Raw genomic sequence first — 72089 nt, 5'->3', positions numbered from 1 at the left:
TTTTCGTGGTCCGCCCCTGCCACTGTTGCTCTAGGGCCTGTGCAGAGGCAGCGTGATACAGCAGGGAGAATGCCACTGAGCCTACTGTTCACCTTACAGCTGGAACTCAAAAGAAAGAGAAAAGATGGAGGAAATGACCGAGGGGAGAGGGAGCAGAGAGAAAAGCCCCTTGGCCCCTCTGTGTGCGTGTTCCCAATGGTATCAAACTTCTCTCTCAGGCCCCTTCTTAAAGTTCCCACAATAGTGCCACCCTGAGAACTAAGCCTTCAGCACATAGTCTTCTTTATTAGGGATATCCAAGGTCCAAACTACAGTAAGTACCCAGATCCTCAAGCTCTTTGTAGGCAGGTGACTGGCTTTTTGGAGGAAGGCCTATGTTTTTTAGCTGAGGCAGAAGTGTTCATTTACACAGTTCCATGTAGCAGGAGTCTTAAAAGTTCGTATTAATAAAATCAAACCTGAGGCCAGTTATTGGGGAGAACGCTGGAAGATCAGAGAAGCAGAACAAGCCACAGCTACCTCACCTTGCCAGTTCCTCAGCTGATCCTGTTTCCGCAGACTAGAAGCCTCTGAGTCCTCATATCCAAATGGATCTCAGCTGAACTGTTGCTCGAAAGCCTGAATGCTTAACCAGGCAAATGCTTCTAGTTCCTGGTCCTCATGCCTTATATATCTTTCTGCTTTTTGCCATCACTCCCTGGGATTAAAGGCATGAGTCACCATGCTTGGTTGTTTCCTTGTGGCCTTGAACTCACAGAGATCCAGACAAATTCTGCCTCTGGAATGTCCTTGGCATCTTGAATTTTTAAAATGACTACTGTATGTATACCAAAAAAAGAAAAAAAAAAAAAGGTAATGGGAATTGTTTGCATCAAACTGGGCTCCTTGATCCCAGTAGGGTGATGGGACCCCTGGTAGAGCTAAATGGTAGCACTTAGTCCCTTTAGACACGATGCCTGACCTATAGCAATGGTGAGTTGTTGGACAGCAGCTTGGAAGTCCTCCTTAATCCTCACAGATTCAAAGCCTAGGCCTGATCTAATTCGTCACAAACGAGAGCCATGGACAATGACTCTAATGCCCTCCCCATCACCAAGGCCAGATCACAATCCTAGATGCCAGTGAAAGGAGAAACCAGGTCTCCTTCATGAAGGCTCCTGCTGCACAATCAGAAGGTTACAGCATAAACTCACCCTCATCTTCCAAAAGCTCTCTGCAGCCCATTACCAGCTGACCATGGCCTTAGAATGGGAAATATCCAGAACTCAGGGACACTGCTGGGCAGCAACTCTAAAGTGACCTTAATCTCCAAGCTATAATTGTGCAGAGCTCATGATGGCCAGAAAATCTACAGAATTTTAGGCCAAGACTTCCTTACAACGGAACAATTGGGTCATCAAAGCCCAGAAGGACTGTGTAGCTTTTTCTCCAATTTAGGAATTGGAATATGTATATTTATACGTATTCCACAACTGGTAAATTCCTGTATTCCTTTTGGACCCATAAAATGAATGCTATTATAGTGGAAAAAGCTGAGAAGAAGCCACGATACCCACCTCTGCCTCCTAAAATACTAAACTGGAGGTGGTATCACATTTCCAGAGGGCACAAAGAGATCCATGCCACAGCAAACACATGAAAATGTAAAGATGTGATTAACACACACTCCTTTTTTTATTTTTTTATTTATTTATTTATTTATTTATTTATTTATTTATTTATTTAGGGTTTTTCGAGAGGGTTTCTCTGTGTAGTTTTGGTGCCTGTCCTGGATCTCACTCTGCAGACCAAGCTGGCCTCAAAACTCACAGAGATCTGCCTGGCTCTGCCTCCTGAGTGCTGGGACTAAAGGTGTGCACCACCACTGCCTGGCCCACACACTCCTTCTTAACTCACCTTCTCAATCCATTCAGAAGGAAGATGGGTCTTGGAAAATAATAGTAGCTTATCATGAACCCAATTAAATGGTAATTCTAATATCTTTTCATTGATGGAATAAAATTTATATGTCCCACAGAGTCTGTATAGAGCTATTTTTATGTACGTGTGGTACAGGGACTTGAACCTGGGGTCTTTTGCATGCTAGGCAAACAGGATGCCTTTAAACCATAGAAAGTTCTCTGACAATTCTGGAAGCTAGCCCCCTCCACCCAGTAGCATCACACTCTCAGAGGCCGTGGGAGGGCTACCTTCTTATGCCTCCTAGCCAGCTAGTCCTGTTTACTGGATCTCTAGACAGATCACTCTAGTTTATGGCCTCTTCCATCTACCACTCTTTCTTCTGTGTCCCTGTGTGGAAACTGTGGTGTGAGGTAAAACCGTTGGGACCTTGGTTCCTTCCCCTTTCTCTCCCTCTCTTTTGTCTCTTCATCACTGTGAGGTGGCAAGCTTTCCTCGGCCATGATGCTTCTCCACAAACCCCCAAACAATGCAGCCAATTGGCTGTGGACTGAAACCTCTGGTACCATAGGCCGAAGTCTCTCTTCCCTGTAAGCTAATTTCCTCATGTATTGTCGTGGTCACGTACTTTACACACTTCATTTAAACAAAGTCACATTCTGACATTGACTGGTCAGGGGCTGAGGGCGATCTTCAGGACAGTGAGAGATTTGTAAATAACATGCCAACATGGTAGCAATGTGGTCTGAGGAGAGAATTACAATCACTAGGGTTACCTGGACAAGCACTGAATGTGAAGACACATGTCCTTTGTGAATGCTCTTGACAGAAAAGGGGCTTCCGAACGTGGTTAGAATGACTTCCCTCTGGAGAAAAATGAGGTGGTCTTATTTCCCCAAACTCAGTCCTTACTCAATGGGCTCAAGAGTAAAGTTCTCTTGAAGCCATGGACAGAAGATTGTTTAGCGTCTTCTAATCATGGCCAGCGGAAGCCCCCAGCATGGGTGATTGAGTTGTGTTCCCTCTGTCCACAATGGATGCCAGCAGCAAGCTCACGGTGTGGCATGACTCCCTGGGGGCTCAGTCACTGGAGTCATGGAAAGAGCAACCAGTTGGCCTTCACTGAATAATCAGTTATTCCACACTTCTGTTGTTCCCCCCATCAGGACACTTGGCCTTACTGGTTGTCACAGCATGCCTCCAGCACATTGTTTTACTGTGAATGATGGTTCGTTGTGGTTGTCAACTTGGCTAGATTGAATGACATTTACCAAATGGGTAAAGTACACTTTGAGGCATGTCTTGGCTCCTAGCCCATGCTTTCTCATTCCTATGCTGACTTACAAGCCAGTCTTTTCTGGAAGCATCCAAAAGACAGGAAGGCTCAAAAACACCAGTAACTCCAACTCCAGGGGGATCTGGTACCTTCTTCTGGCCTCTGTGGGCATACGCAAACATGTGATACACAAGTAGACAGGTAGGCACACATAAAATAGGGAAGGGGAGGGGAGGGGAGAGGGGGAGGGAAGGGAATGGAAGAGAAAAAGAAAAAGCTGAAGTTCCTAGGCACAGGCCTGACCTTTACTCAGCAGCTGAGTTTCTTTGTGAATCTCACCTGTGGACATCAGACTCCAGTCTGATCAGCCTTTGAACATGGCCCTGCACCAGCATCTCTTGGATTACTGCCAGGCTTTTGGTTTTGCACTGGGAATGCATCAGAAGTCTCTCCTGCTCTGGGACTTCCAGCTTCTTGAACTGAACAGTGACTGGTTTCCTAGCTCTCCAGCCTGCAGATGCCTGGCTTTGCTAACTCCTCCTGACAGTAAATCAGTAGATCAAGGAAGAGATAACAGCTTAATGTGGAGGGTCGAAGGGGCAGGTGGTCAGTGCAGGCTGCAGCTAGCACACACAACTTCCAGCTTACCTGCATAGGCTCTGGCATCCTTACCTCCCCTGCATCACAGACATCATCTCAGTGCTGAAGCCCGTATGCTGACTTCAGGCTGCAGCATGAGGTAGAAAAGCAGGAATCTTCCTCAGACCAGCTAAGTGATGCTAACGAGTGCTTAGCATCACCACACCACAGCACAGAGCTCATTACACACCCTGGCAACCCCGCCCCTCTGACAGATCCGGGCTGTGATGCTGCTGCCCCTGACCCTTGACCTGTCAGCCCAAATAGGCTCAACATGCTGTACTGGCCACTGGTCCTGCTGGAAGCTGTGGTTGGTACCAAACCAGCAAACATCGGCGAGCTGTATCTGAAATGGCGTGGTCCACAATATATTCATGCCAAAATTTCTTTGCTAATGTTACCTCCCTTGGATAAGATCTTTAGGTATACCCAAGCATGTTTCATTAAGAACCAAGTGAATTTTCCCCATGCTCTATGACTAGCAAATAAACAGGATTGCTCATCAGCCCAAGAACATCAACACTCCCATCCTGCCCTGTAGCACAAATCTTAAAGAGTCTTATTAAAAAATAAAACAAACCTGGAGCCAGGTACTGGGGTCAACGCTGGAAGATCAGAGAAGCAGAACAAGCCACAGCCATCTCACCTCGACAGTTCCTCAGCTGATCCTGTTTCCTACACTGGAAGCCTTTGAGTCCTCATCCAGAATGAATCTTAGCTGAACTGCTGCTCAAAAGCCTGAAAGCTTAACCAGCTCTAGTTCCTGGTTTTCATGCCTTATATACCTTTCTGCTTTCTGCCATCACTTCCTGGGATTAAAGGCTCTTGTTGCAATGCCTGACTGTTTCCAGTGTGTCCTTGAACTCACAGAGATCCCTGTGGATCTCTGCCTCTGGATTAAATGCTAGGATTAAAGGTGTGTGTGCCACCATTTTCTGGCCTCTGTATCTAGTGGCTGTTCTGTTCTCTGACCCCAGATAAGTTTATTAGGGTGCACAATATTTTGGGGAACACAATATCACCACACTGCCCTGAAACAAATACCAACCAAAAGCAAAGAAAATCGGCCTGCAGTTCAAGGGTCACAAAAGAAGAAGAGTTGTCAGATTTTTAAATCTCCCCCAGAAATGACAGTGAATTACGGTGATCTATCAGTGAAGATTCTTGACAAATGTCTCGCGTGTGACATGAAGCAAAAGGCAGACTACTTGAGGGAAGGAAGTGAACTATCAAGGGGGAGATGTGGGGGAGCACAGTGAGGGGAGATGTAAACAAGGAATGAAATGTATGTGTGTGGAACCATCATAATAAAACCAACTAAAAATTAGAAGGAAAGATTTTACTATTGTCCAGTCTAAATAAATGGACTCACCATCCTTGAGTGAGTTTCTATCTTTAAATGAAAGAAAGGGTACCGAGCCCAAAGAGTTTCTAGGGAGAGATGGCACCTGTCCATCAAGGATCTAGATGGCAAACAGAAGCCTGGGTGACCTTTGAAAGGCAAATAACCAGAGAGAGCCTCAGCCATCATGCCTACGTTGTCATCAACAGCACTTGGCTCGAACAAAAAATAACCTTTATTATATTCAACTTGTGAAATGATAAGACTTGTCCATCAAAACAGCTAGAACCATCTGTTCACAGCTCTCAAGCCCAGTGTTTATAACCAACGGAGTCCTCAATTCTTTTCTTTACAATTTTCCTTTTTGCTTAAATTTGTCTTTAAAAATGATAGCAGTGTTAGATTAGATTTTTTTTTTAGATATTTTTCTCATCTTACAAGTGAAGACTTGGAATTTTAAGGTGAGAGAGGGAAGGAGAGAGGAAGGGAGGGAGGGAGGGAGGGAGGGAGGGAGGGAGGGAGGGAGGGAATGATATCATTCTGGTTATGACCAAGTGCAACTACTAGACCCCATCAGAGTGTCCCAACTGGTCACCACAGGAGCACCTGGAACACAAGACTGTTGAACTTGAGAAAATCTGACTGGGATCACACTAGCTGCATTCTAAACCTAGAGTCATGAAAGTCATGGTTATCATTCTTAGGGGAGTAGAGGAGTGCAGGCCCCTCCAGTGAATGGTTTCTCAAGGGGACTTGGTTTACACAGATCTGCATCTTTCCTTTGTTCAACACTATGGCCCACTTCAGGAGTATGTACAGGTCTTGGTCAAATACAAGGGAGCCTCAGCCCTCTACTGGAGACAGTCGACTCCAGAACTCTGTGTCTGGGGTCCCCATAACACTTCCTGGCTGGCCAGGGGAAGGTGTCAGCAGAGCACAAGGCTGCACCCTGGCACATCTGTCAGCAAAGAGCAAAGCCCAAGTCCCACTAGTTGGTTTGAGAAGAACGTCTTGTGGCCAGAGTGTGCCTTTAGAGGGAGAGCAAGAGGGGAAAAGGCTAGGCATGCAAATGAGAGAGTAACAGTTGACTTCTTCTTTGACCATCCAAGTAATGATACTTTTCCACTAAAACCATTTCTATTACTGTAGAAAATTTGGAGGTACAAGTGGATTTAGAAATTTCAAGGACAAAGCTATTGACTCCCAGGATCTCTCCTTCCCCCAGAGAACCTTCAAGACATTTTGGATGTTTCATTTCATGTCTTCTCCTTGGATCTATGAACATAAGCTGCGTTTTTTAAACAAAGTCAGGCTATGGATTATGTTTATCAGTCTGATTCGTTCTCTGAACATTTTGTAATAAACTTATTTTGCTCAAATGTTCTTTCCAAGCCCTGTGGCTGAGTGATTCTTTTTTGGACATTTGAGCCACTTGTACTGTCTCATGCTGATAATGCCACTATAGACATGATTAAGTGTTACTCTCTGGGAACCGGCTAGCTCAGTCAGCAGAGCATGAGACTTTTGAACAAAAATCTTTGATTACATTTTGGATTTGCTATTGTTGGTGTTTCTTATAATTTCTTTAAATGTGAGATCATTGTGATAAATGATTTAAACACTTTAAGGAAAATTCTTATGAATGAATTATTTACAGAAATATTGGACAGATCTGTGGTTCTATCCACAGTGTGCTGGGCAAAGCATTGCAAAAGCAAGCCCATGTTTTAAAGCATTTTTCCATTAATGGGAGGAAATGGCATCTGGTAATTTTGGCTCATGTCTCTCGGCCAACGGTTCTGTTGGCCAGTTCTTGATGTTGTTGGCCATTCAGGTCTCCTGGTAATGAGCAACTTCTCATTTCAGTTGGTCATTTTTTCAGCTGAGACATTAGCATTTTTATTACCTTGATTCAATTAAGGCTGTGTATTCTTTCCCATGGTTTAATTTTAGTGTACAGTTTTATCAGAAGGGGATTCTAAAATGCAGGTGTTTGGGGTTTTGTTCATTTGTGTTATATAGTTAAGTCTGAGGACAGTTGTCTTTGTAATCTACCCATGTTCTCTGGGTTGAGAAGGCTCTCCTCTCGCAAGATTAGCTCAGTTAACTCTCATATATTTCGATAATTAAGAAAACATATAAAAATCACAACATATTAGAATCAAAGACTTGTCAAACACTTTCATTTTATGAAACTCAGGCTTAAAAAGATAAACCCAAAAGCCGGAATGCATAGCAAAACTAAAGCTTTATATTTTTATGAAGCGTATAATCACCATATAATCAAATATTTCCTAAGCATTCATTTCATAGGTTTGGGCAATCACATACATCTTCTAACTACCCCCTAACCTAACCAAGGTGATGCAAAATTTCACCAGCCTCAGAAAACAGCATCCCATGTTTGCTTATGTTTTTGTGATTCCATTCATTCGTTAACATAGTATGTTTGAGATTCAATCATGCTGTGTGCATAGGTAGTTCATTCTTTTTCATTATTTATTAGTATATACTGTGATGTGTTTATCTATTATCCCATGTAGAGATATTTGAATTGGTTTTTTTTTAGGCTAGCTTGAAAATGATTCATATGAATATTCTCATGGAAGTATTTATATGAATATATGATTTCATTTATTTGGAAATAGAATGGTTAACCAATTGAAAGATGTACATTTGATTATAATAATTAGATTCCAATCTCACTATCTGACACTAAGGACCATGTCCCTAACCCCTGGACCACACTGTTCCTCATAGACCCAGGCATCATTTTCATCCCCCACACATTTTTTTCTTGCTATGGAAGTCTGAGCAAGTTCCTCAACTTAGCCTTGTTTCTGTATTTACAGGGTTGTCACAAAAATGAAGAGAAGGCGCTCTTGTGCACACTTGTACTATTATGGAAGAGAATGTGCTTATACCTACTTTGTCAAATCCTGGATTCAGAAAGTCAGGAGAGTCAAGAGGCATCTATCTCCCAGTCCCTAGGGCCACCCTTTAAGGTTACTGATAGCAAAAATCTGCTACCAACAGAGCTGTACCTGACATCTGGCTACCTCTGGGAGTCTAGTTTCTCAGCTATCGCCGGGCTCAGCATATATCACTATTCTGTTTGATGTCTGTCCTCTCCTTGGGTGTCAACCAAATTGGCCAAGACTCCATTAGCAGAACTCCTCTCTGATACCCCAGCCTGCCTACAATTTAGGGTGTGGCCTCGGAGTGATGCTGGAGCTGAATCGAGGAACATCTTTCCAACCTTGAATAGTAGGAACACATGTATGTATAGTTGTGTGGGGAATATTAAATTCAGGATAGAGGCTGACTGACTTGGGATTAAATTATGTGGATAAATTGTCTAGAGAGGAGCCATAACTGGCTTGATCAGGGCAGGAATGTGGGGGGATTTTTCCACTCGATATTTACCAGAGCTGCTGTGTCAGATCCTGCTAGAGGCACTGTGAGTATACGTGTGCACAAACAAACCCTTGTGGTGCAGCCGAAGAGCTCATTTTCCAGCATTCCAGACAACAGCTGGCCAAGTCCCAGGTACAGGCTGAGACTGTGGGACAGGTTGTGTCAGGTCCATCCACGAGGCCCAGAGGCTGGGGTCCTCTACCTGGAAACGAGACACAGGACAAGAAAAAAAGAAAAAGAACTCTTGCTCTTTGTCCAGTTCCAGGGCACAGCCCAAACTCTGTGAGACCGACAGCGTGTTCCCTGCCCCCAAGGGGATCACAAATGAGTTCTGACAACCATTCACCCAGTGGCTCATTCAGCAAACACTCCCTGAATGGGTGTGTGGAAATCGCTGTAGCTAGCTTTTCAGCCTAGCAAGCTGGTTCAAATGGATGCCCAGCCTCGGCCAGGAGCAGAGCAGGAGGAGGCCTGGTGCGCAGCCAAGACGCCCTGCCTAGGCTGGCCTAGATAAAGCGGGAGAGTTACGACCACACTTGTCTCTTCTTCGGCACAAGGCCTGCACTATCTTTCCTTAAACACTGTTAATTCCCCAGTTCCTGGCCCCCTGGCTGGCCCAGGCCCCGACCCAGCAGGCCTTAACCATAACTTTCCAAACTCAAAACATCCACTCAGGGCAGATAAATCTCTGCTGCAGAAGCCTGGGAAAGAGTATCAGGAAGGTATACTTGACTCACCCTGAGCATGGTGATGGGGTGATGAAGCAGAAAGTGCCTGTCAGTGAGTCAGAAACCTGGGTATCTCAGCTCCACTGCCACTAATCACTTGGTGACCTTGGGAAGCCACTTGACCCTGTGGGACTTCCTTTCTTACTTGGCGTGGGGGCAAGCTTGAATCTCCTAAGAGGGGGTCCAGCTGTCCCTACTGCATTCAGTTTCCTAGAGTTGGAAGATTTAGTACCCAAAACTTGGAGTCTTAGACAACAGGAAAGTATCATGTCATATCTCTGGAGGCTGACAGTCTGAAATCAAATTGTCTTCTCTAAGGGCCACAGGGAAGAATCTGGTGCTTCCTCTGGTTTGCTGGCAGTTTGTGATAGTCTTTGGCTTAGGAATATATCACTTGGCTCTCTGCCTTCACGGTCAGTGGCATTCTGTGTGTGTGTGTGTGTGTGTGTGTGTGTGTGTGTGTGTGTGTGTGTGTGTGTGTCTGCTGTCTGTCTGTATCTGTATGTCTGTGTGTCTGTGTGATTATGCATCTGTGTGTCTGTGTGGTCCCAAGAATTTCCCTATTTCTTTTCCCTCCTCCTTTTCCTTCATCTCTTTCTTTTCTTCCATTCTGTTTTATTGTTTTATTTTGTGACAGGGTCTTATAATGTAGTCCAGGTGGCCTCTAACGCTAAATCATCCTGTCTCAGACTCCAGAAAACTGGGATAACAGGCATGTGCCACAGCACTTAGCAAGGCATTCTTTCGATAGGTCATTGTTCATGTTGGATTAGGGGCTCATCCTATTGTAGTATGACATAATCATAAATAATTATAACTACAATGACCCTATTTCCAATAAGGCCCCATTAAGGAACTAGGAGGTTAGCAATTCAACTTATGAACTTTTGGAGAGAACAAGATAATATAATGGCTGTTCAAGACCTCCAATGTCTCCTTCCCAGGAAACCACATCATTCATCATCAAACCGGGAACTTCAAAGGAGCCGCACTAGCAATGATAGAGGACAGAGATATAACTGGGGCTGACCCAGGCAAACCAGGATTAGGGTTCCCTAAGAGACCCATAAAACAGAACAGAGAAGCCCGACACACGGCTGGGAAGCAGGCCTCTGGAGCACTGCCTGTCTCCCGGTAGATCATCTGTCATGAGGACTAACACCTCACCCTATCTCAAGGTAAGAAGTGGGCCCAGTGAGAGATGCAGAGAGGAAGGGAGGGAAGGTGCCTGGGAGGCAGTGAGGGCTGCAGGGGGGTAGGCTGTGAGGTGTTTATTGGGAAACTAGTTGAAGAAAAGGTGGTCCGCTACAGTCCAGATGCATGCTCTAGCCTAGTAGAGCCGGAGGGGTGCATGTGGAGCTCGGTGCTGTGTGAAAGCCCTGCCTCAGTGGGCGTGTGGCATTCAAGTGAATAGTTAGTGAGCGTCCCGTATATCAGGGCTTTGTGCAAAAGCCAAAGTTCAGGCCAAGAGGCTCAGAGCACTCCACAGAAAATGGGAGCTACAGACAGGCCAAAAGGCCGCTGGAAGCCAGTGGAGGAAGACCAAATGGAGCCCCAGGAGCTAACTGAAAGGCCCTTGTGTTTTCCCTGGTTTTGTAGGATGGTTATCATTTCTCCCTTAAAAGTTGGTCACTCTCTGACTTGCCATGCCAAATTCATTTAAAGTCAGCAACTCAGATTTTTTTTTAAGCTGAAGATCGAACCCAGGGCCCTGTGCTCTACCACTGAGGTAAATCCCCAACCCTCAGCTCAAAAAAAAAAAAAAAAAAAAAAGAAAGAAAGAAAGAAAGAAAAAGTTGGTCACTCTCTTTAGTGAAGCCATCAGAGCCTTGAGTATTCTTTATAGAAAGGGTTTAGATTCTAAAATTAATATTTCATTGTTGTTGAATTCATTTCCTAATTTCAATCTCTAAAGTCAGTTTTTGGTCATTGTTATTATTGAGGATCATTTTTGGCTTAGTTTTTCATGTATTTATATATACTTTTAATGCTCTGTGATCTCTGGTGTCTTTTGTTTCGTTCTAAATATTGGTAATCCTTGTCAGTTTTTTTCCTGTTCTTGCTTGACCCAGACAACAGCATAGTAACATCCATTGTGCTGAGCAAAGAACTCGCCTCAGGAATCATTGGCAGTTGACCAAATTTCTTCTTCCCAGGTCATCAATAATCTTTATCATTTTTCCTTTCCCCTTATTTTCATTTTCTCTTTTACAGATTCATCAAGTGGGAATTTAGATGACTGATTTTCTCTCTCTCTTTATATAAATACTTACAACCACAGCCTGCCCTCTAAGCTGCGTCCTCTAGCTACATGAAATTCTGGTTTTCCACAGCTTATGAATTCAGCCTCCCATCCATCCCCACACCCACACCCCCAGTTTATCACAGAGCATCTTTCAGACGCATTTCTGGTGTATAGCTGACCACATCTGCATTTCCATCCATGTCTGTAGACAGTTTCCTACTGACCATCATTAAAAGCTTCACTAATCGACGGTCCTTTTATCTGTTTCTGCTTGTCCCAACTCAGGGTTCTGGACCTCTTTTCTGGCATTGTTTCCTGCTTTCTCTTGAGACAGTTATATTGAATAATGTCTCCTCTTATCTCTGATGTTCTCCTAGATGTACCTCTTTGTTCAAGTGGTCTACCTTCACGTGACACACCACATTCCTAAAAGTTGGAAACTTTCCAAGGCACACTTGGAGTTTTGCTAGTGTGGTCCTACACATTTCCTGTATATATGTATTGTAAATGTCACAGTGCGTTATTATGAGAATGTCGATCATTATTTTGAAGAACGTTTAGAATGAAGTCGATAGCCTTGTGTGTAATGGTGCATTTCCATTCCCGGGACCCCCTATCTCCAGGCACATCTGAGCCCAGTCTACTACCACACTTCTTCTGCCTTTGGAGATCCCTCTAACATGCCTACCAGGGCAAGTCTCTTATAGAAAACTCCTCTTTGGTTTTTTAGTTTTTGGGGTTTTTTTCTGAAAAATCTGATTTCACTTTTCAGGGAAAGATATTTTTACCTGGAGAAGCGTCCTAGGCTGGCACGTTCCTTCCCACCTCCCACACCTCAAAGATGCCTTCTGATTTGCAGTTTCGGACAATAGAATAGCCTTAACTTCCTGTTTGCTCCTTGGCACATCACACGTCACCTTGCCTTGCCATATAGAAATGGATTCTGACTACATTTCCCCTGTTACATCCTCTGCTTCACTTCTGGCTCCCACTAACACTCCCTAACTAGTTTCATTAGTTTCCCTTCTACTTTTACAGTGTGTGCATGTGTGAGTGTGTATGTGTGTGAGTCTGTGACTGTGTGACTGTGTGTGAGATACTGTGTGTCTGTGTAACTGTATGTGTGTGACTGTGTGTCCGTGTGACTGTATGTGAGTGTGTATGTGTGTGTATGTGTGTGAGAGTGTGTGTGTGTGTGTGTGTGTCTGTGTGTCTGTGTGTCTGTGTGACTGTATGTGAGGGTGTATGAGTGTGTGGGTGAGCATGCATGTGTATGTTCACGAATGTGTGATCCAATGAGTTTATTTAGGATTACATACATGAACATTAGCAAGGGTTTATTTAAAGGAGCATGAATAACTGTCCAGTGCCTACCCACTGAGGAAAATGTCCATCCCCTCTCTTAGCAAACATTAGCTAAACTAGGTACTCAGGAAAGGGAAATAAGTATATGCACCACATTTTCATTTTCCATGAATCAATGGACATCTAGGCTGACTTCATGTCATGACCTAGCTATAGTGACTAGAACAACAGTGAACATGGATGTGCATGTATTTTTGTAGGACAGTATGGTGTTCCTTTGGGTATACCTGGGCCGTACAATAGTTCTATTTTTAGCTTTTTTTGAGGAACCTTGTTATGAGTGACTAGCCTCTGAGTCAAGCGACCGCCATCTTGGGTAGTTCAGCTGCCCACCTCCTTGCAACAAGCTGGGTTTGTTAACAATTTATACCCCCTGTAGAAGCAAGGAGTAGTGCATCAGACTCTCACCTGAGTCTCCAGCTGCTCCCTACCACCTGGCAACTCTGCAAGTGGCCTGGAAGAGGGGCTAAAGTACATAGAGGTTGGGGAGGACTGAAAGAGGGGCTCCATCTGTGTGGCTCCTGGGAAGCCCCCATCCCTCCTGGGTAAGGCTGTTCAGGTGCAGCTGCCTGGGAGAGGAGTAACCACACCCCTGCCTGCATCCCCTCGCCCAGGCTCTGGTAGGAAGTCTAATAAATGCATTCGTTCCCCAGAGTGAACTCGGGTGGAATCAAGACCTCAGTGGGGAAGGATTAGATGTTGCACTTCTAGATGGGTCATAGGATTGTTTTTTCCTATTCTGTGAAGAATCATCGGGATTTTGACTGATTGCACTGAATCTACAGACTTTTGGGGAAACAGACATTTCTCGACGAAATTTTTCCAACCCATGGCAGTGTCTTCTTCCATCTCTCTCCTGAGTGTGTTGGTTTTCTTTATCGTCCTCTTCCACTTTCGAGGTATTTTATTTTACTCTCCCTGGCAATTTATTTTCTGGCATTTCTGCAGATTTGTTGTTAGTAGATAGAAAAGCTACGGATTTTGTGTCTCCTGCTACGTCGCTGGAAGGGTCTATCAGGGCTAAGAGTTTTCTGGAGGAGTCTGCAGGGTCTCTTATCCAGAGTCTGCAAATCAGGAGACTTTGGCTTCTTCCTATTCATATCCCGGCTAGCTGCTTCTCTCGCCCACTGCTCTGGCTAAGTCTCCTAGTACTATGTTGAAGTAAGAGTGGAGATAGTGGACAGCCTGCTTTCAGTGAGCGTGCTTTTGGTTTTTTCCCATTTAGTATATTGTTGGCTATAGGTTTATTCTGTAATTATGTTGAGGTATGTTCTGTCTATTATAAATTTCTTTGAGTCTTTTATTATCAAGTAACATTGGGTTTTGTCAAAAGCCTTTTCTGTGTCTATTGAGATGATCATGAGATTTCTGTCCTTGAATCCATTTATGTGATGAATTACAATAGTTGATTTATATTTGTTGAACCCATTCTGAATCTCCAAAATAAAATTAAATTGTTCACGGTGAATAATCATATGATACACTTTAAAATGTTAGTTTGAAAGTGTTTTGTTGAGGTTTTTTGCTTCTGTGTTTATCAAGGATATTGGTCTACAATTGGGGTTATTTTGTTGTGTGTTTATCTGGCTTTGGTATCAGTGTAATACTAACTTCATAAAAAGCATTTGACTGTGTTCTTTCCTTTCCTACTTTATGGGCTGTCTTGAGAAGACCTGGTGTTGGTCCTTTGAAGGTCTGAGAAAATCGCCAGTATGTCCATCTGGGCCTGGGGATTTTTCAGTCAGAAGTTTATTTTTTATTCAGTCCCCCTGCTTGTTGTACATCTGTTAAAATTATTTATCTCATTTTGTTTTAATTTTGTTAGATCACATGTATGTAGAAATCCATCCATTTCTTCTCCATTTACAAATTTGCTGGACTCTATATTGTTAATGTATGCCTTACCAATTTTCTCAGTTGTATTGGTATCCTTAGTAATGTTTCCATTTTCACCTCTAGTTATATTAATTTAGGTCAGCTGTCTCTTTTATAGTTTGTCTAAAGTTTGTTGAATTTATTTCTTCAAAGAACCAGTACTTTGTTTCATCACTTCTTATATTTTATGTTTCCATTTCATTAATTTCTGACCCTCTTAATTATTTTTCCAACTACTGATTTTGATTTTGGCCTCATCTTGTTTTTTCATGGCCCTAAGGTGTATCATTACTTATTTAACATCTCTTTGATTCTTACTATAAGCACTTAGAGTTATAGACATCCATCTTGGGACTGATTTCATGTGTTTTGATTCACTGTATTTTTATTTTCACTGGATCCCAGGAATTTGTTTTTCTGTTATACTGATTTTCTCAATGACCTTCAGTGATTTCTTTCAGTCTACAATGTTATCCTCCATGTGATTTTACACACATTATAGTTTCTCTTGGTGTTAATTTGTAGTTTTATCCTGTTGTGACCAGACAAGAAGGATATAGGAACTATTTTCATTTTCCTATAATTGTTAGGACCTGCTTTGTGCTCCAATACACCATCAACTTATGAGAGCATTCCACGGATTGGTGAGAAAGAGACCTTATGCACCATTTGAATGGTGTGTTCTGCAGATATCTGTTAAGTCTGTTTGATCTGTAGTGCCATTTAATTCAGATGTTTCTTTAGAGTTAATATTGAAAGGTGCATGTTAATTCCTATAAATGCTGTTGATTATAATGTTTGATGTTTTCTTTTCTTTTCTTTTCTTTTTTTTTTTTCTTGCTTGAGCACTGTCCTGGAGAGTTTATGCTTTTCCCTAGCCTTGTGGATGGATTTTTCTTTTCTTTTCAGTCCAAAGTATTCCTTCCAACATCTTCTGTAGAACTAGATTAGTGGTCATGATTTGCAATACTTTCTTTTTTCCTTCTATTATGGTAGTTAGCTTTCTCCGGGTATAGAGGTCTGGGTTCGCAGTGGTTGTCTCTAGAACTTAGTTCATCATTCCAAGGACCCCTGACTTTCAGAGTTTAACCGGCTACTGTTCTCACAGATCTGCTTTTGTGCATGACTTGGTGCCCCCCTCCTGCTGCTTTCAATATGCTTTCTTTGTTCTCTGTGTTTAGTGACTTCATTAGAGTTTAACCAAAGGAAGAGTCTTTCTGGTTTGGGGGTTGGTCTTCTTGTATACAGCTCTTGTATCTGGGCTAGCATTTTCCCCCTGAACTGGAGGAGCTTTCTCCTATGATTTTTGTTGGAGATTTGGTTTTCCATACCTGTAGAATACAATTCTACTCCTTTCCCTGTGCTCATCATTTATAGATTCCACCCATAGTGGCCCCACCCCCAGTGTGTCTTGAAAGGCCAAGTTATATAGAACAGCAGGATGTGTGTTTTCTACACCTCAGCTTTTAGATAGTAGAGGAGGGATTGAGGAGTCGGACCTAGAGTTTCCCTCCATCCTTTGGAAGGAAGTACAGGAACGACTGGGGTCAAGTGTTTCTCTTCTCCAGACCATGCCAGCTCCAATAAAATTCCAGAAGGCAAGTCTGTCCTTCCCTAGTTTCTTCCGAGAAAGAGACCTTGTTAAAGGGAGCTGCTCCTTATTTCAAAAGGTTTTCCTCCCTCCGTATGCCTGTCACCTTTTTACTGCTATTAACAAAATACCTGGCAGAAAGGAGGGAGATGTGTTTTACCCAGGGATAGACCTGCTCCAGCCTATAGCAGCTGGAGTAGCGTCCAAAACTAAGAGTCCCACTTTTCATTTCAGATGCCTTTTTCAAAGTTTGATTTCATTCTCTTCTTATCGTCTGTTTGCCTCTTCATTATCTTCACGTTTGCCACTGAGAATGTTTAGCACATGTGTCTGGCTTAATCTTGCGTATGTCTTGCGCATGTCATCACGACCTCTTTGAGTTCGTCTGTGTAACTGCTCTGCTGTTTGACTGGAAATGGGTTGTCTAATACATTCCTATTTCAGGTTCATAGAAAAGCTGCCAAGTTGACACAGACTTTCTGATTACCATGCCCCCACTGTCCATTGTGTGGAACTATGTCCCGTTTCCTAAAGTTAAGTGTTGTGGGTTGAATGGACTTTACCCCAAAGAGACACACTGAAGTCCTAACTGTTGGTGCTTGTAAACATGAGCCTGTTTGGCAATGGAATCTCTGCAGATGTAATTCGGTTACAATGAAGTCACATTGGAATGTGACAGACCCTAACTCTAGCATAGCTGGAGTCCTTCTCTAAGAAGCACCAGAAAAGGAAGTCACAAGTGGGTCTCTGCAACTACAAGACATTCGGGTAGCCACCAGGAGGCATAGGGGTAAGGAGAGTTTCTCCCCGACACATTCCCTAAAAAGCACATCTCCTACAGCATCCTGCTTTCAAGACTGCTAGCTTTCAAAGTCATGAGTCAACAGATTTCTAGTGGTGTAAGTGGTGTGGCCACTTCATGCCACAGCCTTAGACAATTAGTACACCCCAGGCTAGAGTCGAACATTGCCACTTTTTCCATGAGTTCCTTTTTATTGTTCCAGAATCCAGTCCAGGGCATTTTCCCCATCTCTCCTCTGGAGCTGCATAGTCTGAGTTGTCCTTGTTTTTCATGACCTTGAAAGTCCTGCTGAGACTTCTGTAAACGTTGTTCAGTTAGGTTTTTCTTTACCATTTTCTCTTGCATATTCCTGGACTTACTTGAGATGTTAGCCACCAAAGTGAAATGTGTTCTCATGACACAGTTTTGGTGAATGAGGTTGATGTCATGCCGACATTAACCTCAAGATCTTGTCAAGGCCATCTGTGAGTGTCTCGATTTACAGATCTCACTGTGTCTTTGCACGTCCTATACTCTGGAAGTGAGCTACTGAATCCAGATAGAACCAAAAAGGAAAGAAAGAAGGAAATGTTAAGGCTTTCTAATCTTGTCATGTCTGTCATTTCTGGGTACAGTTTTCTAAGTTGTGGGTCACATTTCCTTGCTTTGTAAATCCAGTGATGTTGTGAATTTTATCTTCCTGTGTGTTAAAAATTGTGTTGCATTTCTTTGAAAAATATTGGATTTTTATTCTGGCATTGGTTAAGATTTTTTTTCTTACCAACAAAGTTTAATTTTTGTGACATTTTTTAAAAATCTTTTTTCTGAGATGGTTTAGAGACATTAACTGCCATTGTTCATGTAAGCATGTGCTGGGGCCTTTGCAGTGTGGAGTGGGGCTTGTCTATGGTGTCTGCAGTAATGGTGTATTAGTTATTTTCCTGTGGCTGTGATAAAGCACCATGACTAAGCCAACTTAAGGAAGAAAGAGTTTATTTTGGCTTACAGCTCCCCAGGGATATGAGTCTATGATGGCAGCTGGAGCAGCAAGCTGAGAGCTCACAACTTGAACTGCAAGCAGTTAGCAGAGCAACTGCAAACAGAGTCTCTCAAAGCCCGCCTCCAATGATGTACTTCCTCCAACAAGGGCCCACCTCCTAAGCCTTCCCAAACAGTGCCACCCGCTGGGGACCACGTATGAATGGGCCTCTAAGAGACATTCTCATTCAAACTGCAACAAATGGGATGGATCCTTGGCCTGCATGAGCCAACAGCTCCTCAGTGCTGCTCTTTTCCCTAAGAGTTATTTTTTGCTCAATCTCATTGGTCATCCTATGTAGTCTACCATCTAAGGTGACTTCTATACACAACCCTGGGGCTCCTTCCCAGTGTCATTCATGTCCAACTCCCGCCTCAAAAATCCCAGCTACATCACCCTCCAGAACCCCAGTGTCTGTCTCCTGAACTCCTTGGACCTGCTGGGGTCTGCCTCCATTCACTCTGCTTGCACATGGTTTCGACAACCTTGCCAACAGCAAGAACCACCAGGCAGCCTCTCATTTTCCTTCTTTCCTGCGCTGCCTGCACCAAGTGGCTGACAATACCTGCTGCACATGGTTTCTCCTTTCTTTCTTTTCTTTTTCTTTCTTTTATTTATTTATTTTTTATTTATTATTTTTGTGTTATTTATAGCAAAAGAGTAATTGCAGACACTGTTAGCACTTGCTAGGCAGGGGCCCAGATCTTCCTAATCCCAGCTTTCCTCTGCTCTTTGAGAGGGTTCCCACTTGCTAGAATTCCTAGTCACCCAGACTTAGGTGGCCTGTTGTGTCGTCTCAGTTTTCCACATGCGTTGTTCACAATTATCATTTTCTTGCAGTTTAAAGGGGTGGAAAAAGAAAACTGAACAGAGAGAGCTATGAGGCCGTCCTTCTTAGAAGGAGGTTGAGAGTTAGTAGAAGTCTGTATGCATGTCTCTCTTTCTTGACACCTCAAGGAAAACGGACCCTGGGACCAGGGCAGAAGCAAGGAAGAGACTTCCTAATGGATCCTAAGAGATGTTCCCAGAGCTGGAAGATGAACACCCCGCAGTGGGACAACCAGAGGGCAGGATGTAGGTGGTTATTTACAAGGCCCACTGAGGCAGGATGCTCTGGGATGGTCCTGGAGTGGCCCTGGGTCCAGAAAACAGTGGCTGGGCTGAACCAATCTAAAGAGCCACAGTCATGGACACGCCTTCTGGGGCCAGTGACTCAAAAAGACAGATGTAAGCAGAAACTGAAGGAGGCCCCCATGTCCTCTGGAGTATGGGAGACCTGCACAGATAGGGAGAGGTGTCCAGAATTCACAGAAGTGCCAAGGGCAATTGAGTTCCAGCAGACCTGACGGTGGCCACCAGGATGAATTCAGGGCAGGTGGGGTGGAGGGTTTTAGATACCCCGACACTCACGTCCCCTCCCCCACCAGCAGCAAGCAGAAGAACCAGTGAAGGAAGAGACAAGTCAAAAGCAGGGGCATCCACCTGTTCTTTTTTGTTACAGCTTTCTGAGCCTGTTATGCTGGGGGAGGACGTTTGCCTTGAGCGAGAACTCTTCTATCTTTTCTGAAGGTTAGTCTGAAGTGTTTGGTCCACAAAGATGTGATTCTTGGTGATCAGAAGGGACCATTCAACTAGGAACAACACAACATTCTTCCGCTATTTCAGTCCAAGTCCAGTTCATTCAGTAAGAGTTGCACAATACACATGGCGAATACAGAAAGATTCGGGACCCAACATGGTCACAAGAGCAAGCTGCTGCTTGACCCCTCCCAAGTCCACCTATGGCTTTACCTCCAGGCTGGTGTCAGGATATAGCTCTGGAACTCCCTAGGATACTTAACGAGGATCAAAAATACCAGATCTGTTCCCACAGGCACCATAAGATCTGTGTCTTTGCACCATCAAGGAAATCCCACACAGGCATGCAGACATAGCATCTGTCCTCTGTGGTCTCTATGAAGAGAAAAAACAGATCGGTTGGAACACAACCTCACCGAAAGATGTCACTGGAGGAAAGTGAAATCTTTCTTGGGGTGACTGGATCTGCAAATCATCCTCCATGAAAAACTCATTGTTTTCCTGAAAGTTTGTTTGTTTTAATGTGTCTGGGTGTTTTGTCTACATGTATGTTCATATACTACATGTATGTCTGGACCTGCAGAAACCAGAAGAGGGCATCAAATTCCATAGACTTTATAGACACTTTACCCATTTCCTCATCAAGCTATTCATCTATTTTTCCTGTTAAGGTGCTGAAGATCTTTACACATTTTAAACAGTAATTTTTTACCAGGCACATGATTAGCAAATTCTCTTTCCTATTCTGAGGGTTGCTTCCTCTTTTCCAGTATTTTTCCCCCTTAGAGTCACAGAAGTTTGAAGTGTTTTTGATGTAATCAAATTCTATTCCCCCCCCCCACACACACACACACGCTTATAAGAAACAATATGGGGCTGAAGAGATGGCTCCGTGGTTAAAAGCACTGGCTGCTCTTCCAGAGGATTCAGGTTCAATTCCCAGCACCGACACGGCATCTTATAACTGTTGTAACTCCAGTTCCAAGGAATCAGACATCGTCACACAGATATGCATGTAGGGCAAACACCAATGCACATGAAATAAAAATAAATTGTTTAAAAAAAAAGAAAGAAACAAACAAACAAACAATACTCCAAGCCAATTCTGTGACTCTTTCGAAGATGCTTCTGAGAGAAAAGGGAGATAAAGTCCTGTCATGATTATCATGATTGGTGTGCCTCAGTTTCCCCACCTTGTTCCCACTGAGCAGACCCCAGCCCAGTAGGCTAGGAGCTAGTCCTCCAGCCAGCCGCTTGCCTTGGCAGACTCAGCACATGAGGTTAACAGAAATCCTTCCTTTGCATAACTGTGCTAAAGAAAGGGTTCTTTCTACGCTTCTGCTTATTGTTTTACTGTTGTCTGGTTGGGTATCATTTTTGGTGGTGGTTGTTTTGGTTTGTTTGTTGTTTGTTTGAGTATGGTTTTTCAAGTCATATTGTGAGAAGCCTTGAAAACTGAACTTCACATAAACTATCTGAAGTTAACCAATGAGCCACTTAGCCAGAAGGAGGCATCCCAGCTTTGCCAGACAGCCCAGATTCTGACACCTCAAATGAGAAAAGATCTTCCTAAAAAGTGAGTAACTGGACTGAGGAACGAGCCGAGGCAACCATTTGGCTCTTTTTTACAGATACAGGTACAAGCAGCATCCAGAGTCCTGACTCTGTTTTATATAAGCCCCAATTCTGGTCCAGTATCGTCCACCGAGTCTTCTGCCAAAGAGATGCTGAGAAACTGTCTTCTACCCTCAGTGGCAAATCAGTTGCTGACGGACATTGTCTGTGAAGCAGGCTAATCTTTAGAAGTACAAATCTACTGAGTGAATTGGCTGTTTTCCTTTTGTAATGGAAAAACAGATCTAGTTTAATGGAAGATGACATCAACCGCTGACTTCAGACATGAGGATGTAAGGAAGAGCTCCTGGGCAGGTACAGAAAAGCTGCTGGATGCGGCCCAAGTTCTCCACCCTTCAGTGAAATTTTCCCTTCTCCTGAGGCTTTACCAATGCCGTGGTTCCTTTAAATGTCCTACCTATGTCAGGTGCCTGAGAGCAATGGCAGCAACGGTGTTATAATTAGCCTGTTGTGATTGTGGTGTCCACAAAGAAGCCAAAGTAATTGCAAGACATGTAGAAACAAGGGCGATCAATGCATGGGAGACTCGGTACCACACAATTTTGTTCCCCAAGTAAGGCAAGTAATCTCAGGGGAGGTATCTACCAGGAGGAAAGACTCAGGACAGCCAAATTGTAGAGAGGCACCAATATAAAGCAAGGAATTTACATCTAATGCTGACACACACTGACACAGATATTCATCATCAGCCCCAACACACACACACACACCCTGATACCAACACATACACACAGAGACACATAAACCCTGATACTACCACCCACTAGCCCATACCCACATACATGCCCTGATCTCTCTCTCTCTCACACTCATACACACACACACACACACACACACACACACACACCCTGTAGTACCACCCACCCATACCCACACACATGCTCTGATCTCTGTCTCTCTCTGTCTCTCTCTCTCTGTCTCTCTCTCTGTGTCTCTCTCTCTGTCTCTCTCTCTGTCTCTGTCTCACACACACACACACACACACACACACACACACTGATACCATCCACTCATAACAACAAGAGACTCATTCTTCTTACTCCAGTTTAGATTTTTCTTTGTTTTGTTTTGTTTTAAACATCCCCCACCATAAAAATAAAAATGAGAAATGGGGCAAAATCCCAAGGCTCCCTAAAGAATTTAGTGGTCAGCTGCTGAATTTATGATCTACCACCCTTCTTTGCCCATTACAAACAAGTTTCATATGCACCGTGCAAGCAAATGCACCCTAAGTTCCCAGGAGGAAACCGGTGCTCACAGGAGAGGCTGATGGAATCTCAGCTGCAGAGCCGCCAGGCCAGGCTTGGTGTGTTTGCTGCAGAACCTGCGTGCTTCCTAGAGCCACATTCATTCCCCTAAGTGAGTATGGGCCTTCCTTTTTCACGGAGCCTGGCTCCTTTTCAGCACAGGTCAAGTTCCGATGCTTCCTACAGCGTGGACAACGACGGGGGCCTTGAAGAAAACCAGGTGGTTCTGATTAGGTAGGTCTCCTCCAGCAGAGAACCCAATCAATTCCAAGGTCGGAGTTCCTGTCCCTGCCTGCCAGGCCCAAGTTCCAATACCGATGGAATGCAACTGCCCTGGTTGGGAAGTGAAAATCTTGATTTCTTCTTCCCACCTACCCTTTCCACAAAAAGTCACCAAGGGGAAAAAAAAAAAAAGCTGGCTTGAAAAAGAGACCCCAGAGATTAGTTTGGACATCGCCACCATCTGTAAATCAGCATTTTAATGAGTTAAGTGCACATGAATCAGAAACACAAGGGTCACATTTCCTCTCAAATACTTGAGGGTGGGGGTGTACAATACACTCCCAATTTGGCCTAATCCAAAATCAGGAAGCAGGCCAGACCCTTGTCAAGCCTCCCGCGTCCTGATGTTTGGCTCAATAACCAGGAGCGGTTCCCCCACCACCCTCAGCCCTGTGATTCTGCAGGGAGAAGGTGCACATGACGAACCCCAGTAGCTCAAATCAGTCCACAGCAAGGATAGCAATGGCCGGACAGAGCCAGGGGCGAGCAGAAACGAGTGTGCAAAGGGGTTCGGTGCAGAAATTTCGGGAGGAAACAGGCAATTACAGGAGAGCAAACATTCCGAACACTGAGCTGCTCACAATCACGCAGACAGGTGATGGTGGTCAGTTCAGGGCAGTAGAGAGTTAAAAGCTGGAGCAGCTTTTTCTCTGGAGGAAAGGAGGGTGGGAGGTTCTGGGGTCAGCGCTGTGACCCTGTCTCTAAGCTCAAGCGAGACTGTGTGTGTTTTTCTTGACTTGATTTTAGAAGCTGAATCCATCCCCTGCAGCTGAATCTCCTCGTCTCGCACAAACTCCTTTCTGTCCACCAGGCAGGGAGGAGTAGACATCAGACAAGGAACCATGTCTTTTCTGGACCCACTGGAAGGCCCAGTCTGAGGACCACAGGTCGGGAGAGAAGTGCCCCGGGGCCAGACCTCTGCCCTCTATCTCGGGACAATGGAGTCACAGCGATGAAGGCCAAGGATGGAAGGCTCCTGCTAGGAGCCAAACTGTCTGCAACACACCAGCCATGCTTTTCGTTGGTGGAGTCATGGCACAGCCAAGCTAATGCTAGTCCCTTGCCTGGGAAGATGCATTCTTTCCCTCCAGCTACCTAATGGAAACATACACAAATGTCTCGTCCTGGTGAACATCCGACCTGACCGTATTTAGTCTCCATCCAGGAATGTCATCCTCACCCGTTAGCAGCCTCCTTCTCGTGAATGACTGGTAGCTCTGGCACAGGAGAGGGAAGATAGCCGAGGAGAATCCTGGGAGGCTGTAGCACACTTGCGTGACAGGGATGGCCCAGTTGGAGACGGGGCTAAGAGGGCTTCGTGCTACCTGCACATCAGTTTCTTTACGGGTGCTTATTTTTCTCTCTAGCCACTTTTTCCTATTCCCCGTCCTCCTCGGGAGCCTTGGAGCCTCTCCTAAGCCTGACCCATGTCAAAAGTTCATTTGCTGTGGCCTAGGAAGGTGCGGCAGCTGTAGCCATTGGGTATCTGGGAATGGTAGATGCCAAAGTAGGTTTCCACTAGTCTTGCCAATCTTGAGGGGGATGTCCTTACCCCTGAGGAATCTCTTATATTATGTGGTACTCACCTTACTTGTCCCTGGGTCACATTGTGAAACATCCCTTTGGGTTTGGACACGTAATTCTCCCATTGTTCATTCAGATGATGAACTTATTCAGGTAAAGAGGAAAAATTACCTATATCTGCATAGTGTCTTCAGACATTAGGTAGCAGAATGGAAACTGGGGCCCTTAAGCCATCTTCTCCCTTTCTTACCATCCATCCCCAAGTCTGGATCGTGACAATGGGCATCAGTGGGCATCATCAAAAAGTTCAGGAGAGCTGGGAATCATGCACAAATGCCTCCATGGTATCTCCTGCTCTTTCTGTCTTTGGGAAGAAGAAAATCGAGTGTGCAGCTTTACCTTTGGATTTTTGTCTCTTAATCCTGATACCCAGAGATTCTCAGAGAAGCTCCGGCCTTGGATCCCATTCAAAAAGCAGGCTTCCAGAAGGAACAGACACCAAGGCTCCTGACTCAGGCGTTTGCTGGGATGGGGGCAGAAACTTTCCCCAGAGCTCCCCTGAAATCTCAAGCACCAGGCCATGTGAATTCTGATCCTTTCCTAACACCCAGACTGGCTCGTTTGGGTGCTCAGGTGATGGGAAGGCCACCCTAATTAAAACCACGTGGTGGCGGTGGCTTGGGGGCGGGGGGGGGGGCAGTGACTGTTTAAACCTGCTGGCTCCTTTCTCCTTCTTCCCACCTCCTTTCTCTCCTTAAACACACACAGGCAAGGCTCCCTCCCTCTATTAAAGCAAACAACTCTCTCCATGATTAAGTGCAGCCCCTTCTTATCTAAATAGTGCACAGATGAAGACATGGGAGCCTTCTGCTCCTCCAGAGAGCTTGCCCTGATACCTATCTTCTCCAAGGCTACACAAAGCAGCCTTCCTTGGCCTTTGCTGACAGAAATTCTAATGCCTGCACCCTAGTAAATCAGCCCTGCTTGGCAGGCTGGCCGCCGTTTGTCAGAGATAGGATTTCCCTCCGAAGGCTTCAGTCACTCTTGCCATCTTGGCTTCCCCGACAAGAGTTTGAAACTGCCCAGATGTGAACAAATGGAACACGAAAAGTCCCACCTCTGTTGGCAACTCCCTGTCTTACTTCAGCTGTCCAGATAACACCTTCAGTCCGTTAGCTCCAACAGCCACTGTAGTGGGAACTAGCACTGTCAATGGAATGCTAATAGACAGCCGCCCCAAAGAGGCAACAAAAGATGGGACCTTTGAGTGCCCCAGGAAGTAGAGGGAAGAGTCCACCCTAGAGGGATAGCAGTTTAGGGCTAGGAGTGTAGCTCAAAAGTGGCCGGCTTGCCTCCTATATGCAAGGCCTTAGGTCTGGCTCCCAGCGCTGTAAACAATTAAAAAAAAAAAAAAAAAAAGAGAAAAAAGTAGTGAATGATTGAAGATTAGCTAACCTGGGTTTATAATCAGCTCTCACTCCACTTGGTTTTGCTCTCAATTCCAAGTATGGCTCATGTCTTGAGTCCCGTGGACATGGTGCCTTTCCAAGAATTGTTCTAATGGGTGCAAGGACACTCTGGAGCCCCTGAGTGTCCCTGCCCAAAGAGTGCTTGGCAGACCCAGCTCCCACTGGCCCTGAAGGTGTGAGGTCCTTAGGTGGTAGTTCATGCTTTAAATCCCAGCACTCAGGAGGCAAGGGCAGGTGGCTCTCTGTGAGTTCGAGGCCAGCCTGGTCTACAGAGTGAGTTCCAGAACAGCCAGAGCTGTTACACAAGGTAACCGTGTCTTGAAGCAGATAAAGATGCTTCATCTTAGATCCACAGAATTAGAATCTGCCCTTGTCTTGTGTGGCTGTACTTACTAAATCTTAGAAATACTCTTCGAAGATCAGATGTACCCCACTATAAAGGAAAAAGTCAAGTCTCATCCCCTCTCTCTGAACCACTTTTAGTAACTCACATGAAAGTGACCCACAATACTTCAGGAGGTCTTGCAGCAATGGGTGTGGAAAAGAAAAAGTCCCAAATAAATACTTGCTTCTCATTCCCAAGCCATGTTTGTACTGTTAGAGTGTTTTGCAAAGACGCAACGAACCAGGGTCTTGAAGCAGCCAGTATACCACTTACAAGTTCTAAATCTTACAAGTTCTGAATCTGTCGCCTGGATTGTCAGCTTGATTCAACTGTAGTACGCCCAGGAGACATAACTAGATCTTGAAGACTCTGACCCAATGAATAGTTCAATCCATTGATGAATTAAAATTCTGAATGAACTGTTGAACGGGGAACTGCAGGTGGGCTCTAGCAGGAGGAAGTAGGTCACTGAGGAAGTGTCCTCGGGGCCGCCTCTTGCCCCTAGCTCCTTCTTGTTAAGACCCTTCTGTGTTTCCTGTATGTTGTGAGCACCTGTCTCAGTGAACAGGAGGCAAACTCACATATGAGGCCCCATTACTACCCTTCGTGATCAAGATTTCTAGGGGTGGAAGCCAGGAACTGGGTGTGGACATGCCACTCCCCATGACCACCACACATGCTAACAGTGAAACATGTTCCCCTTCTCTCCTGCGATTCATCAGGTGACTGGCCCCACTTTTTCTCTCCCAGAAGCCAGTGTGGATTTGCTGGCATGTCTGGATCCTGTGTGGGAAGATGGTAAAGCCAACCCAACTCAGACCCATCTCTTGCTGCCCTTTGATGGAGAGGTCCAGATAGTTCCTTGGAGAGAGGTGTGTGCTATGCAGACTGAAGTCAAGCAAGCCTGTGTAGCTCTTAGATCACCTAACGTGTCTAAGCAGGCCCACACACTCACAGCCCCAGGGTCCAGAATTCCCCAGCACCCCCAGAGACTGAAGTATATTTCTGCATACCTGTCATCATCTTGGTGCTAATTTATTAGAAAGAGGGCGATTTGAAACAGCATGAGATGTTATGGGTCATGGCAGTATGGCTCCTGTAGGGGTGGTGCCAAGCCTAAAGGAAATTCTCTCCTTAAACCACAGGAGAACTAAGAGGAAGTGCCAATATCCTATTCAGCAGTGATCACACTCCAATACTTCACCAGAGTAGATGAGCATGTGCAAATCCTCATTGCTCGCCTAAGAGATGGTGGTGGTGTGCCCGGGTGGGTGAAGTTTTGATGCACATTTGGAGATAAACTGCTAGTTGTTCTAATGTGGAGGCACTTTTTAATCAGGGCGAACCATCCAATGGAGCTATCGCTACAATGGAAGAATTCCGTAGGCAAGAAGCCCAACCCCAAAATGAACAACCAGGGATCAGCAAAGTGTGTCACTCTGGGTACAAAAGCAGGCCCAGCAGATAATTCAGCCTACATAGCTGGGACTCAGGGACTGTGACCTCTCATTCCAGCCATGCCAGTGACCCAGAGTCTTCTGGGAGTCCGTGTCACATCTTAGATGCTTCATCTGCAAAAATCCCAAATGGGACCACAGCACCAGACACAAACCATCTCTTAAGTTCTAGCTGGTAATTTGAACGTGAACACTAAAACGGACCAGGGGGGAAAGGGCATCTGGAACCCGGAGCAGAAATTCTGGCAGAGCTGAAACTCATACAGCCAGACAGACAACAGGCTGTTATACAGAGATGGTGGGTGGGGAAGGTGGTGGGGACTATTCATGGTCCTCCCCAGGTCTCTTCCACCCTACCACACCCAGCTCCCACTTAAAGGTGATGTTCTAGGACCAGAAAACACCACTGATATAACTCAATATGCAGAATTGGAGTGTGGATTCCAGATGATGGGGAGTCGGGTAAATTACAATTCACGTTGTTATTGATTGAGTGATTTTAGTCAAGTGAATACATGGTGGGAAAAGCATGAAAACAAAACACATATGGGAATTACTATTAACATACGTGATAACATCAAAACATCTGGTCAAATGCAGTTCAAAAACAACACAAATGAAATGGAATGTAAAACATCTTCACAGTATTCAAAGCTTTTTATGAAAGACTCTAAAGGTAGAGTCCTCATGCAGGAACTAGGGCCAACAGGAATTCCATCTTTGTGCTCAGGACCTGCCAGGCCAGGTCGGAGCAGTCAGCATGCCATCATGGAGATGTGGCCTCAGGTTTGCTTCCGAAACACATCTTGAGACACTCCAGCAACGAAGGTTCAACAGACCATCTAGTAACACTGAGTCTAACAAGAAAAACAGGTTCTAGCTTTGGGGAAGGAGATTTCTGTAATTTACACATTCATGTGAAGCCTGGGGCTGCACTTTTGACTCTGCCCCCAGGGAGAACGTAGTGCTAACCCACCACCAGCCATGAGAGCTGAGTGTTAATACAGAATGTTTTCAAAGTAAAACATTCTTACAATTCTTGCCTCCAAGTCTATCTTCTAAGATAACTACTGATGGTTTCCAATGGTTCAGTGGGTCTGGCCTCCTCCTATTCTCCAGAATGGTTACTTTTAAAGCTTTCCAAATCTGACCCTTTCACTGGCAACAATGGTTGGGGACACACATGGACCTCCTCTATTGGAAGCCAGTGACTAGGCCAGTGAGTCTGCACACTGGTTCGTTGGACCTTTTGTCGAAAAGAACAAAGGTTGGTGATCATGCAGCTTTGGGTCCATAGATAGCCTCCCTTGTTGTCCTGAACTGCTGATGTCCTGCAGACAAAACTGGTCTGTATGTGTCTAAAATCCTCATAGGTCTACAATGGAACTCTAAAGCCAGGGATTCTGAAGTTGGGGGCCAGCCACTACAGTTCACATGATCAGTTTATTGTGAATGCTTTCTGAGAGCGGTGCCTCCTACCTGAGGATTTCTAATTCAGAACAGCCCAGCATGGCCTCTGGCTTGCTTTCAGTGAAAATGCTAACACACACCCCAGATAAATTCATGTCGAAGTCCTCTGCCTCTTGGAGAGGGCCCTGCTGCATAACACACTTGGTCAAAATGAGACCTTCAGAGAGCCCTGACCTAGAGACTCGAGGTCCGGCTCATGAAATACGTTTGCATTTCAGTTGAACAGCGAGAAAGTAGACTATTTCTAATTACTAATATGCATAGGCATTTTTTAATCATCAAAACTATAGGCAAATCATTTAAGGTCCCTAAATATCTTTATGATTAAGGTCGAAAGAATTTTTTAAAGTGTTAAGGTAACGGGATTACGAAAAAGGAGGTCAGTTGGGTTAGAATCCCACTCAGATTGGTAACTGAGTTGACTTGCTGGTTTGGGGGGCTAAAGTCTTTCAGAAATTACCAGAATTTGCCTCTGTTTCTGTGTCAGTCCAAGGCTGGATGACTTGACTCCTCACAATAATTGCTGCATCTGGGCTGATGGACCAGAGGGACGGTCATTGCGGTCCCTGAGAGGTGGGGGGGGTGGGGATGAATAATCAGACTTTGGTGGAAGAAATTAACGTGCATGTCTGTTTTGTTTCCTTTAGAACTACTCGAACAAGAGGAGCAAGGCTGCCTAAGAGAACAGGTTTATTTACATCACTTCTTAAGCACACAAACTTTGAGGAATACCTTTGGGCACTTGGGGGAACTGCCAATGGTTAGCTTTTGAAACCATCTCCTTGGATAGGCCACTTACCCTCAAAAAACACGAGTGGGGGGCACACAAAAGTGAAAGTGGAGGGGTCAGGCAGGCAGCGATTTCGAATTTCTTTGAACTATACGCAATCATATTTAAAGAAACGGATCCCCTTGGAAAACAGCAGTACGGGGAGCGCTGTAGACACTGTCGGCTTCCACAGCCGTGCGCGTTGCAAAGCCATGCTGCCAGGAGCCTCCTCCACGGCACGTGCGCAGTTAGAGCCACCCTCCATCGCACATGCGCAGACAGCGTTCTCTTTAAGAGGGCAGCCTGGGGCCGTCTTGGTTATCTTTCAAATGCTCAGCGTGGATTGTTAGCCAAGCCTTGAAGGGTGCGTGGGGTTTTGTCATGATTTATGTTGCTGGTGTTCTTTTGAAATGTGACAGATGAGACCACAATGTGAGGGTCCCCATTGGCCCTGACTGGTGCGTGACCTGCGGATGCTCTACGTTTGATTTTTTCCTTTCACTGTAGTTTTGAAAACCAGTAACCCCTGGCTTCTCAGCCTGAAATGCCTCACGTCTCTACATGGCCCACCACCTTCCTCCTCATACAGAAGCAGGCCTCTGCCACTCTTGTGTCCCAAGGGACTGATAGAAATGGCCACCTGAGACCAACAGTATCCTATCAAATGTGGCTGGTGCAAAAGCTGAGGGTAAAACATCCAGCCCCTTATCTATCCCTTTCTGTACTGGGATACCCTGGCTACTTTCAGACAGTGTGTGTGTGTGTGTGTGTGTGTGTGTGTGTGTGTGTGTGCCTGAGACACAGTGAAAGGATTCCGCCCCTTCTTTTGCACAGTGGCTGCTGGCCCTGCTGCAGCCCTTTAAAAAGCCTTCCTAATCTAAAGAGCCCTGGACATAGCTGGATGTGGCTATGTAAAGAGAGGGAGTGGGATCACTGTAGGAACAGAGTCCGCTGCGATGCAAAAGCCACAGCTGTAATGGGCAAGAGCAATATGTGAGCCCCAAGAGCCGGGGCCACCCTCTCGCCCCCACCCTCACCCCAGGCCACACTCCCTCCCCCGGTCCACCCCAGCATCACTTAAAAACAGACTGGAAGGTGGGGCACTCATGGTTTTTCATCTTCTTCATGAAGTTTTTGAATTCCTTGTTTTTCTTGTCCCACTTATGAATGGCCGTCAGCAGGTACTGGCTCTTCACCTTGCGGCCCATGATGAGAAAGTTGTGGCTGAGGTTGTCCAGCTGGTGACAGGGGCAGTCGGCCCCGTTCTTCAGGAACAACACAAGCCTCTTCAGCTCCTTCTTCTTAATGGGCCCCAGTTTCAGGGGCTTCTTCTTCTTGGGGACAATCTTCTTGTCCCCGTTCTCCTTCTTCACTTCTTTGATTTTCATCCTCAGTGCTAGATGAGGAGGGGAGGCAGAGAGAGAAGGGAAGGGCGAGAAAAAAAAGTGTTTAGAACAAAGCTTTTCATTTGAAACAACACCCTACCCAGTCCTACACAAAGAAAAACAGTGACAGCCTCTCATTGTGCTGCTGAGCTGCAAACAAGCCCCCAAACCCCCCTACCCCATTGCTGCGGGGCATCCAGAGATTCTCAAATCAATTTTAGGTTTCATCAAGTTAAGTGAAACAATTCAGAATTGGAAAGATAAATATTGCCATGTTTTTTCTCTCGTGTGCAGAATAGAGCAGTGTGTGTGTGTGTGTGCGCACATACACACACACACACATATACACGCGCGCGCGTGCACTTGGAGTCAGGGGAAAGTGAAAATTAGCAGGGGAAGGGGATAATAAGAGAAGACAATGGCCCAGGAGCTCCGGGAGTCCAATCGGCAAAAAAGAGGAGGGATTGTATGAGTGAGAGATGTTGAGACCATGATTGGGAAAAGCACAGGGACAAATAGCCAAACTAGTGGAAACACATGAACTATGAACCAAAAGCTGTGGAGCCCCCAACTGGATCAGGCCCTCTGGATAAGTGAGACAGTCGATTAGCTTGATCTGTTTGGGAGGCATCCAGGCAGTAGGACCGGGACCTGTCCTTGTGCATGAACTGGCTGTTTGGAGCCTGGGGCCCATGCTGGGACACTTTGCTCAGCCTGGGTGTAGGGAGGAGGGGACTGGACTTGCCTAGACTGAATCTACAGGCTAAGCTGAATCCCCAGGGGAGACCATGCCTTGGAGGAGATGGAAATGGGGGGTGGTTGGGGGGACTTGGAGGGATGGGAGGAGGGAGGACAGGGGAATCTGTGGCTGACATGTAAAATTAAACTAAGTATAAAATTTTCAAAAAGAGAGAGAATAATGGGAAGGGATATGAGTAAAGTATAATGATACACATGCATGAAAACATCATAATGAAGGCAATTCTTTTGTATGTCAAAAACAATATAAAAGGAGAAGAGGTCACATAATTCAACATAATATATATATATAATTTATGTTATTGTCCCAAACATTTAAAGAAAAAAATCATCCTAATTTCTTTAAAGAAAGTTAGTGGTTTTATTTTTATGACACCCACAACCAGGCAGACAGAATCTGTGTGCACATTCAGCAAGGGAAATTCAGAGAGCCCTTCAAACAGTACGCCAGGGCTTGTTCAACATCGACGTCCAACTTGAGCACAGGTGAAGTCAGAACCCCTCTGGCTGTGTGTTCAGGAAAGTCTGATGTCACGTTCTGCCCACAGATCAATAAGCCACGGACGGGTGGGTACCTCTGAGGTCTTGTCAACAGAAAAGATCCGTACAGAATTAAACTCCACCTTGACTCCCTAACAGCTCAGAGACAGTGTAGAGGGCACATCCAAGCGAGGACTCACATCTCTGGCGGAAGAGCCTCTTGTGTTCTCAGAACCAGGAGAAAGAAGAACAGCCTGCCCATCGGCTCTCCTCCACCCTCTTTGCTCTGTGTCCTTGGATTCCGGGTTACTTTGGTTTTTCTCTCTCAGTCTCTGAACACAAAGGCCCTCTGTACGATAGGCAAGCACTCTCCCACTGGACTCCACCCCAGCCCTGAGTGTTACTTTGAACCACACACAGCTCCTGCAATGGTGGCCATTAAAGACATTCATTAAACACACCATGGCTGCGCACCTTTAGAACTAGCCAATATCAGATATTAGAAACTGGAAATCCTCTCCCAGGTATCAGTCACCAGACAATCTGTGCATCCTCTGAATTCCTTCGAGTTAAAGGTTACCAAGCCCCGACCACTTTTACATAGCTCAAGACTTCCACTGTGTTCCAGGAAGAAAGGCTTGTTTCTGAACCACACTCAGTAGCTACTGATTCCCAAAGTGTGAGGTCAGCCTGTAAAGGCACTAAGTGTTCTGCTTCCATTCTTTTAATGGATGGATCCTAGTAACTCCACAAAGAAAGGACAATTATTTTCCCCATCTAAGAGATAAGAAAACTGACATTTGGCCAGTCAACTGGCTTGCTCATTTGTCAGTTTTAAATTCCTCTATGTGTTAATTAACTGTCCATTGTTTCAACAAATACCTGAGCTAAATCAACAGATAAGGAGGAAAGGTCCATTTCGGTTGAGCTCCAGTTTTCGATCTATCACTACTGTCCCCATGGGCATGTGGCAAAACAGCACATCATAGCCAGAGCACACAGCCAGAGAAAGCTGCTAGCCACATGGCAGGAGCAAGCAAAAAGAAAGAAAAGAACCGTGATCCGGGTCCCCTCAAGACATGCCCAAAATAACTCATTTCCACTAGGTCCCACCTTCTGAATGCTGCACCAGCTCTCGGGGTGTGGGGGGGGAGACACGGGGACTGGGACGGGATGGACACACGGACAGACGACTGAGCCTGCAGCACACAGGCCTGGGGGGTGAGGGGGCTATATCCAAACCACAGCGACATGACTTCCAATTGCTGGGCTGTGTCTGCTGGCTTTCTGTGGTTTCAAAATTCTTTATAATGAACCCAGAGCTTAGAGAGTGCTCATTAGCTGGATCAAGAAAATAAAGGGCTCAGATGGGCTCCGGATTCCACTTCCATTTTAAAATGGCTTTTCTCATGAAACGGCACAAGAGTCTCCCTCTGGCTGAGACAGACCCTGCTAGTATGAAAATTCACCACAGAATGTTTTGCGGCTTACAAGGCCAAGCCTTGGCTCCCTTAGTGAAGAAGAAGGGCAAAAAGAAGCGTCTTGAGAGTCAATCTGTAACGTGTCTAAATCTGTGAATTCAAAAGACTGCCCCACTGCTCTCTTTTTCTGAAAAAAGACATCAAGATCTTGAGGCCTACTTAACTCAAGTCCTCCCTAAAACCCCAGGCCTGAGAAATGCTTCATGCCAAGGTTGGCAGAAAGGTCACAGGTGGACCCTTGTGAGCAGACATCCCTGGTTGTTGAGCACCTATCTTTTCTGGAGTTCCCAGCACTCAAAACAGTAAGGTGGGCCATGGCTCCCCAGTGGATCCGAAGTATCACATTCCCACCCCAGTGGGTCACTGCCCATTGCTGCGGATTTGCCTGAATCTCACCTTCCTGCTGAACACAGCAATTGGAAGCCAGCAGGTGGGTGTGCAATGAATAGACAGTGGAGACTACCTCTCCAAGGCCTCACCCCAGACAAGCCCAAACTGGCCCACACTTACCTCAACTCCCACTGTTGGCTCAGGGACCTTGAACCTGGGAGTTCACTTAGAAAAAAAAAAAGAGAGAGAGAGAGATTTCACTTGTTCCAATGTAAAACTTGATGGATGAGAGAAGTTCTCAATAGGGTTGAGTGAGGGAACCAGCCAGAACCGACTCACCACCTGGTCCAAAGCCAAGTCAACTTCATCTCTGCTCCCCTCTGCCAAACAGAGCCAAGGGCAATGGGAAACAAACATTTCCTATTGTTTTCAACTTGGTGTCCTTTCAAGACCTGTGAGTTCAAAGCTCAGTCCTTAGTGGCACTATTAGAAAGTAGTGCAATGTTCCCATGGCAGTGAGGGGTCCTTAGGTCACTGGTGTGTGTCTTTTGAGAGAGGTGGCAGGACCCTCCCTATACCTTCCTCCAGTCTCTGGGGCTTTCTGGCCGTGAAGTGAGTGGCTTGAGGCCAAGATGTGCTCTAGCCATGATGTGCTGCCTCACAGAATGCACCAGGCCAACTGATCACACACTAGCCTCCAAAACTGTTAGGCAAAAGAACCCTTTCCTGTGTAAGCTGGCTGTATGAGGTACTTGCCGTAGTAACACAAGCTAACCCACTACTTATTAAAGAAAGGCTGCAAGGCATAAGACAACGCTGGTCCTTTCACAAGGTAGCTGATGCCCAAGTCCAACGTGCAGAGCAGAACTATGCCTTAGAAGTGGTCAAGTGCCACTTACATTACCATGAGAGAGTAATGCACGTACCAGCAGACAACAGGCAGCCTTCTTCACTACAGTGAAACATGCCACCATTTGCTGAATAAATACCCACCATGTGCTGTGCTCGCAAGATAAAACACTGGCCAGGAGTGCCGTCTACTATGGTGGTTCTCAACCTGTGGGTCGTGACCCCACACACACACACAGGGGTTGCATATCACACATTTATATTACAATTCATAACAGTAGCAAAATTACAGTTATGAAGTAGCAATGAAAAAATTTCATGGTTGGGCGTCACCACACTTCGAGGAACTGTATTAAAGGGTCGCAGCATCAGGAAGGGTGAACGCCACCGACCTACTACCTCTTGCTTGCTACTCACAATGACCGTTAAGCAGGCAATTTGAGTGTTTTGTTGCAATCAAGAAGAACCGGGGCCACACAATGACAGCACAAGGCCACGATTTGTAGGAGATGCAATCAGGATTAGAACCCATAGCCAAGCCCACAGACCTTGCTCTCTCTCACCACCCATTATAGAGTTTAAAATGCTATTGCTTCAGTGGAAACTGTGTCTTGATTGTGCTGCTTTTAATCAAAACTCAAAAAAAAAAAAAATAATAATGTTCCTTTGTCGTGACCATGTAAAGGAATTTAGTTTACATAGGTGGGGAGGGGTGAAAGGAGGAGGGAAATTGATGACGGACATGTGGTGTGCATTAGGCTCTCCATTTCTTGGCTGTATGGCTCACTTTCTTTTTCAAGGTGGAGAAAGTAGGGAAGGCACATATGGCCAGAATTGCTAACATCTTTCCGCCTTCCCGGGGTTTGCTTCAGGCATGCGGATTACCTGGAGTATCTGATAGGCCATTACCTATCCAAAGTCAATGTCTTCACATCTGCAGGTGCCTAGGTAAATTCCTCCTCCACCACCACCACCACCACCACCACCACCACCACCACCACCACGCCATGCCTGTAGCCCCAAGGCAGAAGTGGGTGCAGGCCCAGAGGAGCCAGGAATCGATCCCCATTGCTCTCTCTAATCCTAATGCTTGCTGTTAGGAAGCTGGGAAATTCACCCATGGGTGAGTTGTCAATGCAAACAGTGGTGATATCAAAGACCCAGGGGACAGCTGCAGGACACAATACTGTATGGACTGTTTCTGTTTTCTCTCTGTAAGTAAGACACAAGGCACAGCCTAGCTGCTGGCCCGGCTTACATCATCTCCTGCTCTCCCGTCACCTGCCCTGTTAGATAAACACTACATTGAAACTAACCCTTGGGCTCCAGATTGCAGCCACCTTAAAACAAAAGAAGGAAAAACTAACTAAGTAACTAACTAAATAAATGAAGGAAAGTAAAACCATTCTTTTTTTTTCTTAGCAACAATTTAACATCCCCTAAGGGTAAAGCATTACTCGTATCTGTGCATTACCGCCAGCCCAATAATTCAGACACCCAGAAACTTTAAAAGACTCCAAACTTGAGGTTGCAATTTGTACTTGTTGGGGTCTTTCTCGGAACTCTTAAAGCAAAACATCTCTTTGGTTTGAGTACATCTGAGTACATTTCAGTAGACCATGAAAGCTTCGTTCCACTTTCAGTCACTCAACCCATATTTTCTGCACACAAATTATACTTCCTTGACAGCCTCCCCACAAGGCTCAGCCATATTTCTGAGGCTAAGATGAGGATCAGAAAAGTCCTAACAATCATCCCAAGCCTGTACTTCCTTCCAAACCGCCTCTTCCTCCTTCCTCCCTTCCGTGGCCAGGTACAGGCACAGGATGCAAGGCAGCCCAGCCACCAGCCAAGGGCCGTCCAAACAGCCAATAATCTGGTATTGCTGTAGGTATCTAAGAGGGAGAAGAATTAGCTGGGAAAGGGAAGGGGGGTGACTGAGTTAGAAAACACGCTTGATACTCAACTGATTACAGGTACCAGGTACAATGAGGGTAAAGTACAGAAGGAGGAAGAAAAAGGAGAGCCCCAAAGAAGCAGGGGATGAGGGGGGAGAGGAGGAGAGTTATTAGAAAAGCACCAGAGGCAACCATTAAAAATAAACAAAATAACCGAGGCAGCTGTTTCAAAGGGAGGAGCCGCCCATCCCAAGCGCTGAAGAATGTGTCTAAAACTGAACGGCCTGGTGATGCAGGTCACTGACATCTGTGCGAGGCCAGGATCCGAGCCAGCAGAGGTTAGTCCAGAGAGCTGACAGCCAATGGGAAGGAGAGACAAAAGCATTCCCCGCAGACAGGCCAGGCCCTGAATTCCTGGAATGTCTGAAGAGAAGGACACCCACTGACCACCACACTCCAAACGTACTAGATGGGGCGGGCACACGCAAGCCCTTTACTCCTCCTGAAGTCAACTGGAAATTAGTTTCACACACACACACACACACACACACACACACACACACACACACGGGCAGAAGACACAGCTCAGTGGTTAAGAGTACTTGTTGCCCTTACACAGAACCTATGTTTGAGTCCCAGCACCCACAAGGTGGCTCACAACTATCTGTAACTACATTTCCGGCGAATCCAACATCCCCTTCTGGCCTCTGTGGGCACTAGGCATGCACACGGTGCCCATCCATTCATCCATATGCATAAAATAAAATGAATAAATCTAAAGAAATTAACAAGACAAAAGCATGCAAGAAAATGGCAGACAACAAAAACACCCAGAGCGTTCTGAATAGCAGAAGGCAAGGAAAAAGTCAGACCCTCCTTGACAGAGCAGACAAGCTGAAACCAGCTGCTATCCGGAGAGAGATGCCTGATGCTGGGAAGAGCAAGCTGGTCCCCACAACAGGGCCCACAGATGCTAATGGTCTGGGCCAAAGGGGGCAATTATGAATTCAAGTGACTAACCTCACCACCCATCCAGCAGCAGTCACAAGGTTTGTTCTTGATGGCAGGTTTGCATCAGATAGGAGGAAGGGGGTGAAGCGCTGGAGATGACAGTGTCAGGTAAGAGACTTCATGGTAAAAGTGGGACCCTCAGATCTCGGAACACCGAATTGCTGGGCTGGTGAGATGTCTCGGCAAGGAGAGGGGCTTGCTGCCAAGCCTAATGACCGGAGTTCAATCCCTGGAGCCCGCGTGGTGAAAGGAGGGAACTGACTCCCACGTACACGCATAACTCACACAAGTAAATACATAAATAAATAAAATTAATAAAATGCTTAAAAGAACACTGGTGATCTCTACCTCCAAGTCAGAGGGTTGAATGATCTCTCTTTGAAAAATCTACTAGTTCAAGAAAAGACCATGGGTCTTTGTTTCTGGGGTTTTTTTCCCCCTCTCCTTTAGATTTTTAAATCTCAAATGAGGCCAGGTGGTGATGGCGCACGCCTTTAAATCCCAGCACTCAGGAGGCAGAGCCAGGTGGATCTCTGAGAGTTCGAGGCCAGCCTGGTCTATAGAGATCCAGGACAGGCATCAAAATTACACAGAGGAACCCTGTCTCAGGGAAAAAAAAAAAAAAAATCTCCAATGAGAGCCAACAAATCACAGGTTTAACATACAAAAGGCTTTCAACTCCATGTATCTCAAATTCAAATGTCCAGGCAAGGATGGACAGGATTTTAAGGTAAGTCTAAATGCGAATGATAGAGCCCAAAAACATACATACATACATACATACATACATACATACATACATACATAAATAAATAAATAAATAAATAAATAAATGGGGGGTCAGATTCCAGAGATAACAGAGACAGTGTAGAACAGCATAAGAAATCTTGAAAACGTGATCGTGTTGGGTAAGTTACTGTATCATACAACAGGAACAGAAAACTATTGAAGGAAACATTCATGGAACAGGACTGTGCTCAATACATGTGTTTTAAGACAGGTTTAAAGACATTTCCTGAGATCATGAACTAAGTGACAGAGAGAGAGGAGACAGGAAAAACATAAAGAAGTAGACTCTGGACCCGACTCCCTACATCTGAATAAAGGGAATTACAGAAAATGTAACAAAAGGGGGATGTGTGTTTTGGAAATCAAGGAAATAATGTCAGTTTTTCCGAGATGAAGAGTTTAAAACTGAGCTTACACAGTATCCAGCTCAAAGAACTGGGACTAAAAACATAAAGAACGAAAAGACATTTTGAAATACACAGAAAAGAAGATCCACTTAAGCCCAAGGATCCGGCATCAGGATGGTGCTGGATTTCACAATAGCAACCCTAGGAGCCTGTGAGACAAGGAAGGAAAGTCCTTAAAATCCCCAAATATCACACAGAGCCAAACCACCAACCAGTACTTAACAACAGGATATAGACACCTTCAGACATTAAAAGGTTAAATACTAATTCCTATGTGCCTTTCATGAGGAATCTTTCTTTATTTTTTTTTTTTAATGTAGAAGTTAATGAAAAGAAGTTTAAGAATCGGGAAAATGAAAAGCTACCATCAAGAGACCCAAAAGAAGGCTTTAAACATCTTCTCCATGACGTTTGGCACAGTGGTTTGGTTTCAGTCCACCCAGGCTGAAGCAGGAGGCAGGAGAGAGCTCAGGGGACAGATTGCTATGTAGCTAAAAAAAAAAAAAAAAAAAAAAAAAAAAGCAGGGGGGGCGAGGTTCATAAGAGGAAGTGAGGACAAAGGAAATAAAACAAGACAATTACTATCTCAAAGGAAAACAAAAGGGAGTAAAGGAGAGGTGACACAGTGGCCGCGCCCTTTACCGCTCGACCCTTTACTGCTCGGTTGCAAATCACACTTACACAACACCAAGAAAGTAAACCGCATGCACACAAGGCCAAGAGTGCTGTGCGGCTGCATTAGGAATGTGATGTAAGAGACTGTCTTCACCTTGAAGTGTAGAAGCATCCGTAAATAGTCCGAGCAAGGAGACAAGGAAATCAATCTCTGCAGGCCCCCCATGGGCTGGCTTCTGCTAAGCACCTCCAGAAACTCGGGTTACCAAGGGAAAATTATCACTTCTAGTTTGTGAGATTGGGCTGGGAGGGGATGAGGGAGAGAGCTGCAGTTTTGTTTTGCTAGGGTTTTTTAATTTTTTTTATTTATTTATTTTTTACGTGTCTTGGTGTTTTGCCTGCCTGTATGGGTGAGGGTGTCAGATCTTGGAGTTCCAGACAGTTGTGGGTATTGGGAATTGAACCCAGGTCCTCTGGAAGAGCAGTTGGTGCTCTTAACTGCTGGGTCATCTCTCCAGCCCCGATTTTGTTTTGTTTTTAATTTAAAACAACAAAAAAAAAAAAAAAAAAAAAAAACACCTTCATCTCTACTTGATTTTTTAGACTATATTTTGAAACACAATATATGTACATTTTAGAAAGCTTATGGTCTCATGCAGTACATGAATGAGTTACAAAATGAGAGACCATAAAGGAAACAGAGATTATACATTTCCAACTTAAATGAAGCAACTTAGTTTTAGTTGGGGCTCCTTACAGATTTTTTTTACTTGAATAAAAACTTTGCTTTTCAATCATTCCTTCCTCCCTCCCTCCCTCCCTCCCTTCCTTTCTTCTTTCCTCTCTTCCTTCCTCTCTTCCTTCCTTTCTTCCTCCCTTCCTTCCTTCATTCCTCACACCCTCCCTCCCTTCCTTCCTTCCTTCCTTCCTCCCTCCCTTCCCCCCTCCCTTCTTTCCTTCCTTCTTTCCTTTCTTCTTTCCTCTATTCCTTCCTTCCTTCCTTTTTTTCTTTTCCCTTTGTCACTGATGCATTTTATCCTTTAAGGGGTGAAGGAGAGGCAACCCACACATCTTGTCAACACTCACCATTTTCCAGACTAGGAATCCATTAGGTCAGAATGTGCCTTGTTTACTTTGAGCTGCAAAGGATGTTAGACCTAATTCATTGGCTGCTGCTGGGTAAGTCCTGAGGCTGGAAACCCTCACAGCCATGACTACCACCTGCTCCTGGCCTCTGCCCCAGAACTGCAGTGTCTCCTGGAGCAGGAACGGCGGGATGGGGACCCCTGAGCCCGCAACACCTGCACATGTTCTTTCCAGCAGCACAGATGAGAATCTATGGGGGCAGACACCAGGGTCCACAGCCTGAATCCTAAGAGATTTGCTTTATCCTAAACCACTTTCTCTTTCAGAGAGGTTTAACTCTTCCAGATAGATGAACTGTGGAGCAGGATAAGATGGTTCCAGAAGCTGACCACCGTGTTGCTCCACGGTGGCCTTTCACCTGCCAGAGTCAGCTAGCCATGGCTTAGGAAGATGGGTACAGATGGGCACTTCCATGTACCAACCATATTGCCAGCTCACACAGCACCTATCAAGTGGATCCCCGGGTAAAAGGGTGCATTCAGATAATAAAGCTTCACTCAGCTATGAAAACTGGTGAAGCCAGCTTTCTGCTTCCCCATCCCAGTTCATAAACCTCCCAAGGCCTGAGGCAAAAGGCACCTTCTCTGAACTCAACTGTGCAGATGGGATTTGGTAACAGCCTGGGCAAGGGGCTTTGGTGGGAAGAGCTGCAGTCATCTTCCAGAATGCAGCAGAGAGCCTGGTCAACATGGAGGGCTGGCTTTGAGACCCTGGAGCCCAAATGTGTCCTAACAAAGGCCTCCCGAAGTGGCCTGACAGAGCCCGCTCTTCCCACCAGGAGCAGGTGTTTAGCACGATTAATTTGTTTAGCAAAGAAAAAAACTGGCACTCAGTCACAAGAATTCAGACTTTATTCCCTGGCCACAAACCACACATGAGATACTTTCAGACATTTCCTGACTACAGGACATACATTACATACATACATACATACATACATACATACATACATACATACATACAAAGACTGAAAGCCCCACCCAGCTACAAAGAACAATGAGCTGAAAATTTTCAAGTGACTCATTTGGAGCCAATTATTTAATTGAAATTGTCCTGTTTTATGGATCCCAGATAATTTAGAATTTAGAGAGCTGATCGAAGGAAAGAAGTTCACCCCCACACACACACACACCCTGCCACTGCCCCCCCACACACACACACTGTCACTGCCCCCGCCCCCCAGGACACTCACACCCTAGCAGTTTCTGAGTTAACCATCTGGAATTCCACTGCGAACTGTCTCACTTCATGGACCCCACTAACTTAGGCTGTAGCAAAGTGGAACTCTCACCCGGAGACGCAAGTCCGGGTGTGGTTTTCATCTCAGAAGCATGGTTCTGGCACCAAGACTTTGAACCCCTAAGTAAGACCCAAGAGGTCCGGGGCTTTCTCCTCCTGGACTCAACATGACCAACCCTATCTACCTACCAGCCAGGAGGATGAGAAGACTCACCTGAAAAGCCCATCATTAGGACTGACTGAATCTTGGCTCCAATGCAGGCAAACCTGCCCAAGCAGACAGCTGTTCCCACCATCAGGTGGGTCACTCGACTCCCAACCCTCTCCATCCCACCTCCTTGGTGTTCACTGAATGGCAAAGTGGCAACACCACGTAGTCTCTTGGAAGGAAAACAGGAAGAGAAGGAATGGGCTTCAGAGCCCATGAACTGGACAAGCCATGAGCTGCTGTGAACACAGGTCTCAACCTGAGCATCAGAATCACTCAGAAGGCATAGTGGAGCAGAGAGTGCGGAGACACCCTCGGCCGCCCCTCTTCCCACAGTTTCTGATTCAAAAATTCATGCTCCCAACAAGTTCTAGAAAATCACTGATGCTCCTGGGCTGGGGACCAGCTTGAGAGATACCCGAAGAGTTTGCAAGGACTGTTTGGACCTAGCAGCATTTGGAGTCAAGGGGGTCTTTGGGACCTCAGTCCCTTTAGGTGTGGCACTTGCAAAGCCAGAACACAAAGGCTTTTCTAGCAAGAGGCAGCACATTCTGGAAGAAATGGGGCCCACACCCAGAGTTAGCAGAGCACAGGGAACCCCAGCAGCAGCCTTCCCCAGGAACACGGGTAAGGTGCTTCACTTCTCTGGCTCTCCGCGACCACTTTCAGAACAAGGCAGTTCTGTGTGGACTGCGAGGCCTGCGATCTAAATCTAACCTTCCAGGTTCCCTCCGCTGTCTTGGAAATCTAGTACTGAATCCCAGGCCACCCAAGATGTAAATAGCTCAGATAGCCCAGGTGACCCTCACGGCTCATATCTTCAGGGACTTCACCTATATTTACCCCCCCCCCAAAAAAAGCCCAAGAATATTTTCGTCTAAATTCAAGGACAACTCCAGAGCAGGACACACCGGACACACTCCAAGCATGGTGACTCGCAGGCCTTCATGTCATCCCATTAAAAGATGCACCAGGACAGGTACTGTCACCCTGATGCTATTCCCTGAAGAAGCCGTGAATCCAGTACCTCTTAGCAATGATGGCCACAGACACCCTTTGGCTTTCTTCCATCAGTTCCACACTGAGCCATTTATAGGCAGCATGCATGCTTTCCCTACTGAAGTCAATATCATTCAGCTCCAGGAAACGCTCAGGCAGCCAGGTCCAAGCCTGCCCTCCACCGCCCTCCAAGTCTGAACCTTGAATAGACATAGTTTTGCATGATAATGACCCATGCATATGCCTTATCTCTCCAACTCCCCTTTATGAGTTCGCAAGAACTCTGCCTGGCAACTAGTACATTGCCTGGGCCACTAGAACGGTCAGCTAAGCATTTTTTTTTAGCACAAAAATGAATGAAAGTCACACAATCCATTGCCCTGAGGCTCACAGCCTCATTCGCGAGACTAATTCTTTACACAAACACATTCTTTAGCCCTTCTCTATGCATGCCCAGGTCCCTGCATTCCTGAACAAGATACTCAGCCTCCAGATACTTTTCTAGATGACCCACATGGTCATCTAGAACTCTCTTGTCCAGGTTCCAACTAGGCAAGGGTGCAGCCGGAATTTGAACCCAGGAAGTTCGCAAAATATACATTATCATCCAGGATCCCTGCGTCCTGGTTGTCTTTCTTGTCTATGGGAGAATGCTGCTTTCCAGGCCTGGGGTCAGGACAGATCTCATTCAAATCTCACTGGCCCCTTTTCCTTCCAAGGGCATTCTACGTGTCAACAGATTTAGAGGATAACATTCCTCTTATTCAACACAAACTTGTGCTCAGACCCAGAACAAAGGCAATGTCCCAAAGCCTTCATTCAAACCGCCATTAATTCTGTCCCCAAACCCACGCCCACATCCTCAGTAACTTCTGTAGTAACACACTGAGTTAAATGTCAGCTCATTTTCATTCTGTACCTTACCTGCCTACATCTGAACTTTCTGGGTTGGTTGTTTTTTTTGTTTTTTTTTTGTTTTTTTGTTTTCCAGCCCCTCTAAGGATTTGTGCTCATACCAGGGAGACCCTGGCAGACTGCCCTGACTCTGGCCCTCAGCCAGCACTTAGGGCCAATCTGAGCCCTGGCCTCAAAATACACCTTCCCCATCCATGAGAAAGTCTGGGGAGGAGTTCCGTGAGAAGTAGAGAAAGCACCCATGGGTGTCCATCACCCATCCAGAGGTCCTCTGGGAATGCACACAGATGTGGAGAGATGATGGTGTATTCCCAATAGGAAGGCTGGTCTGGTAAAAACTGGTCTTGATAGAGTGAGCACCAGGCCTATCTCAAGGCTGGCCTCAGCGCTATTCCCAGAGTTTATCGTGACTTTCCAGCTGTTTGTGGGGTGGCCTTCACTCCGGGGAGCAACAGATATCAGCCTGGAGCCTAGTATCATGGTCTCTGCTCTCCAGTGCTCTCAGTCTCTTCCTGTGAGTACAAAAAGCAGAAGAGAACTTCTAGGAACCCAGGGGAAGCAGGTAGGAAAAAGGGCTGTTCTTGTTATTCATGACATAGTCTCTCTCCCTTGGGGCCTCAGAGATTCCAACATCGTAGTTAATGAGACATCTTCCCTTGGCCATGACAATAGTAAGTTCCCCTAGGAGCTGCCCTGCGAGACTGCTGAGTGGACATTGCATCCCCCCTTCTGTGTCTAGGGAGACCCCTATGCAATGGAGTGAATAGTACCAGGTCTTTTCCTGGAACTCCCAAGTACCCTACATTAAATAGATCTGGAGGTTGTGTGGGAGAGACAGGGAAACCACACTTGGAAAGGTGTCTGTAAAAACATTACACTGTTTTTGTAGCTATTCCCAAGATGTACTGAAAGACGTCGATGACCTGAGCAAGACACACACAAACAGATGGGATGCCAAAGCCCTCCCAGGTCAACACAAGTGGGCAGTGGGTGTACCTGTAATGTGAGCGTCAACATGTGTGTGTATATACAGGTGCATGTGCAAGTGAGTGTGGGTGTGTAAAGGCCTGAGGTTAATGTGTACTGGGATCTCTGGCAATCCCTGTCAACCTTAGACATTAAGTCAAAGGCGCTCACTGAATCTGGAGCTTGCTGGTTCCGCTAATCTAGCCAGCCAGTTTTCTCTCAGGGTTTCTCATCTCTGCATCCCACAGAGTAAGATTACATACAGGCGGGCTGCCATGTTTGTGAGTTCTAGGGGCCTGAACCCAGTTCTCACGCATACATAGCAGCCACTTTATTATCCACAAGGCCATCTCCCCAGCCCCAACACCCATTTTTTGTGGAAGTGAAAACACAAATTAATTCTTCCAATTCTCTTGTCCTTTTTATTAGTTCAAACAACCCACGATGCTAAATAAGAGCTTGTTCCTTTGCTTAGACTAACAGTTCCCATTAACCCAACAATACACAGTGGCCTCAGCTGGGCCGACAATGCAGCTAGCATGAGCAGTTGGGCATCAGTCCCCATCCCCAACCACATCCTCACTACCTATTTGCAACTGATTGTGTGAGTGCTGAAATTAACCCAACTCCTCAGGTTACCAGGAAGTGGGACCAGCACATACTTACACAAGCACACCTAGACAAAGACACAGAAGCCCCTGGAAAGATCTGGGACGAAGGATAACGCGAGTTTATTTGGCCAGACTGACGGGCCACACCGTGGAGAGAATTTGATCTCCTTGATGAAGAATCCTGCAGAAAATGTCCCAATGCTATTCTAGAAACCTGAGGTCAAGATGCCGCAGCTAACTTTACCTCAGTTTCTGTTAAACTGCCTGCTCCTGCAAACCTCCCCCTCCAGCCAACTGCTTATCTTGGCTTCTGTTAAACTGCTTGCTTTGCAAAAGCTCCCCCTGCAGCTACTGCGTGAGATACCAGGATGTGTTTTTTTTGCCTTTAGAGACCCCTTACTCTATACACTCGGCTCTGCATTTGGGTCCTGAATTCCTGAGTATAGTCCCCAACTAGCTGGAGCAAAGACTTTCAGTTATCCAAAGCACTGTCTTCCTAGAGGCAGTGACACAGTGGGACGGCACAACCTTCAAATACCCTTCCATAGCCATCTCTCTCAGGATCCAGTGCTCTGTGATGGCCAAGTACCAACAAGGACCCTCATCCTGGCCTCGTGGCTGCAGATCAACTGCAGCTTAACCAGCAAGGGAAACAGATGGGTAACTCCAGGGGCCGTGGCCAACTGCGGAGTAGAGGGGTCCTTCAGATAAGAGAGCCTAGGAATAGCACAGGAAGCAGTCTCCACCACCCTGGAGGCTACAGAGCCCTTGGCAAGCAGTTGGAGAGCTCAAGTGAAGACAGGGGAGGTGCATCTGACTACAGCGTCACAATAGCTTCAGTCTGTAAGGCAGGAACCTCTGACACAAGCCCTGAGATTCGAGTCCAAGAAAAAAAAAAAAAAAAAAGCAGTTCCTCCCTGACAATTGTCTCTTCTTCCATGCATCTCGCAGATATCCCACTTCTACCAACCTAGTGACACACGCTGCCTGGCCTTCTGTCTGGCAGTCTGGTCACCATTCCCCTTGAAGAAAAGAGGCTGCTTCATGGCATGTGAGTGTGTTTGGGGAACGTTCTTTCTGCTAGAGCTGGGAATGGAACCTAGGATTTTACATGTATTAGGCATGTCCTCTACCACTGAACTGTACCTCCCACCTTTGCATGTGTTTAAGGAACACGGGACGTAGGCACAAACCTTTAGAGCAAAATGAGATTGAAGAGGCCACATAACCAGACCTCAAACTACCACCCAGGGATGCCATGGGGCCAGCACTGATTAGATACCGACAGCTGCTATGGCTACCACTGTTCCACTGCCCTCAGCCTCTATGTATTCCCCCTCTTATTTTCCCCTCTGTATATCCAGACTTGGAAGCTCCACAGGTTCTAGTCTGCTAAGCCCAAGCTACTTCCCCGTGTATGAAAGCTCTCTATCTGTGTGTGTGTTCTAGTGCCAAAACAAACCACTATCAAGTCACTTCCTAAAGGTGGTATGGCCGCACAGAGGGAAAGCCAGGCCAGTGGCCTCTCTGCCAGGCTTCTACTTCCCAAGAGTGGAAAGACCCTGACAGAGCTGTCTCCTCCCATTCCAGGACCACTGAGCAGATACAGCAAGGCCACAGCTTGTCGGCCCCCTCCTATCTGACATAGCAAAGTCCCTGGGTTTCCTTGTGGCTTATCTAGCTATGTCCCAGCCCTGTTTTTCGACCAGCATTCCAGGCAAGATAGGGACCTAGGACAGACCGGACTAACCCCAGAGCAAAGATCAGCGTCCTTGCTGGAGATTTCGGATGTGGGTCCCCTTGATTTTCCAGGCTGAAGAATTTGTGGGCCCTGGCCTGGCTTTCACAGGAATCTAGGTGGCCCAGGGGGAGTCCAGAGCGGAGTCTCCACATTATCCGACCCTTAAAGAGCATGGGAAAAGGGGGACCTTGGTGAGTCCAAGGAGGGAACAGCTTCCCTCGACTCGCCTATTCTTGAGGTGGAGCGAGCATAGCAAACAAGAAAATGTGCCAGGAGATACATTAAGACTGTAAGAAAAGAAGGCTCCCGGCAAATAGCTGTCAGTCAAGGCAAAAAGCAAAACAATATATTGATTCTACTCCGTGCTCAATGGAGGGCAGCCTCCTGCACAGCCTCCTCCTCACTTCCCTCTTCCCTCCCAATACACAGTGGTGTAACTGTAAAGACACAAAGAAAGAAAAGCTTTTAAAACATTACCAGGAAAACTGATACCAAGAGGGGCCTTGGGAGAGGGAGGCAGGACCAGATACTCAGGCTTTCAAGGAGGTAGGCTGGAGGAGGAAGAGGCTCCCCAGGGCCTAAGCTTCCCTGCATGTCTGCTGGACCCCTCTGCTGGCAACCGGACAGCTGTTTCATGATCTGGCTATGGACAGCCTGAGCTGTCTGGCCCTCATCTGCAGACTCAGGACTCGGGATGCTTTCAGATGTTCCCTTTGCTCAGCGAGCATCCCATTCAGTCTATTTGTGAGGTCAGGGGTGAGGAAGAAACAGGGTTCAGGGGTGGTGGGATTCTCAAATATTAGTAGGCTCTGATCAGCTCCTTCGTAAAGCCATGGTGGTGGTTTGAATGAGATGCTCCTCCTAAGTACTGGGTCCCCAGTGGGCGCCTATTTGGAGAGGTGAGGCCTTGCTGGGGTAAGTGTGTCACCAGGAGCAGGGCTTGGGAGCTTCAAACGCCATTTTGAATTTGCTTTCTCTGTTGACTGTTTCTAGGTTGAAATACACCTTCTCAGCTACTGCTCTGGCTACCTGCTGCCTATTCCCTCTGCTCTGCCATCATGGACTCTCACCCTCTGGAATATTAAGCCCCAAATAAACTCTTCCTTCTATAAGTTGCCTTGGTCATGGTGCTTTATCACAGCGATAGACAAGGAAAGCATCTTTGGTCCCCAAGAAAGATGAAGCAGGTTCATCTGCCTCCCAGCATCCTCCACCTGCTGGAAGAAGACACACAGAAGATGCTCCAAGAATTACTATCCTGGGGTTTGAAAGGCTGGAAAGGACCATGTAAATACCTCCTGGATTTCTGCCAAGTCAGATCCTACAGGTCACAGACTAGAGGTACTCTGCCCCTGCATGCTTCCAGCAGTGGGGTGCACACCCCAGACACGGCAGTCCATCCCAAGTTTGTTTTCAGCCATGAGCCGTATTTTTCCAGAGATGCACAGAACAGTCTTCCCGTGCAGGGTGAGGCAACCGCAGGCCTTCACCAAGCTTATAACCTTCATGTACAAACAGACCCGTCCATTTTAAGGAACGATTCGGGGAAGGTAACTTCTAGGCCCTTAGGGAAGGGCCTAGTTACCCCAACACAGCAGCTCACTTCTCATAGAAGCTCCGTGACGAGATATCTGCATTGGCCACTGTGGACCACCAGTAGTCTGAACACTGGGTCTGCATTAGATCAGAGTGTAAAAAATAAGCAAAGCCACTAACAGCTGATGGTCCGCAGACATGCCCTACCTGTCCAAGTGCCTGAAGATACTGTGCCCTTCTTTGGAGCCAATGGTTAACGCCAAGTCTCACACCTGAGTTTCTGAGCATTGTTTCCTACCCACTGCTTTGGCTCTCAGGACCACTGATTAACATGAACTCCCTTTGTGAGCCCAGAGATGTTTAGTATCAGCCTACCTAGCCTGTGTTCTAACAACTTTGAAAATTCTTTTTAGGTTTCCTCTGGGAAAAACATTAGCAGGAGTCCCCTGGTTTGGATTTGACACATATGTAAAATACAGTCCTTGTGTTTGTTTGTTTTCTTTTCTAAAGAAGATGCAGCTTATATTATGAGTATTTTAGGGGAAGATGGCCCTACAGGGCATGCCACCAACTCCCGAGCTGAGGAGGAAGCTGTCTGTGGTGGATGACTACCCGGAGCTAAAATATGGCACGTGTTTTGTAATTTCCAGGACACTGAGGCCGTGCCATGGGCTATAAACATTCTCTCAGCAAGGGATGTGTGACTAGTCCTGCATGGCAGTCAAGAAAACTGTGGCTCAGGGAAAGTGACCCTGAGTAAAGCTCCATGCATGGTAAACTGTGAAGCAGAAATACTCAGTTCTGAGTTCTAGACAGAAACTGCTTGGAGACTACTTGTTCTGAGCCACGCATGGTGCTTGGAGACTACTTGTTCTGAGCCACGCATGGTGGCGCAGACCTGTAATCCCAGCTTTGGGAGGCAGACACAGAAGGATTCCTACAGATTGGAAGCCAGCTTGGTCTACGGAAACTACCCCAGACAGACAAGCCAGGACTACACAGCACAGTCCTGTCTCAGAAAGCACAGAAACAGTTGGGGGTGTAACTCAGTTATATCAGTAGAGTACTTGGCTAGCATACAGGAAGATCAATCCCCAGCGCTGTAGAAACTGGACACGGTGGTGCATGCCTGTAATCCTAGCACATGAGAGGGAAATGCATGAGGACCGGAAGTTTAAGGACATCCTCTGCTACACGGCAAGTTTGAGGCCAGTCTGGGATATATGAGATCTGGTCTCAGACAGAGAGGAGGAGGAGGAGGAAATAGTTTGTGCTTCCAAAGCGCTTTCATACAATGTTGTGCCAACCCCACACAGGTGCCATAGATCACTGCGTGTCTAATGACAAACAGTAAAGAGCAGGAGGGGACCCATACCTGGGGATGGCCCAAAGAACAGTCCAAGGTCAGGACACCCGCAGCCACTCAGGGGACGGTAGAGAATACTGGTCTCCAAATGCACTGCCCCTCACAATGGTCCTACACTCCCCACACCCACACTAGCCTGTCAGCTCTTCAGCCAGGTTTCTGCCTTACTTAACCTCTGTCTCACCCTCTCAGACACTGGCCTCTCTCCCTTACAAGCCTAGCACAAAGCAAAGGCCAGTGTTCCCAGGAGACACGCCTAGGGGACATGGAGGTGTTAACAAAGCTACTACTACTACTACTACTACTACTACTACTACTACTACTACTACTACACACACACACACACACACACACACACACACACACACACACACACACACATGCCAGAGTTTTGGCAGAACAAAATCCAACATAATTTCCAAGATGGAAAGCTCACCTATAAGATGCTTCACTTTGCTTAAGGAAATAAATGCAGAGGTTTTAACTGGCTAGTCAAGTCATAGTTACTCAGTTACTCAACACCAATCTAGAATGAGCTCTGATGACCCCAAAATCTAGGTACTTTAATGTTACATCTTATTTCATCTCCTAACACTGAAATGTTTATTTTTCGTTTTGGACCGGATGAGTCAACCGAGCCATAGACAGATCAGGCAAAGCCTGTACCAACCTGGTAATCGGAATTGCTACACACTGAATGAATTTAGGCTTATCGACTTCTAACCCTACACAACTTTTTTTCCAACAAGCTTTTTAAATCTTGGAGGACAACATGCCCTTTATGACAATTCCTGTCAACCGCTGGAATCTGCTGGAAGGGATCTTAGCCACAGAGTCAGCAAACACAAAATCCTGCTCATGATGCACTGGTACTTGGAATAGTAATAAACAAATTGTAAGTCAACAGCAGTATGTCCCAAACTTAGGGAGGTGGCCTCTAGCTTACAAAAAGTCACCACTGCAAAGAAGGCCCTGAGAAGCTCCACTAAGCCCTCCTCAGTAGGAAAAACAGCAGTATGCTTTCCACAGCTTCTCTGTGAAGGAAGGAGCGAGGGAACAGGACAGCCCTAGGCCATACCAGTGGATACCGGGCACAGGGCCGAGCCAGGCAGGCCACAAGGGGCAGACTGCTGTTACCTTTTACACTACTAGGCAGCTGTACTGTACCCACACTAACAAACACACAAAAACCACAGGTACAGAGCCTAGCCCACCAGACACTAGGCAGGTGCATTGACAACTACCCAAGCAGACACACGTTAGTGCCCAGAATGTAAACACACACACACACACACACACACACATACACACACACACACACACACACACACACACACACACACACACACATTCCTCACCCCTAATTATAGCTATGGCCTCTCTCACCCTCCCCCAGAGAAACCAAGACACCTGAGCTGACCCAGTCCCTCAGCCCTGACCAATGTCATTACCCATCCAGCCATCCCATGGTAGCTCTGGAAACTCTGTTTGCTGCCTACCAGAGCAGCTGACAGGCTCAGGAGAGAAAGGACACAGCATGGACAGTTTCTAATGGCAGCTGCTCGTGTGAAGGCCCAGCTCTGTGGTGACTCATGAATGAGTTGATGACAGGCTCTGGCCTGCCCAGCACACCCGGCACAGAGGTTTCCCTGACCTGACTAGCTGGTGGTTCTTCCCTGAGCCCACGTTTCTGCCTGACAGGCTCTACCACTGCCCTGTAGGCCAGTCTTCCCTGTGGTTCCTCCTCTCCCTTAGAAGAACGCTCCCTCCCTCCTCTGCTGCAGGGCTCCAACTCTTGGCTACTATTAGAACGCCAGCGTTTAAGAAGGCATTATCCTATATGCCCTCTGATCTCTGGATAATGAGGTTGCAGAGGGGGGCAGGAATTGCATCTCAGTCACACTGAACAACTATTTCATGTGACTAACCAAGGCAAGCCTGTCTTACAATGCTCCCGATTCAACCCCACAGACCCCATTAAGTCCCCATGAAGGCACTTTCTTCCCATAAGGAGTAGCAGCACTGTGGGTTACTATGGCCCGCAGGGAGAATTTAGGCACGCTGGGGAAGCCTGAGGAGTCAAAGCTCTGCCTGGAGCTGGCCCCGGGAGCAGACAGAGGCATTGTACTCCTGACATGAGACTACCCCCTAGCAAGACTCTACCTTACTTCCCAGTCTCTCCAGTGCCCAATGCCCTTCCCCTTGTCAAGACCCTGCTCCCCAGGGCTTCTCAATTCCTGCACAGCATGTAGCCTAAAAGAATTGTCTCACTGAAATCTCTCCGACCTGTACTCATTCACTTAAATGTAAGGAATTAACTTTTGGTCAACAGCTATTTCACCTCCTTTACCAAGAACTTGATTAGGGCAGCTTTCAGAGCCCCTGGGGAAAGGAAAAGGCTTGGACCTCTTCAATCAGCAGGGCTAACTCTCTAGCTACCCTGCCTGGCTGATTGAAGGACCCCCTCTTCTCACATCCTCACATCAACACAAACACGCATATGCACAACCAAATATCTTTAGAAGATAATTCCAAACTTGGCAGATATGGGAAGATCTCCATATGAAGGAGATTCATGTACTCAGTGCAAATCCAGCAACCTGCAAAGGAATCCAGTCTGCACAGGGGTGGTCGCCTTCTTTGGATGGTTAGTAGGTTTGCAGAAGAAAACCCACATACCATCTGCCAGTATTTAAGTGGACGTCCATTAAGTGAAGAACTCGAGATCTGAGAGGCAGCCTGGTAGCCAACACGTGGCACCTGGAAGAGCTCCTTGCACCTGGGTACCTGAGGGAGAAGGTTGTGACTCTCTCCAGCCAGAGCTGGCTTCCAGCTCAGTTTATCACTTGGGGATTAGAGGTTGCCTGCAATTTCAATCTTGTCCTCCTACACCTCAGGACCTTGCCCAGAGATGACAAGTACCTGCTTGACTACCTACACCCCCCCACCCCACCCCCACCACCCCACCCCCACCCCCCAACCCCCCAACCCCCCACCCCCACCCCCCTACTTCCAAGCCTCACCTAGGTGGTATCTCCACTTGGGTCACGGCTACAACCAAATTGGTGACTATGTGTGGTGTGGTTTGCATTTCAGTTGCTATTTCAAAAAAACAAAACAAAAAAAGCCCAGTGTTTTGGGGACCACAAGACCCCTTAGACCAGTGGAAGACCACCTGAGGACCATTCCCTCAATCCTCTCATTCCCTCAATCAATCCTGGGTTCTCCAAGCATCCATTCGACTTAGCTCTAAATGAGGAGGCTGAAAGTTCATTGCTGGACTTAAAAAAAAAAAAAAAAAAAAAGTGGCCGACATTCTTTACATACTTTATCTGACTTTAGTTTTGCCATTTCAGCACTATTTGTTGTTGAGGTCCTAAACTTGACCTTGACCCCTGAACCCAGGCATACCCTTCTTGACTTCTTTCCTGTTCTTAACCCTCATGGGTAGCTGTAGAAATCCTCTGAATTTCTCTAAACTCCATAGAAAACCCTCAGGCCTGAAAAAAAAAAAACAACTGGGTATCAGAAGGGAGGAGGGCACAGAGGCCGTGGTGGCCAGCCAGACTCAACAGCGCATCAAGGCTAGGAAATGAATCTTCAGTGCGGAGCTGGGACCCAAGGAAGCTGGGGCTGGGCGCTTGTGGTCGGCGAGACCAGCAGCCGCCACACGGGACGGGCTGGTGACGCCGCAGCTGTGTGTGTGGCGAGGATTTTATCACATTTTATCCAGGCCCACTCGCACGCTGATATTTCTTTCATCTACAAGCCACTTCCCAAAACAGAATGGATATACAGTGGAAGACACTGTAGGAACTAATTCCAGAAGTGCACACACAAAGACATCCCTGAGACTGTCCCAAGAGGAGACGTTCTGTGGAAACGGCTGCTGGAGAGACTGGACAGAGCAAGAGAAACCCCCTAATCCTGAAAGAATGTGGCCCAGGAAAACTGACTCCTCATTTTTCACCAGGACCAAAGGACTATTCTGGTAACTCTTCCCAGCTCACAACATCCTGTCAGAATTTGCAAATAATTTCCCTTAATTCCTGCCCTGAAGAAAATAATCCTTTACTCACCTACATGTAAACATCTCCTACCTGAGCGACAGAACTAAGGGCTGTTGGGATAACCTTGCCACATTGAGGTCTGTAGCCATGCTATAGCCCCCCAGAAACTGTCTCAAATGTGAGCAGGCATGCTGTGCACCTCACCCCAAGTCCTCATTAGACAGGCACCAGGTGGCAGCTCTTCTTCAAGCCTCTTGAAGGAGTCAGTTAGAGCCTAAGTTCTAGGAGGTGCCCCCCCCCCAGTTCTCAAACTGGTCCTCACCGGGAACCCTTTCGAAGCCTGTGAAATCCGAAAGCTCCCGCAGCTTAGCCTGCCACGGAAGGAGCAGCTTCCATCTCAGGCCCCCTCAAGAAGCTACTGTAACCATTTGGGCACTACATATTCCCAGTAGATTCATGGATGAAAGCTCGGTCCCTGCTGGGGCTGTTATTTGGGAGATCATAGGAATTTCAGGAAGTGGGGCCTAGCAGGAGAAATGGGTTACGGAGAGATGGGCCTCTGTACTTCCGTCTGGTACCTTCCTTTCTTGATCACGGGTCCCTGTCTGCCATGAAGCATCTTCTCCGCCCCACATTCCCATCACCATGATGCTCGCCCGAGTGCATGGAGCCAAATAATCATGGACTAAACCCCTGAAGCCACCAGGCAAAACTAACCCTTCCTCCGCATACATTGTTTCTGTCAGACATTTAGTCCCAGCAAGCAAAAAGTAGCTAATACAACTGCTGTGAACAGTTAAGCCGCCATCTTCCCTGGAAAGGACTTCTAGGCTTCACTTCCTTTTTTTCTTCACTACAATCCCCCGTACGCTCCCTCTGTCCCTTCAACATGCCTTGGGCACCTGCTTCTGCACCTCTGTATCCCCAAAGGGACCTCTTCAAACCACCAGAGAGCAGAGGCGAAAAGCTCAGTATCTGCGTCTGTTTTCCTCCCCCACTAGAATTCAAACTCAGCAGAATGCAGAAAGTGGTTTCGACCCCTATCCCCGTGCACAGGCCCCAGCTTCCAAAGCACTCAGTACAACCAGCCCCCCCCCCATTAGTTTGACTCAACAAATGCCTATTTTCAAAGAAACCTAAGCTGCTTCTGGTTCGCCTCCCTCCAAGGAGGCTATCCTGAGGCCCGGCCCTCCCCGAACCAGGAAGTCCCAAGTGCCAGCACTCAGTGGCATTCAAACCAGGAAAGCCGGTGTGGCTGAGGCAGGCATCGAGACAACTGCAGTGCCAGGTCTTCTCAGGCAAGCCGGAGTGACAGCGCTGGTGACGGGCAGGGCCTCTTACAAGGCAAAGCCATAGTTCAAATATTTATCGTATGTGTCTGGCTTTCACACAGAATGTGCAACCTGCCAGTTCCCACTGTTTACCTTGGTCGAAATTCACGGGAAATCTTAGTCTGAACAGGCCCGGAGTTTATTTTACTGCCAGAGAAACAACTTTCTTTGATAAATCATCCGTGTGACAGTGTCCCTGAAAGACTAAACAAAGATCTCAAGCATAATCTACGGCCTTTGAGAAGCCTTGCAAAGCTAATGCGTGTTTAATTGGCTGCTCTAAGCAGGTTGGGGCAGGGCAAGGGTCTGACATTTCTTTGGCCATTTGTTCTTCTTTTAAAAAAAAAAAAAAAAATACAGATTGAAGCTTTTGGCTCATTTCTGCAAAACTGGATAAAACCTACCAATATTTCAAGGCTCTTTTCTTCTCAATATAGCCTATTTGTGGGGCTGGGTATCACAAGGAAGCGGTTTGAAAAGGAACTCAGGCCTGGGATACTGCTTGAGCAAAGGGGGAGGGAGAGGGAGGTGCCCCGACACAAAGGGGCCTCTCAAATCTCTCTCTGAAGCAGACCCCAATAAATTATGAGCAGAATATATTATGGATAAGATTTCTCAAAAAAAAAAAAAAAAACCACTAGCACAAAAGAAAACTCCAGTGGGCGTGTCCTGGAACTGGTGTAGATTGGGTTATAATTGTCTGGGGGGCTTCTAGCTGCATGATTGAGGAGTGTCATCGAATGCAAGTCCTGATCTCCTCCACTTCTAGAACACAGAGGGGTGGAGGTGTGGGGGAGGGTCAGCCGCTTGCCCATATTTGGTTTTGTTAACTACAGAACTTAGAAGCAGCACAAACCTTCACGTTTGTAAACTGCCCCATAAAAAATCTGCTAACCAGAGAATTACCGAGGTATTCCATCCCACGTCTTAATCTTTTCCTTTTTTTTTTTTTTAAGTTTTCTCTTTCAGTCCAACAAGGTGATTTCATGAGTGACAGAATTCTCCTTCCTAGACTGAGTTCCATATCCTAATATCCTAACATGGTTCTTAGAATTAAGCAAACGTGACTATGGGTTCAACAGATTCTGTAGCCCAGGAAGTGCAATGAATTAATATACTTGATTCCTTCCGTCCTCTGAACATAACCTTGGAATTACCATTTGAGAAAGCAGGCTCAGGAAGATTGAGCGACTTTCTTGTGGTGGCCCAGCTTAGAGGGTCTGGATTTCATCCAAGTCTGTCTGGCTCAGTCGGCCTCTCCACCAAGAAGAAATTCAACAGTGGTAGTTAGAGCACCTTCTCTGTGTGAGGCATTTAAATTCCACATTCTGAGAACAGAGGAGCAAGCACGCCATCCCCTGCCAAGGAGCTCCCCGTGCCAAGGAGCTCCTCCTCCACCATCTTGACGGGATGGGAGGGTGTTGGGCATGGGAGGCCAGAAGGTGAGAGCAGCAGGCATGAGCTAGCTTGCTGCCCAGCAAACACTGGCAAAGGAAGCTGTGGCAGTCCAGGTCCGGCAGCTGGCAGCCTTGAGCTAACTCCTTTTCCTTGCTCTTCAGTCTATAAAGGAGGGCACCAGCCCTGTAGCCTAGCTTGTCCCCGATCATTCTTCCTCTACCACCACAAAGGCTTCAAAAGGGTGACAACTGAGGGCAAATCCTCCTTGGTCACCTTATCCATGACCGTTACATACAATGGTCACATACCGAAAGGAGAATGCATCAGGCTTCGTAAGGTAGGCCAAATGCACAGACAAATACCGTCTGATCCATTCCCCTGAGGTCCCTTGAGTAATCACATTCATCAATAGAATGGAGAGTGGTGTTTGCCAGGGACTGAAAGGGAAGTTGGGAGATTATTGTTTAATAGGTACCAAGCTTCAGTATAGATAATGAAAACTCCACAGACAGACCTGGTGATGTCCCTTCTACAAAGTGAACACATCTAACACCACTGACTAACACTTAGAAATGGCTGAGACAATAAGGTTCCTGTGAGGCTCCTACCTTGGAAGCTAGGCAAGGGAGGAGCGGGACTCCTCAGACCCCAAGACTTCTAGACGATGCTTCATGGCAAGTTCGGAATAACCCAGCCAGAGCTACATTTAGCCAGAGAACAGGCATCCCCAGTCCCAAACCATTTGTGCACATACCTAAATCTATAAGGCTAAGATATGCAGCCATACGTCCCAAGCATAAAGACATTGAAAGGCTGAAGAGAGAATTGAGTCTGGTTTGAAACTGGGTAAAATTGGGTAAAAGCCATGAAGGCAGATCTGGAGAGGGAGAGAAAAACAAGGCAACAAAATGAGCATTCCTGAGTGCAGCTGGTGGGATTCCATGTCATCTCTTCTGCCTCTCACCAAATCCACATCTGGGTGTCAGCTACCATCTCTCCAGGGGAAACTGAGAAACGGAGAGTTCGAGAGGCTTGCTCGGCCCACACATGGCTAAGAGACAAAGGATACAAGTCTGCCCCTGAGGGTCCAGTGTCCCATCCTGAGGTTCACTGGTTTGAAAATACTGACATGATGCTCCATGACATTTGCCTTACTTAACATCTTCCTGCCAATCAGGAATCAGTGATGGAGGAAGGCTACATCATGCTCACTGGAGGGGAACACTGGTTCTTTACAGCTTTTCCTCCTGTTTCCTCAATATGTGACCTTGGCCTAATGGTTCTCTTGCTTAGGTCCTGGCTAGACCTCAGACCAGTCCCCTGGGTCTCAAACCTTCACAGGAACTCTCCAATCTGTGATCATGGATGAGTAGATGATTACATTAGCTACATGACCCCAGAAGTTTTCTAAAAACTGAGGTCAGCACACAGGGCGGTGGTGGCACACGCCTTTAATCCCAGCACTCAGGAGGCAGAGGTAGGCAGGTCTCTGTGAGTTCGAGGCCAACCTGGGCTACCAAGTGAGTTCCAGGAAAGGTGCAAAGCTACACAGAGAAATCCTGTCTTGAAAAAACAGAAAGAAAGAAAGAGAGAGAGAGAGAGTGAGAGAGAGAGAAAGAGAGAGAGAGAAAGAAAGAGAGAAAGAAAGAAAGAAAGAAAGAAAGAAAGAAAGAAAGAAAGAAAGAATGAGGTCAGCATGGTCCACATAGATTTCCCAACCCCGTGCATCAGGTGGCCTGGCTAAAACGAGCTGCAGACTATGAGCCATCTTATACTACCAGTGCTTGGATCAGAGGGCCAAACTCACAATCCCGGTACTGGGAACACTTGGCAACTGGTTCACGCTCAGAGGGATAGGATGCATATTTGCGTATTCCCGGTGCTCTCAGTTCTCCGGGGCTCCCTGACACCACTTCTCTTGCGTCCATTTGATTTTACTTGGAATGAACTGGACCAGGTCACGCCAAACCTAGCATGTTGTTCCCCTCAATTTAATAACCAATTGCACACAGCCACTTGGAAGGGATGCTCTCCTTTACTCTGTACCTGCTGTGTATGAGACATTGTCCAGGGACCAGTCTGAGTACAAACGGGCCTTATTTTGTTCTAAGACTCCGATTCCCCCCGCCACATTCTAGCCAGGAAGCTGTGTTTTCTTTGTCAGTGGTACAAGGCCGATAGAGCATCTATTAGCCACACAGAAAGTAAATATGGCCCCAGACACAGAGCCTACTCTCAAGCGGCTACAGGGCTAGCACCGCCATGCTGGCAGCCGGTCCCCCCATTTCCAAGAGGAAACCTGGAGTTTAGTTTGGAAAGCCTGAGCTGACTTTTTTTTTTTTTTTTCAAGAGAGCAAACTGCCTTGCAGTGAACCTCAGACCCCCCCAACAGCAGCTCAGCAAACCATCCCGCAGAGTGAAGCATGGTCCCCCCCATAGCCGTGCAGCCAAGAAACCTTGAGAGAGTCGTGAGTCGTGAGGCAGAGTAAGAAGAGATTCATGGAGGAGCAGGGACCACAGGAAATATTTCTAGGAAACCTTCCCAGTGCTGACTCAGAGCTGATTTTCTTTCCCTTTCCTATTTGACTAATTTTACTTATTGCCAAGTACAGTTTTCCTCTTTGAGGAAACTTATACACAAACAAGGGGACGATGTTCTGGGGGGGGGGGGGGGAGTAGGGGAAGAAACCTTTCTTCATGAGTAGAAAACTCTGTCTGGGGAAGCTGTCAGGAGAACTGGCAGGTCCCAAAGGTAAAGATGCTGGTGCAAGGAAAGCGTACTTTCCCGGAAAAGGACTGTGAATCTTCACAGGGATGCATCGGGAAGGCCTAAGGGCGCTCACAGGATGTGGAAAAGAACCTAGACAAAGTGGCTGGATCCAAAGAACCCCACAGCAACTAGGAATCCAGTTAACATCTGCCTGAGATAAACTAACCTAGAGAGAGATGGCTGTGGGCACAAGCCATTAACAACAAAGTTACATGGGGAGGCTGCACTGGCCTCTTTAAGATCTGAGCACAGCACCCAGTCACAGTACAGTAGGAAACGGGGGAGGGGGGAGGATGGGGGGAAATCAAGGCAGAGCAGTGAGTCCCGACTGTGGTGCAGCAGGCAAGGTGACCACGCTTTTGAATCTGAAGGCTTTGCATCAGCTGACTGTGGACTCTCTCCACATAGTCGGCTGCTCAATGCAGGCTGCTCGGGCTGCGTTCCTGAGCATCAGCACAGACTTCCTACTGTTGTTTTTGCCTGTTGAGGGGGAAAAAATGTGCTCTGCACTGAGAAGGGAGAGCGCAAGAGGAGAGAGTGGACATAGTGAGGCGGAAGTGCCATGGGGTTGAAAATGCATCCTTCAGGGGAAAGGTAGTAGCCTAGGCACTTCCGGCTCCACACGCAATGGGAGTGCTAGGGTGCACTGAGAGAAAAAAGCCAAGGAGAAGCAAGTGAGTGAGCATGCGTGCTCACTCCTGAAGAGCACAGCACCCCCCCCCACACACACACACACAATGCTTTCCAGCAACCGATGTCTTCCCACTGGGGACACCCGGGCCACTTAATATAAAGCTTGATCCCTGGAGGAGGGAGTCAAACATTCTTTGCTGTGTGTTAGTTTGCATTGTCAAATGTCTTTGTCTTCTAACTCAATCCTATCAGTGTGGCTGACTGCCTCTCTTCCTTGAAATGAACCGAGCCAAGCAACAAGTTTCTCAACAAGGCTCCATTCTGCAGGGTACTAAGAAGGGCAGGGCTAAGCTCAGTCCCCACAGAGAGAGGGGGGTAGGGGGGAGGAAGGATCCTATTTATCATTTTCTAAAAACCAAAAGTCAGAAAAGCCTGGCACACCCAATCCTCGCCATGCACAGATGGGCACCTGCATGCCATAGACCTAGTACTGTTACTCATCTCACAGGAGTGGGGGGAAGCCCCTCAGTGAGTCATAGTATTCCAAAGGGGAAAGTCAGCTCCTAGCTCATCAAATGTGAGGATTTGAAAAAATGAACCCTAAGGTCTTGGAGGACCTCATGAACCCAAGAAGAAAACCCTCCGAGGGTTACAAGGAAACAATTTTAAACTGCCCATCACTCTGGTCCACCAAGCCCTACTGGTTATTTATGAGGCACCCCTTTAAGTAGTACTGGCCTGGGGGCTTGCTGGCTTGGCAGGTACCTACTGGCATGGGGGAACACCCAACACATGTGAGTTGTAGTACATCCTCTGGTCTGCCTGCCTCTGTTAGAAGGCCAACTTTACCATAGCAGGTTCTTTCCAAGGCATGCCTCTTCCAAAAGTATCTACTTTAGCTGCCATGAAATCCCCAGGGAACAGAATTTTGGGAAGAAAGTGAGGACATTTAATGATGATTCGGGGATGGTTTGTTTCAGACAAAGATTCTGGACCTGCATCCACGTTCTCACCGAGGTTGCGCCAACCCTGGCCTTTAAATTCCTATCACCTCCACTCTGAATGAAATCCACCACTCTCCAGAAAAGTCACTGATCAGTGTCTGGTTAGGGATGTGAAATTTTAATTTATTCCAGGTGGGTATTTTTGGGTCAGTATCGAGCCTCAGTTATTGTGCTTAACAAACGTTGGGTGAAAAGATACACGCAGACGGAAGACTGAGGCACAGACACCCTGAGTGGGGAGCATCCTTAGCAGGAGGTCACCCTTGCCAATCACCTCCATACATTCAGTTCTAAGGACGTCCATCCCTCTTCCCTAACCCTGGTAAAATTCCATAAACATGAGGGCAGCGTCCAGCAAGGTATTACCTTCCGGGTTCCATCTGAGACGGTTCCCCAAACTCACCCAATGTCAGGGCAACAGGTAAAAGTGAGCACTCTGACCTGCCATATGTAAGATCAATGACATGGGAAAGAGCAGTCTCTTCTTTAGTCCTCCCGAGGAGCCCGATCTCCTCACCCACATCGAAGCCCATTCTTTGGGCCTTCACCGTGTAACAAAAGGCTTCCTGCCAGAGTTCCTCTGCAATGCCATTTACTCTTGTTTCCTTTCCTTCCAGGTTTATCCTTGGGAAGGACCTGGCTGGTGTATCTTTGTGACTGAAGAGTTTGTGGCTACAGCAATATATGGGTCTGTGTAACCATGTGCTGTATGAGGGAGACCCTGCGGGCAGAGCCCAGTTTGGGGCAGCTCCTGAGGGAGCAAAACAGAGCTACCATCAAGCCATGGGTGGAGGAGTAATCAGCCTGTGCGTGTGTCACTACATACACCACCTGTAGCTCATTGGTTTGTTGACACAGGACCTGCCCGCGTAGCCCAGACTGGTCTCAAGTGCTCGGATTATAGGCATGCACCACCATACCCGACTTCTGGTTAACAGTGAACTCAAAGGAAAACTGCAGAAGATGTGTATGGTATGGTGGCCCATACCTATCATCTCAACAACTCTGGAAAGCAGATGTAAAAAGACGGAGGAGAGCACGAAGCTAGCCTGTGCTACACAGCCAGTGAGAAGCCAGACCAGGAGACATCCAAGATTTAAAAGATAAATAAGTAAACAAATAAAAAGTCTTTAAAAAAATTTAAACGACAAGAAAATAAAAGGTGGGGTGTGCAACTCGGGCTGGAGAGATGGCTCAGAGGTTAAGAGCACTGGCTGTTTCTTCCAGAGGTCCTGAGTTCAATTCCCAGCACCCACATGGTGGCTCACAACCATCTGTAATGAGAGCTGGAGCCCTCTTCTGCATATACATACATACATACATATTAATCAGTTAATTAATCTTTTTTAAAAAGGGTGCAACTCACACAAGCAGCAAAATGTAGCAGAAATGAAATAAGGCAAATGCAGACACTGGATATCAAAATTTAAACCACCAGAAATAAATATAACTGTTTTTAAAAATGGGTGTGCAATAAACTCAGTGAATAATGATGCTGGTCACCAAGCCTGACAACCTGAGCTCAGTCCCCATGTGATGAAAGTTCCCTCTGGCCTCCACATGCATGAGTATACACACAGTTTTAAAAAAGAAAGAAAGAAAGAAACATCTATTCTCATTAAGGTCTCTTTGGCAAACAACTTGCACAATTCCGCTTCCGTACATCCATCTGTAAGCAATCTGAGAATACGTGTGCCTTGACACACAAACTCCTCGGGCGTGTGAGTGCTCCCTTCCACACCTGTGTAGCTCACTGGAGCGCAGCACTTCACAATATCAAACTCTTCCTGTACTTTATCACATCAAGTTAATGAAAACACAGAGGAGGTAGCTCTGAACGGACGTGAAAACTCGCACCGCCTACCTTTATGCTTTCTCCAGTTAAGCAGTGAGAAATCCCACGCTCGGGGACACAACCTGGAACTGTGTGAGCATCAGCCTAAATCTGTCCTTCAGCAAAATGGGTCTGGCCTTGGCTGCTGCTCTATGTCCAGCAGGGCAGACCCGAGAGAGGGAGGGAGCAGACTCCAAAAGGGCACCGTTCATAGTTACTGTTCTCAGAGGTTCAGGAGACACTGCATTTTCCTCTTGGCCAGAGGGGCCATCCTAGAAGGGTCCTGAATTTGCTCCCTAGCACAGTCTAGCCTTGCTCTGGTAACTGCAGGTGCTGATTCAGAATTCTTTTCCAACCCAGAGAGACTTAGGAAGTAGGGAGAGAAATCAACATCAATGTTCTTTACCCGAAAGTCCCTGACTAGGACCTCTGAATGCCCTAAGCACAGAAATCTCCCCCTCCTGAGAGGGCACCCCACCCACCCTGGGCCATTTCAGTCCAGGGTAGAGTAGTGCTGACACCTAGGGGTGGTTATAAAAATCAAACCACAGAGAAAGCCAAGCCAGGGCAGCTCCTGCAGCAAGTGAAGAGTTTTACCCCAGTCCCCAAGTCTGCCTCCCTCCTGCATTCAAAGAAGGTTCCCCCAGATCGGAGACATAGAGACATCCATAGTCTAACTTTAAGAAAGATGGCCCCACGCTCCACAATACCTAGACTTCCATCTGCCTGAGAGTGAAAACAAGAAGATGGAGGCAGAGGACGTAAAGCTCTAACTCCCATGAGCTCCAAGCTCAGGGAGAGACACGGGACAGGGAAAGGCAAGGATTCCAAAAGCCCCACAGGAGGCTGGTATTCTTCTCTTACCAAACTCGCTTGCACAGAGATGTTCAATGATGGCCTCGGATTTCAACTCGTTGTCACACGGAGGACACACCGTTGTACCTAGCAAGGGGGAAGCAAGCAGAAACAGAAGCTGTAAGTCATGGCGATGAGGACCCCTGGACAAGAGAGCAGATGGGGGCCAGGCTAACAAGGGCTAAAGGTCTGGAATTCCTGAAAGGCATCCAGCAGATGGCCACGGAGGGATCTTGAGCTCAGGATCAAAGGTGCAAACAGATGAAGGTGTTCTTCAAACATTTTGGCCTAGATATGTCAAATGTGAGAATTGTTTAATCTACTGCTATCTGAGGTAGGTAGGGGCAGGTCCAGGCTGCCATGAGTACCTGAAAGAAAAAAAAACTTGGCTTATAAACTAAAACAGATCTTCTCATGGCTTGTGTCTAGTTCTTCCCCTCCCTTTCACTTACTCCCCGCTCCCCATTTTGGACCCCTTTCTATTTACAAACTCTGAACAAGAGAGTTCATCAACTTGACCAGGTCTTGAGGACCAAAGAGAACAGTCATACTCAATTACTCGGAGTCCAGGGCCCTGATGTGCCTCAGGGTCTCCAGAAAGCAGGCTGTGAGGTGGTGGGCTGTGGGGGAGGGGAGGGGCTAGCAAGAGCCACCAAATGGAGGACAGAGCTGACTGAGGAGGAAACCCTTCAGATGATCTTTCATGAAGGGCTTTGAAGAGGAGCGAGTGTGTGTGTGTGTGTGTGTGTGTGTGTGTGTGTGTGTGTGTGTGTGTGGCAAGCTACTGGGAGGTAGCTAGGTCCCTGTGGGAGGTAGCTTCAGAGGCCTCCTTGGAAGGGCAGAGAGAAAGTGTTACAGGAGAAATCTCCAAGGATGGAAGTAACTAACTTCCCATCTCCCTATAATTCCTCCTCCTCATCATCTATCAAACAACTTACAGTCTATTGACAACCTAGAAAACAACAAGTACACTAAACATAGTCTATTCCTGGCACCCTGGACTCTGGAGGCCGCAGCCTGGCTGGAGCTGAAAGGAAGTCACCCTGAGAGAACAGTCAAGGTGGTGTTCAGGAGTGCTGAGCACCTCTGCTCACTGGCCTTCGTTTCCTGTCACCTGTGGCTCACCAACACCATCTCTTCTCCCTCCCCCTGCCCCCGCACCTTGGGCTGTGAAATGGGCACCCTCCAAGTAGCTGCTCTCCAGCCCTCTCCCTCCTGGGCAGGGAACACACCTCCCGTCTGTGCCCACCAATTTCTCTCCCACCGATGCCGCACCCTGACAGCTGCCTTTCAAATTTAGGGGGCAGAAACTTAGCAAAACTCTTTGGGCCAGATGTTGGAAATATGTTTGTCTTGCTCCCAAAGGTTGAGATTGGGTTCTGGAAGTAATGTTTCTGAGCAACAGCAACAAGAGAAAAACCTCTTACCCAGAAGTCTCTGTCATGGTGTTTGCTTCCATGTAAAGACAGAAAGAAAAAGGAAAGGAAGTTATAGACCATGTGACCTATAATAGGAAAATGAACTGTGTGTTTGGGGTTTCCTAGCTGTTTTTATGGTTGTTGTTGTTGTTGTTGTTGTTGTTTTTTTAAGTAGAAGTTATCACACTGCAAAGTTCAAGGTATAAAACACTGAGCAAAAGAGGAGCAAGGCAGCCAAACATAAAGACCGAGTCTCATCGGCCCCCTCCCTCCGTACACCCCCAATTCTACCGGCACTCTGAGGCTCTACACCCCCACAGGACAGATGCTTCAGCCTGCGGATTCATCTTGGCCTTCGAGCACTCTCGGGGCCTCTGGGAAAGGTGCAGGGTGGGGTTGCACCATGTATTTGCAACATGCCTCTCCCTCTTCTCAATACCTGCAGCCAGGAGCTGAGCAGATTTTGCTGGAGAGAGAAGAATGTGTAATGTAATATTAATCTCTGCCCCTCGTGTGTCTCTGGGGCCCTGCAAGGTTACCTCACAGGAGGAATATACGGAGACTTCCATTGGACAGGTAAACCAAATCCTAGCTGTGAAGTGTGAAGCAAATGAATAAAAGACTAAGAGATTCTGTGCTTGGTTAATGGTCACGAGAGAGCGGAGGGGAAAGCCAACACTGGAATCAGTTAAGATGACTTGTAAAGTCAGTGTGCATAGGGAGAGGAGAGGGTAGGGGAGAGGTAGGGGGGAAGAGATGGGGGGAGGGAGAGGCAGGGAGATTGATTTTCCTTAGGCAGCTGGCTCACTGAGGGGAGAGGAGGAAGTATCATAAGGGAGCCTGTCTCTGGGGGAAGTGGGGGCTCCCGGGCTTCGACAGCCTGTGACTAAGCAGCCTGGTTGACTTCATGCACAACAAGCCTAAACAACACAACAAGATGGGCACGTTCACACAACTCGGTGGAACCTGGCAGGAAAGGGGAATGACAATTTACCAAATTAGTCTAATGGATGTCCGAGGTCTAGACATCCGTCTCCAGGGATGGACAGCACAATTACCTTTCCTGTCGCGGAAGCCAAGGTAGTGTGAGCAGCTGCTGTTTGAGAGAGGAAATGAAAGTCTTTGGTTCCTTTCTCATGATCAGGCTTGCCTTTAATAACAAAGAATTTCCCAATATTCCTAAAACTGTATATTAAGACGTAATGCTGTGTTGAAAAATTTGAGATTTCCGGTTTAAGAATACAGGGTGGTCGAGGAACAGAGTAAGGCACCTGTATGGAACTTAACTATCGTCCCCAAAGTCCCAGGTCGTGTTCTAGGGTTACCAGTCTGAGGTTCTGAGGACCAATATCGAACCTTTCTTAACTTTGCCCTACACACAGCTTAACTCTCGGCTGACAGTTGGACAGCCCTGCAGGGCAAAGGGAGGTGTACATCATGTGGGACACCCTCATAATGATGATCTGCCATTCTGGAGAGACACTGGAGCCTCTCACAAAAATCACAATCATTTCAGACAAAACCAGCCACAGCCACGCTCCTGCCAGACAACACAGACACACACAGACACACACACACACACACACACACACACACACACACACACAGAGAGAGAGAGAGAGAGAGAGAGAGAGAGGTCTTTATTTAGCAAAGAATTGCTCCACCTGAGCACTGCGCAAGGAGGAACCATGGAACCATACAAAATCATCCAGAGATTGGGTAAGGGTGAGTGTGCCTTTTGCTCTGCCAGTTTGGGGGACCCTCAGACACAGCACCACCCCATCTGGTCCTCTTTTCTTGCCCCCAAACATCAGCCACTTTACACAAAGCTGTTTCCCACAGGTTTCCACTTTACGCCCACCAATAGCCCCAGAGAAGGGCAATCAATCAGTGGCCATAGGGAGCGGACAGAATACCAGCAAAGCCGGCCACAGGCTCTCGGGGCAGGCAGGACTTAGGAAGGAAACTGTGCTCGGCAAGGGGGTGGGGGTGGGGAGTGGGAGCTCAACGGGGATAGAAGAAAAACACCTGATTGGTCTAATAAAGAGCTGAACAGCCAATAGCAAGGCAGGAGATAGGATAGGCAGGGCTGGCAGGCAGAGAGAATAAATAGAAGAAGGAAAAGACAGGGGAAAAAAAGAGATCAAGGATGAGAGAGGAAGGAGGAGGATTCCAGGGGCCAGCCAGCCAGCCACCCAACCACCCAGCCAACCAGCCACCCAGCCACCAGCTACACAACAAGCCACAGAGAAAGAAGTAAAGAAAAGTATACAGAAATCGAGAAAGACAAAAGCCCAGAGGCAAAAGATAGATGGGATAATTTAAGTTTAAAAAAAAAAAAAAAGGTGGCTAGAAATAAGCCAAGCCAAGGTCAAGCATTCATAAGTAAGAATAAGACTCAGAGTGTATTTATTTGGGAGCTGGGTGATGGGCCTCCCAAAGATTAAAAAAAAAAATACCTCATGCAATATTTGGGGATATACTTTTGCTTTAAAACATATATTTGTTGTTTATCTAAAATTCAGATTTTACTGGGTGTCCTATATCTTTTCTTTTGTTTTTTTGTTTTTGTATTTTTGTTTTTTGTTTTTTTGTTTGTTCGTTTGGTTTTGGTTTTTCGAGACAAGGTTTCTCTGTGTAGCTTTGCTCCTTTCCTGGAACTCACTCTGTAGCCCAGGCTGGCCTCGAACTCACAGAGATCTGCCTGGCTCTGCCTCCCGAGTGCTGGGATTAAAGGCATGTGCCACCACCGCCCAGCTCCTGTATCTTTTCTTGGCAGCCCCACCTATTCCTCTTTCCAGTGATGCTTCCTCTAGGCTGCTATACCTGATTCTCTCTCCATCACTTCCCTCTTCCATTCCTAGTCAGATTAATCTCTTCCCCCTCCTCTTCCTTCCCCTCCCCACTCTCCCTCCCGCTCCTCCCTCCTAGGCCCCCAGGGCACCCATACATCTCAGAGCAGCTCTCTTGTCTACAATGTATAACTGCTGCTTTCCGAGGATTTGCTGTGTGTCTATGAGCTCATGGACCTTGGTAAGTCTTGCCAGCATGTGCATCCCAGCCCTTAGCACTGCAGGTATATACATGAATATTCAGGCACTTCATCCTGGTAATCCACACAATGGTGGTAGAAGGCACGGGCTTGGTGGAACCCTGCCTTTGAGCCCTGATTTTGCCCTAAGATTTCTGAGAACCAAGGCAGTAAGTACGTATGAGCAGATCATGTGGTTCCCTCCATTTCCAGGAATGAAATGTCTCTGAGGTCTGAATCCTACAGCGACCGGTTGTTGGTGCCTTATAGGAAGACCGTGGGGTAGACGCTGTCTGTACAGGCCCTCTTCCCTCCCCAGAGCCTGCCCTGTGTGCAGCAATTTTACCCCCATTGCCACCGTCTGCCCCAGGGAAGAGGTTGCTCAGTAAAAGATGGGATGAGTACAGCAGCTGGTTCTGGGCAAAGAAAAGAACTTCCTGGAAAGAAACCGCGTCTGAGCTCTTGGCACACAGACCCCAAGGCAGTAAGCGTCATAGACAACAGGAGCTGGTTCACAGAAGGTGTGGGGGGGGGGGGGGGGGGGGGGGATCCTGGGAGCTTCAGGCAGCAGCATCTAGGAGTGGGGAACAGGATCCAATAGAGGGGGGCTTCCCAGTGTGACACCTGGCTCCAGGTCATGCCTTCATGGCTCAAGGCATTACAAGGACACCTTAAGGAGACTGGACTGGTCATCCTTCTGATGGTGACAGAGAGTGTAAGTTAAGTGGCAGGGGGCCCATAAATCTGCCTGAGCTGTACCAAGGGACAGCTCAGCTCCAGAGCACAGGCCTCAGGGCCATGTGCTAATTTAGCTCACCCTGACTGGTAGGTGGGCAGATGTCTGCCACCCTCATGGAGGGTTTGAACAGAAGCCCACTGAGATATAGATGAGGTGCTAGGTGAGGAGAGCGTCCTCTGCCCTCTGGAAAATCCTCCACTGTCCAGTGGGAATGCACTCTTCTTTACTGTATGTTTATCCCAGCTCCACCTGACTAATCAATGCCTCGGGCCTCCACTGTTTGAGCAGAACCATTCACGGGGCGTGAAAGCAAGGCATAGCAGTGTGCCTTTTTTCTTTTTTTTTTTTTCACTTTTCTCCAGTTTTCTTTGATGTGTGTTATCACATTTGGGCCTCAGCAAAAGCCTCTGAGTTGCTGAGAATCCAGTATTTCTAACAGAAGACACACGGATTTGGAGAGGTGGAATCCTGGCCAGTTGCCCAGGCCCCAAAGCACTCCAGAGCAGAACAGTCTAGAATCAGCAACAAAGGCCTTTGGACTTTGCACTAAATCTGACTGCTTTGCTAAGTTCCTGGAGAGAGAGAGAGAGAGAGAGAGAGAGAGAGAGAGAGAGAGAGAGAGAGAGAGCTGGAGCACATTTGGTAGTTAGTGACATGTTACTGTGAATTCACACAGTAACCCAAGTTTTCAAGAGTCTAGGAGGGGAAGGGTGGCTCTAAAAGAGGGGAAATCCTAGGTCAGGGAAGCATTGAGGTGCCTTGCCATTGGGTCTGGGGTGGGAGGTAAGTAGGGTGACCAGTGGACACTGCAGGACCTGGGATAGATCTTGGGCAGCCACAGCTAAGCTGAGCCAGCATTGTCTTAGAGTGCAGGCAGGTGCCAAGAAGCCGATGTAGACATCCTGCTGACATGGAGATGGCCCAGAAGACCTCTCCTGGGTAAAATGGCTGAGAGGAGGCTCAGGATATGCCCAGGAGACGGAGAAAGGGTGTAAGGCAAGCGTCTACAGGGTTTCGAGAGTTGTATGAGTCTTCTGAGGGCAAGAGTGAACGTAACCTAAGCCCAACGCAGCACCAGTCAAGGGGACCGCACACAGCTAAAGCCAGCTAGCACAGGGTAGCTGCACAGGAGGCAGCGGCGGACATTCAGATCTCAGGCTCCTGGCTGAGCTCGGGGCTACCCCACAGGCAGGACTATGCTCCCAGGCAAGACTAAGACTCTGGTGCCTCCCCAGAGGGACAACTCTCATAGCATTTAGATAAACTCACCTACCTATCTGGAGGTCTTACAGAAAGGTTCTTAAGAACAGAAACCTCATGTGTTTTATTACATAGTGTTTGTGTGTGTGTGTGTGTGTGTGTGTGTGTGTGTGTGTGTGTGTGTGCTCCTTTGGAGGTTGGAAGACACTTTGCAGGAATGGATTCTCTCCTTCTACTGTGTGGATCCTGGGGATTAAGCTCAGGTCTTGAAGGCAAGTGCCTGTACCCACTGAGCTATCTCACTGGCCCTCTGAATAAGCCACCTTCCTTTTTTTAAAGATTTACTTATTTGTTAGGTACATTGAGGTTTTGCCTACATGTATGTCTGTGTGAGGGTGCCGGATCCCCTGGAATTGGAGTTACAGACAGTTGTGAAATGCCATGTGGGTGCTGGGAATTGAACCCGGGTCCTTTGGGAGAACAGCCAATGCTTTTAACCTCTGAGCCATCTCTCCAGCATAAGCCACCTTCTTGAAATGGGTCTGATAACCCAATTCAGAAGTTGGTAAGTGGGAAAGCATTGTGAAACAGACAGCCTTCGAGGGCATGAACCTTGGCTCCGCCCCCGTCTCCTGTCTGGGATTCAGATGCAGTAGCAGGAGGGAGCAGGAATAGGAACCCCAGCATACAAGGTGGTAGAACAGAGAGACTTAAGGAACCTAGAGCTGCCCACCCCAAACTCTTTACAGCGAGACCTACATTATCCCAGGCACACTTAATCCAAACTCAATGGCTTGTCTACATCAGGCAACTGAGAGCAAGCGGTAAGTCACAGATCATCAATTCAGGACTTTTCAAGGCAGTTAGGAACCGTAAAGGGTAAAAGATGAATTTTTACTATTTCTTCGCACTCATTAAAACACGGTCCCCAGATCGACACCAGCAGCAGCTTCATCCAGGGCTGCTTTATCAGAATGTCCAATGCTATGAGCTTTATAAATCCCATGTGTGTTTAAGACAGAGACTCATCGCCTTGAGAGCCACTCCCCTGCACCCGGGTTTCTGCCGGAGACCCCTCACGATGACCACCACACTGCCCCCTCACCGTCCCCCCCCCCCCCC

Source organism: Onychomys torridus, chromosome 17 (genome assembly GCF_903995425.1).
Source record: "Onychomys torridus chromosome 17, mOncTor1.1, whole genome shotgun sequence".
In the NCBI taxonomy this organism is placed as follows: Eukaryota; Metazoa; Chordata; class Mammalia; order Rodentia; family Cricetidae; genus Onychomys; species Onychomys torridus.
The sequence above is the reverse complement of the archived record's forward strand: the minus strand, read 5'-3'. Positions refer to the sequence as shown.